Source organism: Bidens hawaiensis, unplaced genomic scaffold, assembly GCF_021521415.1.
Source record: "Bidens hawaiensis isolate Kalapana, Puna unplaced genomic scaffold, B.hawaiensis_p1.1 tig00017673_1, whole genome shotgun sequence".
NCBI classification, from domain to species: domain Eukaryota; kingdom Viridiplantae; phylum Streptophyta; class Magnoliopsida; order Asterales; family Asteraceae; genus Bidens; species Bidens hawaiensis.
The window spans coordinates 194,630-266,718 of record NW_027492669.1 but is presented as its reverse complement, the minus strand read 5'-3'; the positions used below and the strand labels follow the sequence as shown (position 1 = coordinate 266,718).

Sequence of the window (72,089 nt, the reverse complement as noted above, 5' to 3'; positions counted from 1 at the left end):
GTAATCAGCACAACATCACTTTGCATTCTTTATATTCCACAATCTTTAGCTTCTTTACAAGTGGAATTAAACATAAACTTTTGACAGAGAATAGAGAAAATCCTGGATGGGAATTGAAAATTTTCTATCGGTTTTACGTAGGGGTGCGAACGACCCTGAGCTTGGCTCGTTCAACTTACACTGGCCTCGAGTTCGGCTCTTTTAACTTACGCTGGGCTTGAGCTTAGCTCGTTTAACTTACACGAGCTCGAGCTTGGCTCCGGCTCAGCTCGTTTACTATTTATTTTATATGTTTTATATATTTATAATTCTATATATAAGATAATATATATTATTTAGTTATTTTTACATAACAGTATGTATAATAATTATATATATATATAATATAAAAATTATATAAATGAAAAGCTCGTTTAGGATTGCGAGCCGTCTCTAGCTTGATAAGTGAAGCTTGGGCTCGGGCTCATTTATCAAACTAGCTCAATTTTAGGCTCGGGCTTGGGCTCATTTAAGATCGTCTCAATCAAGCTTTTTCACGAGCCGGTCTTGAGTAGCTCGGCTTGTTTGCACCTCTAGTTTTATGAAACTAGTAATGCACACCCCACTCGTTTGAAAACTATTATAAAACACTTGTTACTTGTTCTACAGTGCATCTTTCCACAATACTTGTTGAAATACATAGCACCATCACTTTTCATATTAAACTTTGAGATGTATACCAAGTATGACACATATCATTTCCTGCATCTTAACTCAATATTTGTTGATATACATAGCACCACAGTACTTGTCATTTAAAACTTCTAATTTACTTTACTTGTATATTGTCAAAGAAGACTATATAAGAGTGGCATGTTTTAACAGGTGAGTTTATACAAGGATTTAACTTAACTTATTTTTACATTCTACTCCGATTATTAGTTATTGTGTCATAATTTAAGATATATTTTGGTTTTGAATCTCAGGTCACCCATATTGGATGTTCATATGTTACGTTTTAAATGATGTAGTCTGCACAAAACTATCGGTCCAAATGTTTCAAAGGTTGGTATTTTTGATGTGATCTGCCTAAAAATTAGTAGCTATGCATAAACAACAAGCAACTAAATCACTAGAATCAGTTAAGAAAATGGTATGTACACTTTGACCCTTAAGGCAACTTCTAGTTCAAATTTTTGAGTCTTTTGACTCGTAAAGCTCGTTAATAGTTCATATTAAACAAAGACAGAAACTTGGGCCCGTTACCGGATTAATTTTGATAAAAGACTAAACTAACACAACCCATTACTGGGTTATTTTTGACTCGCAAATAACCTGTTTATAGTTTAAAGTTTTGACCTGTTATTGTATAAGAAAAATATTTGGCTTTTAAAATTCAGTTGCTTGTCCTATAGTTTGAATCAGCTTGAAGACCTTCATTTAGTAACCGTGTTATGATAAATGTTTAGCTTAGTTGAAATCCGTTGTTAAATCATTAATGAAATATTTTCAACAAGTAAATTGTATTGTTGTTTACTGGCTGCTGTATTTTTACTATATTTTTTTATTCTCTTTTGAAGGAACAAATTAAAAACTACAAACCTCTAGAAGATGGAGGTGCTTTGGTTGATAATTATACGGCCGTCATGAACACGGAGCATGATGTCTTCCTTTGACTCTATGACAAAGGTGTTACAAAACAAGGAAAAAGCAGTCGCTTGAAATGCAGGAAAAAAAGGACCGTCAAAAGAAAAAAAATAAAGCTATAAGCTATGCGGAAAAGATTTTGACAGTCAACGAGCAAACTTTGAGGCTACAATGAAGAGTATTATTTATGACAAGGCTACACACCAGAATATTTGAGGATCAGAGAGATGATTGTAGATTTTTGTTACATTTTATAATTGTAATTGACAATGTTATTCAGATTAAGTTGTTATTTTGATATTTGACATGTTAAATTGCGATATACGATTAACTATTATATATATGTTATTATTATGTTGGTGTAAATGAGATATTATTTCTTGTTAATAAAAAAATTAGTACTTTAATCAGTGAGCTATAGAGTTGTATTTGCATGTAAAAAAAGTTGCAATAGTTGTAACTAAAATCTTTAAAAAGTGTTGCATTTTATGTAATTAAGGTTGCATTTGAGGTGACAAAGTTGCATTTGTATGTTAGAAAAGTTGTAATTAAAGTAAAAAAAGTTGCAATAGCATGTTAAAAGGTTACATCTTAAAAAGGTTACAATTGAATACTAAATGCAACCATTTTAGAAAAATGTTGCATTATCTAACAAAAAAGTTGCATTAAGTCTAATGCAACTTCACATAATGCAGGCATTGATAAAAGGTTGCATTAGGCCTAGTGCAACTTTTTTAGGCCCTAATGCAACTTTTTGTTGGGGTTGCAATAGCTTCATTTTCTTGTAGTGATGGTACAAATTAAGATTCTGCGTGTACAAATTAAAGAGCACAAACAACTCATGAAGCAGTGTGTACAACTGATGATGCATCGAAACCTTGCTAATTGTATATATACTGGTATTTTTACCCCCCGCGTTGCGGGGGGGGGGGGGTGAATTGTAATAAAAGATTACTATTATCTTACGTTGTTCAATATGACGTAAAGAATTAATATAATGGTTTTCCACATCCATTCAAATCATAGAAACCATTCTTTCATAGGCTGAGAGATTGATTAATTCCTTTTGGTGCAGCATAATCTAACATTTTGCAAAACATTGCATTACATTGTATTAGGAGTCAAATAAACAGAAGGATTTTAAAACCAAAAAATATATATATATTTCTTACCTTTATTTTATCAATAATAGCCTCTTGGTCGCTAGAAAGTAGAAACCTGATGCTACACTGACCCATCTCCGACTTATATGTAAAAATTAGCTATAAGCATTTCATCAAACACCTTATGAGTAGAACTAAAAGATTCAATCCAAATGACCCATTTCCATAATCGTACGTGGCATCTAATATTGCAAAGGTTTAAATAACAACAATATTTTGGTTACATTACATAAATCCCTAACTGAACCAACTACTCTATAAATTTGATTGATAAACATGAAAAGTGATTCGAACAAAAATAAGACCACGTAGAAGATAACGTAAAATCGTAATAACGACTTACCTCAACTGAAGCCTTAAAACTGAACGTGTTACCAATTTCAACCTGCACAACGAACGATATAACAGAAATGAAATTAAATAGCATTAACTTTAGAAACTGATGGAGTGGTCGGTACAGGTGGTGGTGGGAGGCTGTGAAACTGGGATGTGGACTACTGATTGTGTAAGAGTGGGTTTTGTGTCACAATATAGAAACACGTGTTTGATGTCAGTATGACTCGATATATATAATGTGAATTTATTACTTTTGAAATATTATAGTTTCTTTTAAAATTTACTTTCTTATGTGTGATTTATTACTTTTGAAATATTATAGTTTCTTTTAAAATTTAGCTGATGTCAGTATTGATTATATTTTAGGATATGTATAGTGGATGGAAATGGGGGAGGAGACCCCCACCCCCCCGCGATAAGCGGGGTGACGTCTTTTTGTCGCCGGTTGTTTTGTTTGTTGTTTATTATTATAAGTTTTTGTGTGTGATACACACACATATATATATGTATATATATGGGGCTACAACATCATTTACACCTCTTGTAGAGGTAGGGTACCAAAAAGACCCAAACACCTTTAAGTACCACCCACGGGTCAAAGAAAGGCCTTTCGTAAGTCACCCGCGGGACACACGGATCACCCGCATATCACGTTTGAGGAACAACGTCCTCATAACACACGCGGAAGCATCCTGACATCCTCAAAAGTCATCCGCGGGACTGGACATCTGTCCGCTTGGATAACCGGAGGATAATGCCAACGGGACAGCTGTCACCACTCAAATACTCTCTAGAAGAAGGTTCACGATTCTTACTTGAGGAATACGTGACATACTAACCAATGAATAAATGACACCTGGCCAGGTTGTTATAACCGTGCACATGGCCCAGGCGTGATCTGTCCTATCATTGGGCGACACGTGTCCAGGTATACCCATGCACATGGGACGTATAGCTCAACCTATCATAGAAGGACACGCGTCCAGGCGGTTATGTAAGATCTTCTAGAAGAGGATAGCTGCCCTAATCACCTTCCTTCATCCTTCGGCTATAAATACCTTGTCAAATGGTATGAGGTACACACATTATTACTCACCTACATTCTGATTATACTCAGTCTGCTTATTTAAGTACTTTCTCCATTTACGAATGTTACTGATTCTCAAGCCGGAGGGTGGTTACAGGAAGACCCCCCCTCTTGTTCTTTCTGTAACGAGACTCACGGTGTCTGTTTTGCAGGTTCCGGTCACTGGACTTGGGAAAGTTATACTCATATCGTGTTAGTAATTATCATACTCTACCCTGTGGACTCATCGGGTCCAGGACCCATACCCGAGGAGTGGATCCGTGTTTCTTCATTGGCGCCATCCGTGTTGTGTTAGAACTGTGATATTTTCTGTTGGTTTTTTGGTTCGTTTGATATGAGTAAACTTCTCGAAGGGCCGACGGGAACCCCTGCACCGGATTCGCGTGTAACTAACACAGAAGCACCTCCGGGTCTTAGTGTTTTTGCACACATCACGACTCCAAGTGACCGTGCTCTTGAACGAGTCACTGCTCCGGGGTCACGAGTCACGGAAGTAACACCTGGGTGTTTTACCCTAGAAAATGTTACAACACCAACCGGTCCCACTCCCACAAACATGGGACATGCCTTGGCACCGGAAAGTTCCAATTTGGGCAATCAAAAACGAATTACGGAAGAGACTCGCCGGGAACGGCTAAAATTAGATCTGGAAAATGATTCAGATGACTCTGGTATGGCGAGATCTCATCAGCGTAATTCTAGATCCAGAGGAGCATTAACTCCTGAAGAGTGGCTCCACGTGCAACAACAAAGTTTGGTGGATGAATACGAACAAAGAAAGCGTGACGAACGACTTCACGCTCGCACCTTGGATTATGGGGAATCTCCTAGGGGATCTCTTTCCCTCCGCCAAGAGTGAGAGGAAGTCGGATCCGTCACAGCCAACAGGCGGAGTCAGAATTTGGCGAGCTACCGAGGCTACGTCCTCATCCTCGCATAGACATGCGGATGCTATCTTACTTGGACTAGTTTGATAGTTACGATTCATCTTACCACCCGGTACATTACAGCATGTATACCGGAGATAGTAGGATGAGCTCACAAGCAAGAAGTAGCCGTCCGCATGACACAGTCCGCCACACTGAATACCATAGCAATGCTGAACAAGACTTTACCAAACCGTATCGTCCCGCGGCATTCGCCGAGAAATCAAAGTTCATAGCAAGTATTGCCACAGCACCCTTTCCTATCAACGCTAAACTACCTACATCGGTGGGTAAGTATAATGGAATGACTGATCCAAGTGATCATCTCCAGAACTTTATTGCGGTAGGCGGGGTCAGTGGTTGGACGCTCCCCTATTGGTGTCACATGTTCGCATTGACACTAACAGGGGCAGCAAGAGAGTGGTTTGAAAAGTTACCTGACGGTGAAATTTCTAGTTGGGACGACCTGGTGAAAAAGTTTTCACAACACTTCAGCCAGCAAAAGAAACATACGCGAGACCAGTCGGAAATTTTAGATGTTGTCCGCCGCGACAACGAGTCGATAGAAGACTTTATCACCAGATTCAATGATGAGAGCCTGAACATCGGCGGAATCAGTAAAGACATGCTTCGTGGTGCCTTCCGCAAGAACGTCAAATGTGATGATTTAGTCCGCACACTCACTGGCAGAGATGGAATGCCAAAAGAATGAGACGATCTTATGACGGCGGCAAAGGTGTATGCTAACACTGAGAAAACATTAAGAAATGGTAACCCGAAGCAAAAATTTAAAGTCGAGTTTCAAACTCCAAGACCTGATAGACAGGCGAAAGGCCCTATCTGGTCAAGGCTTCAGCCAAGTGCGGAAGTGTCGAAACCATTCGATGCAAGATCTCTCATAGGCAATAAAAACAAGACAGGACCCTCGAACCGAGGTCCCAATAGTTGGACTCATCTTACAAAAACCCCCACCGAAATTCTCACCACAGAGAATGTGAATTTTAGAAAACCACAGCCACTGACGAGAAGGTCATTCCTCGACCCGAAAAAGCATTATTCGTATCATGATGACATTGGTCATAATACGAACGAATGCAGAACGTTAAGAAATGAAATTGAAGCGGCTGTCAAATCCGGAAAACTTGGACACCTAGTAAAAGGTGGAAAACCTGACAATGGTAAAGCTCCCGCACGAGATATCCAGGGTCCAAGTAAAAAGCAAGTTAGAGATTTAAACGTTCATATGATACAAGGCGGGTATAACAAAGAAAAAAAGAGGAAAGAATCTGATGATGAGGAGTGGAAGAATGAGCCAGTAATCTTCCCGCGAATTAAAGTGGGTCCGAACAATAAGAATCCCCTGATCATTACTGCCCTCTTCGAACATTATCGTTCCCGTTACGTCTTCTTCGATACTGGTAGTACGTCGGACATTATGTACGAACAATGCTTTGAACAGCGTGACGAAGAAGACAAAGAAAGATTGAAGCCTATTCATGCTCCAGTATCGGAGTTTGGAGGGGAAGTAATGCTTCCACGGGGGGTAATTTCATTTCCAGTCACTCTCATTGACGGAGTCCATTCGAGGACCGAAGAGGTCGAATTTTTGGTTCTACCTGCAACGTCAAAACATGATATTATCTTAGGACGAGAAGCAATTGGGGATTTCAATGCTCATTCGTCCACAGCTCACGGTGCAGTAGGAATCCCAACTCGCACTGGCGTAGCAATAATTCATGTTAACCGACACTGCTTTGCAACCGAGAGCTCAAAACCTAGCAAGATTCCAAAGCAAACTATAAGGATTGAACCAGAGAAATGGGTTTTGAACAAAAAATTTCCCGATCAAACTGTAACAATAGGACCTGCTATTTCCGAGATAGTACGAACCTTCTTAAAACAGTTATTATCAAAGAATATTGATGTTTTCGCGTGGCAACCCGCGGACATGACTGGTGTCCCGCGGAACATTGCGGAGCACAAATTAAGGGTGAACCCGTTGTTTACACTAATTGTTCAAAAACAACGTAAGATGGGTCCGGAACAAACAAAAGCAATGAACGAACAAGTCCAGGATCTATTACAAGCTGGAATCATCCGCCCAATTCGTTATCAGACCTGGGTTGCTAATCCAGTTATTGTCCCCAAAAGCAATGGGTCATGGCGGATGTGTATCGATTTCAAAGATCTAAATAAAGCATGTCCCAAAGATTGTTATCCTTTACCAGAAATGGACCTCAAGGTTGATGCCGTGGCACCATTCAAATTCAAATGCTTCCTAGATGCCTACAAGGGCTACCATCAGATCCGCATGACAGCGGGCGATGAGGACAAAACAACATTTCGTACTGATCAAGGTACCTTTTGCTGCAAAATGATGCCTTTCAGACTAAAGAATGCGGGAGCCACATATCAACGGCTAATGGACATAACCTTCAAAGATCAATTTGGTCGGAATTTAGAGGTGTATATGGATGATCTCGTAATCAAAAGTGTTGAGGAAGACCAGATGTTGAGAGATATTGAAGAAACTTTTGAAACCTTAAAAGGCATTAACATGAAACTGAATCCGGCTAAGTGCTCATTTGGAATGGAAAAGGGAAAGTTTCTTGGAGTGATTGTCACGGATGTGGGCTTCAAGGCCAATCCGGATAAAGTTCAAGCTATAACTCGTATGCCCTCTCCGTCTTCCCTCAAGGAAGTTCAAACACTCAATGGTCGATTTGTTGCTTTGAATCGTTTTTTATCAAACCATGCAGCCAAATCTCATCCTTTTATCTCAACACTAAGAAACTGCCTCGAGAAAGCACATTTCAAATGGACTGCGGAAGCAGAACAAGCTTTTGTGGAGGTCAAAAAATGCTTGATGGAATTGCCCACGTTAACAGCACCCCAAACGGGAGAACCCTTAACGTTATACCTGTCAGCTTTAGACATTGCCATCGGGGCTGTCCTTCTGACAGATCGAAAGAACGTTCAAACACCGATCTACTATGTCAACAGAACGCTATCGGACCCGGAGACAAAATACTCCATGCTTGAAAAACTCGTTTTAGCACTGGTTTATGCTGGCCGACGCCTCCGCAGGTATTTTCAAGGGCACCCCATCAATGTCTTAACTGGATACATGCTCAAAAAAGTTCTTAGTAAACCAGAATTGTTTGGGCGGTTGGCCAAGTGGGCCATCGAGCTAGGTGAACACGCAATAGAATTCAAACCTAGGCCAACAATCAAAGGGCAAGTGTTGGCGGACTTCGTGACAGAGGTCCCGCATCACAAAGAAAAAGAATGTCTGATCGAGCAACAACCCCAAGCATCTCCGGAATCATGACAGATTTGGTCCTTATTTACGGACGGAGCTTCAAGCAGTGAGGGATGTGGCGTAAACCTCAGGCTAGTCAATCCCGAAGGCCATGAGTTTACGTATGCCATAAAACTGGACTTCAAAAGTACCAACAACGAGGCGGAATATGAAGCTTTCTTGGAAGGCTTACGAATAGCTAAAAAGCTTGGGGTTAAGCATTTGGAAGCCCGAGTGGACTCCATGTTGATAGCGGGACAGATTAATGGCACATACGAAGCAAAAAATGATATCATGGCTTCATATGTGTCACAGGCGAAGGATCTGATGCTCCAATTCTCTTCTTGTAAAGTCATTCATATAAAGAGAAACGAGAACAAATCGGCGGATGCTCTCAGTAAATTGGCTTCAACAAATTTTGAACATTTTGCTAAAGACATCCGCATCGAAATATTAGACCGCCTGTCTGTCCCGCAACATCAAATTTTAGTAATCCAAACGGGAGTAGAATCTTGGATGACACCCATTATAGCATACTTGTTATCCGGAACACTTCCGGAAGGAAAGACAGAGGCCCGGAAGATAAAGCACAAAGCCTTGAACTATCAGATACTTGACGGTGTTCTGTACCGACGTTCCTTCCTCGGACCATTATTACGATGTGTGGACGCAGAGGACGCGAACTATCTAATCAGAGACGTTCACGAAGGCATTTGTGGTCTTCACGCCGGCCCGCACATGGGAAAGAAGGGAATTGGCATCGATCCGCGAGCACAATTATAAACACCAGTTGCAAATATATTACAACTCGCGGATCCAAAGATGTGAATTCGACGCGGGAGACTTTGTCTTCCGCAGTAATGAAGTCTCCGGGCAAGAGCCTCCGGGCAAGTTGGCCCCTACTTGGGAAGGACCCTATAGAATTCAGAAAGTTCTATCCAAAGGTGCTTACAAGTTATAAAGGTTGGACGGTGCGGAGATCCCTAGAACCTGGAATGGGGGCCCAACTGAGGAAATGCTATATTTAGTTGGTTTTTCTTTCGGCCTGCGCGCCTAACTAGATGTTGAAAATTTGTTTCTTGTAAATTTGGCTTATGCCTCAGTTATGAAAATTTTCATTTTAGTCATTTGAGACTTGTACTATTATATAATCCTTTATTCGTACACAAAGAAGATCCGCGGAAAACACTTATATTATAAAATACAAACAAAGTGTGCCGGATACAAATAATGAGCCTTCTTTATTTATACAAAAAGGGATTACAAGAGATGGAGAATCCTAAGTAAAAAGAAAGAAAAAAAAGATCTATCTATGGCGCGGAATCTTCATACTCCGCATCATTGCCGCCCGCATCTTCCTCTTCTTCATCTTCTCCATCAAGCTCAAGAAGAGTCTTTAACTGCTGAATGCTATCCTCCTTATCAGAAAGCCAGGATATTTGACCCGTCAAAAAAAACTTCAACGAATCAAAGTCCTTTGATTTCTGTTTTAGAATGGCAACAGTATCCTGGCCAGCTAAGATATACTCTTCAGGAAGCCTAGACGCTAAGCCAAATTGGTATCCTTCCTTAAGGCCCAGTTGGCGGCCAACTTGCTTAGAGGCTTTCAGAAGGACAGCAACGCAGTTCCCAAGCTCATCACTAGCCCGAACATCGGCGATGACCTATTGAAATAATCATGCATGAGTAACTCTAAAACACTTAGGTTATTTGTGGAAAGAATAAAATATATACCTTGGGGTTGGCTTCCGACAGTAGCCATTTTTGATCCGCTTTAGCTTGGACAAGTTCTAACTTGTGACCAGCGCATTCCAAGGCCTGCGCACGGTTCTTGGCATTAAGGTCAAGTAGACGCTTGTCCTTAGCAGCTGGTTCAGCTTGAAGGGTCTCAATTAACTTGGCTTGTTCATTCATCAATTTGACTTGTTCGTCCAATTGTTTCTGGAGAACACCCCTTGCCTCCTCAGCAGCGGATCGAGAAATCCTCTCCGCCTCCAGGGCCTGATTGGCTTCTCTGGCTTCGTTAATAGCCCGGAGGGCTTCATCTTTGGCATCGGAAGCAGAAGCCGTCAAGTCGTCCCATTCCTCATTCATCGCCAGCCAGTCCCTGGTTATCTCCTGAGTAGTGGAAATAGAATTTGCCACATAATACGAGTGGGAGTTTAACAATTCCTGGCGGATACTGAGGCGACGTCTCTTCTTTTCACCATGCAGAAGACTCTCCCGCAGAAATTCGTAGCATACGTCCACGTCACGGAATGTCAAATCCCGACGTAAGGACCAGTTCGGCTGATGCGGGGTAGAGTCTTCCTCTTTAGGAGTAGGAGAGGTTTGGGGAGCATAAGGGAACGTGCTCACACCCCCTTGATCTCTAAAACGGTAAACGTTATGAGGGGGCGACACCTTGGCATGATCAGTTGTGTCGATTCCCTTGTCCTTCAAAGGAGAATCATCCGCCACAATGACCGGGTCCTTGACAGTATTAGGAGGCGGTGGTGGCGGACGAAGAGGGGAACCTTTCAAACCAGAAATATCTTCAGAAAGGTTATCCAGGTTCACTGAAAATCATTAGTGGAGGGTTAGGAATACTCCATTCCAAATAAGATAACAAAGTAAAAAAAAAGAGAGAGAGAGAAAAAGGGAGACTTTGCATACCCAATGACGGATCATCGACATCAAGTTGATCCAAGCGAGCTTCCAAGGCAGCAGGATTTGTGTTCCTAGATTTTTTCTTCTTTACAATCTTGACTGGATTAACCTTGCGTTTTCCAGCCACCTTGGAAATACCCATGTCACTTAGGGGACGATCACCCTCAGCAGTGACGCCCTCAGAAACAGGTTTCTTACCCGCCGCTACAGTGGTAACGTCATCTTGGTCCGCCGTTTGGCCGGACGCAGCTCTCTGGCGGGTGAGACCTGCAGTTGAGTTCACAATTTTGTTAGCATCAGCAAAAAAAATCCCTTCCGCGGAGTGATGACCTTTCCCTGCACGAGAAAGAGCACGGTCACCCCGCTAGAAGTAATAGCAATCACAGGTCAGGGTTTTAAAATGCCCTCACCTTTTTGGATGCAATCTTTAACGTATGCCTCACCTTTGGCATACATGGCTTCAGAGACTTTGGGTTCCGGACGAAGCGTCATGGGAAACACAAAGTTAGAACTGATACGCTCAAGAAAGGGGGCATCTCTTTTATCAATCGAACGACGCACCATCATTCCCCCTTCGTGATCCAACAACGTGTTGAAGACGGAACCCTCACCTATATAAACAATAGAACAAGTCAGAAATTGGGCGTTTACAGAAAGAAAGATATAACATGAAACTTACTCTTGTTGGTCATTTCATAGTACGGTTCCAACTTGGGGAATGGCCATTGACGGCTCATTTTGGCGCTTACCATCGCCCCCTCATGAATTGGGCGTAAAGGAGTTGGCGTGGAAATCAGTGTTTTGTACCACGCCTGACCCTCATGAGCACTGGCAAGAACCACGGGCATGGGGGCATCCGACTTACATTTCGTCATCTTAAAATGAATGACGTCTTCTTGGATCCAGAAAAATTTTGGCTTCCAGCCATGGAGACTGCGGAGCCATTCCGTCCCGATGGTCCTTTTTTCGATGGATGTGAAACTGTACCATCCATCACGAAAGGTCATCTTGTAAAACACGGCAAACATGCCAACAGTCGGTTCGAGGTTGCGGGATTGGCAAGAGAACTCGAAATGCCAAATCCTCAACATCCCGAAAGGATGGATCTGGGAAAGATGGATCCCATAAGTCGTCAAGATCGACTCGACGAACTTGGTCACCGAAATCCGGAAGTTCCCTGTTGTAAAATGGTCTATGTATACAACCATTTTCTTTGAAGGCGGATTACTGGCAACAGAACCACTTGCAGGACGCTTCGGTTCCCACTCCGTCGTCAACCCATATACGTTCACAACGTCATTATAATCTTCTTCTTTGAGGTAGACTTCAACCTCGTCGATAGTGGGCGTGCTTTTCTTTTCTTTAGTCATTTGAATAAAGTCTAGAGATGAAGATGAAGAAATCCCAGAAAAGTGGAAAAAATCACAGAGAAGATTGAAAAGTCTAGAGCGTTTGAGAGAAATTTAAAAGTGATAAAGATTAATTGGAAATCACAAGGGTTATATTTATACCCATTGCAATTAATGCGATCCATAAAGTGACAGAGGAGAGAGAAACCGCGGACCGCCAGATGGCTGACACGTCAGGCGGGAAAATTCAAGATAATGCAAACAGACTGTTAGTGGCGTCATACACGTCTTGTCAGTTGCCCTCAAGAAATTTCTCTTTCCGCCACGTCGGCATAGTCATCCAAAAATTTCAAACAATTCAAAAAGTTGAAGATTTCAAAGATATCTTCTAAAAAGATATTTTCTTTGAACAAAAGAATATTCACAAAAGACAAAAGTTTTTCTCATTAATTATTCAAAAGATAATTACAAAAAGCAACAAGTTACAAATATCTAAGTCAATCCTAAGGATTTGAGGACGTTGGGTCTTCCGGATCCTTTAAGGAAACATCTTCGGAAGAATCGTCCTCAGACTCTTCACCGAGATAGATCTTCAAAAGTTGCAAACCGTCATTTGCGGAAGCAAATTCCGAAAGCATTTCTTGTAAATGAGAGACCAAAGCATCATGCTCTTTAACCTGATCAATATGATCTTGTTTGACATTTACACCATGAAGCGGATGATCTTTAAATGTACGACTGCTTTGTGCATAATTCATCCCTTCATGAAAGCCCGCCACACGCCCAAGTGAAGAGGAAGCAGTCATCAGATTGGCAAAACTGTCATTAAGCTCCTTACTTCCCTTGACATGGCGGATGACCTGCGGGGGTAGAAATATTAGTTTCCATTACCAAAAATAAGAAATAGACAACAAGTGTTGAAGTATGACTTACAACATCAACTCCACGAGTAAGGAACCACTGCCGGTCCTGCTCCGCGCGTTCTGCTCGCATCAGGAGTTCTTTGGACTCCGTGGTCGCTTTCTCATGAGCCTGATGGAGCGAGTCATAGGCAGTTGAATCTCAGCCGCACTTTGGTCCTTAATATCGGCCCGCTCCTTCTGCAATTTTAGCTCGGCTTCAAGATCATGGATCCGGGCACCTTGAAGAGCCACTTGATTTTCCAATACTGAGTTCGCTTCTTGGGCCCGGACTAAATCATCTCGATCTTTTTGAGCCTTTGCCCGATCAGCTTCACGAATAGAGTTTTGCCTTTCACAGGCTTCTTTCCAGCGGCGGGCAGCGTCAGCATTACGGTCCTGCTCGCTCTTAAGGGCATTCTCCGCGTCAGCTTGCTTTCATTTAGCAGTTTGGGCAGCAATATGGTGCTCTTCAGCTTCTTTTCTAGCAGCTTCAGTAGCCCGCCGAGCTTCCCCCACTTTCCCACTAAGTGTACGCCACTCACTTAAGACCTCCTGGCTACCGGCCAAGGCATTAGCTAGATGGTAAGCTACATTCGTGTGAAGGTCATGGCGGGAAAGGTCACGTTGATATGCCATCTCAGCAGGTGGCGTACAATGTTCAACAAAATCCATACAGGTTCTAGTATGGGAGAACCGTGACCCGTTAGTAATACCCCATGGAGGGACAAACAATTCATGTCTGTCACCCAGGCCCGTGTCCCCATAGTAACGGGAACCCGAAAGTTTAAAGCGAGCCGGGGTTGAGAAAGGCTGTTGGGGAGGAGGCTGAAGAGGAGACTCCTCAGTCCTGTAACCTTCCTCGTTAACAGCAGGATCGTCCTGCTGATCGCCAGCACCACCCCCAGCCTGAAAAGATAGTCAAAGCGAGTATTAGTTTCAGACTGGACGTTAGCCCCCTCCACAGTGGCAGTATCAATCAGAGGGGTTGGCACTCTTCCTTCTGCGACATCCTCAACTAAAGGTGAGGATGGTTGAACCCCCGCGTTAATTTTGTCAGGAGGAGTCATAGGCTTGTCCTCCACATTCTTTCCCGGAGAGGGGGGTAATTGTTGTTCAGCTTGAGGAGTTGGTGTGGGCAACTTCTCAGAAACATCTTCCCCAAAGATTAGTGGATCTACAAAAACAATAGCTATTTTTTAGCTACACAACTTATGAAAGTATAACACTTAAAAAGATTAATACATACCTTCTACCGTGTCAAGACGATCGGCGAGACTATACTGTGGCTCTTAGGACGATGGGTTTTTCGTTTCTTTTTTGAAGGTCCTGCCTCAGCATCCGCAGTCTTCACACTTGCTTGTCCCGCTTGAAATGCCATAAACGCTCTCTTCTTCTCTAACTTTGCCAACAAATGGGAGACAGAAGAGGTTTCAGTTGTATCATCATCAGATTTCCTCTCCCCTTAGGAGACCGAGAAATCAGAAGCATCACCATCATCATCGCTTGATGATAGAAGGGCGATCGTCCCATCAGAAGTAATAGCAAAAAGCGGAGGGGGTTTAGAACATACGCACCTGTCTCAAAGGTGGCATTCGAGACAATAGGCTCAGCCCGCACCTTCTTTGGAAAAAGGAAGCGGGACTTAGTCTTCTCAAGACTAGGCATGTCACTGGCATCCCGGATGCCATGTCGGACACAACCTCTATCCTCAAAAAGGGCATTAACCATAGAACCTCGACCTGAGAAGATAAAGAATTCAATTATAAATACATCGCAAAGAAAGGAAAAAGAGCAAGGATAACTTACGTTCGAATAAATCAACAAAAATGGGCTCCGTAAATTCTGAGGCCCATAAGCGACTCATGCCCGCCCACGCCAAAGCTTCTTCCGGTAGCGCCCGCATTGGCATTGGTTCCATCGTAAGGATACGGAACCACTCACGTCCTTCGTGAGCAACCGTAACAACATCCGGAAGATGAGAGTTCACCGGACGGCGGACCATGGCAACGGGTACCACGTCCTCAGAAATCCAAAAAAATTTACAGCGCCAGTCGGAAGGCACCTTCTCGACCTCGTATCCAATACTTCGGTCAGAAAATCCCTGGCAGGTATACCAACCATCGCGGAAGGCAAGACGGTAGAACACCGGGAACCGATCAACATGGGGCACCAGATCTCGTGCTATGCAGACAAATTCATAGTGTCGAATTCACATTATAGCACGCGGATGTAGTCGGGATAAATGAATACCATAAGCAGTTAACAGGTTCATAAGGAATTTCGTCAAAGGAAGACGAAAGTTCCCACAAGTGAAGTAATCGGCATAGACAGCCATCTTCCCAGGAGGAGATAGACTGGCTATTGAACCCGGTGAAGGAAACTCTGGTTCCTATTCCGGTGGAATGTCATATGTCTCCAGCAGTTTCTCATACGCTGAATGGTCCCAAGAGACCTCTATCTCATCAACTCCTGTCTAAACGTTCGACATCGTAGATGAAGTTAGCAAAAAGATTATAAGAAAGTTCAATGTTTTATCAAAGGAAAAGCAAAAGAGATAATCAGAGAATAAAGGCGATAAAACTTCCATTAGAAAATATATCTCACTATTTATACCCATCGCAATTAATGTGATGGGATATGAACAGTAGAGAGAGAAAGTTATCACCCAATTAATAGTTGACACGTCACGCGGGAAATTCGAAAAAGCGAAAAAGTTGCACAGTCGGGTATAGTGACAACCGTCGAAAACGTTCCATCATCTGTCCACGCGCCTGCGAGTGGTCAACTTGTCCTTTTTTCATGATTATCCATTCAACAAAAGATATTTTCTACCTACCTTCAAAATTCAAAAATCCCCAAAACTCATTGAAGTCCAAAATTTCACCCGCATAAAGACTTCACGCGGAAGAAACACTGGACTGGGGGACTTGTAGAGGTAGGGTACTAAAAAGACCCAAACACCTTTAAGTACCACTCGCGGGTCAAAGAAAGGCCTTTCGTAAGTCACCCGTGGGACACACGGATCACCCGCATATCACGATTGAGGAACAACGTCCTCATAACACACGCTGAAGCATCCTGGCATCCTCAAAAGTCATCCGCGGGACTGGACATCTGTCCGCTTGGATAACCGGAGGATAATGCCAACGGGACAGCTGTCACCACTTGTTGGTGCACATTGTGTGGCCGTCGCTTGGCGAATAGTTTAGAATGTTTATGTTGTATGCTGTACACCTAGGTAGTGGTTCACGCTGAAAGTGATCCATTTGAAAGAGCATTTTCAATGGATACTCATTCGATCGAATGAGTTTCTGATTCGATCGAATGAGTCTGCCATTCGATCGAATAGGACTCATTCGATCGAATGAGTCCTGACCGAATGGCAGCGGGTATAAATACCAGCTTTCAGGCGTGAACAGGTAAGAGTTTAAGGATTTGCGTGCCCGGAGCCCAGGTGCTGTCCGGATGAGGGGGGAGGCCATGCTCGACCTCCCCCTGCCATAGATCGTGATTTCAGTGTTTAACAAGCATGTAATCTTTCGTTTTTTATCAATGAAATCGTTTGTTTCGTGTTTGTTTCTGTCCGTCTTTGGTCTTCAAACCTTCCGTCTCGAACGCGCTCGGATCGTCTCGGTCCCGGCTGAGCCAACAATTGGTATCAGAGCCACGGTTACCGCTAGAAAGGTCTAACAACCGATCTAGCAAGCCGAGCTCTTGATTTTATGCGTTCTGGACGTTAAAAAGTTGGTGTGTTCTTCGTGTTCTTCGCGTTTTCTGGGCTGGCGTTGAAGGAGTCGAATCAGTCCATTCGATCGAACGAGTTCCCCATTCGATCGAATAGGCCTATTCGATTGACTGATTCGATCGAATCAGTCTTCCCGCTCAAAAGTGTCAAATTCAAACGCCAGTTTTCCCGCCCATTCGATTGACTTCATTCGATCGAATCAGATTGTATTCGATCGAACTGGTTTTCCCGCTCAAAGTGTCAAATTCAAATAGCTGATCGAACCAGTTCTTCATTCGATCGAATCAGATTGTATTCGATCGAACTGGTTTTCCTGCTCAAAGTGTCAAATTCAAATAGCTGATCGAACCAGTTCTTCATTCTATCGAATCTGTTCTTCATCCGATCGAATCTGTGCTTCATTTGATCGAACATGTTCCAGACCAAAAAAAAAAAAAAAAAAAAGTCTGGAACGCCCGCTTACACGAAAATTTGCCCAAGCCATTTTTATCAGTCGGGAAGTCTTCTGAAAAAGTTTGGCAAAAATAAAATTTTTTCGACAAAATTTCTGGGAAATTTTTGGTTAATTTTCGGGTCAGTGATGAAGATTTTTCTGGACATCCTATACAAGTTGATTACTATCCAGAAAAAGTTTGGTGACAGTGAAATTTTCACTGATATTTGCCGGCAAAGTCAGAGCGTTTAAATGTTTAACGGTTAAAGCGGCAAATTGGGGCCATGAACAAAGCACAATCACCTGAAGGAATTATCGTTTACAAGTTTAATGGATAACCCCTTGTTCATTGAGCTTCTACAGTGGTGATTGTTATAAGAACACAGAAGAATAGAGAAAAGTGATTACTGATGAGTTATTGTGGGGTAGTCAGGAGCATCTGACTATTTATGGGCCAACCAAGTTTAATTTATTTTCCGCATTCTGAAGATGTCATCAGTGGAGATTAAGGAGGATCAAGCAAAAGAGTCAAATGTTCCTCAATCATTTCCAAGTTCAACAATTCCTGCAGAAGCTGCTACTGTTGAAGAAGTCAACGAAGTACTGTCAAAAGCAACTTCTGCATCCTGTTGAAGAATGGTGATTCGCAATCACGAAGTTAATGATGTGTCTTTGTCTCCGATGATGAATCTGCATACAAACTAATCTGTTTAGGGGGAGTAGCTGTAGATCGGAAGCCTCATCAAAGATTGCCCAATACATTATTAAGTCAGCGGAAGACGATATGAGCTTACACGTCTATATATTGGGATACACGCCAACGTCTGAGGGGGAATTTCTATAGTTGGTTGTTTTTAAACAGATTGTTTTGTCTGAAGATGTCAGCAATGGAGAACACTTTGCATCATTAACCGAGAGTTCAGTCTAAGGGGGAATCTTGCTGCAATGATGGTATTCTTCAACGTGATTATCAAGATATAGCAGAAGATTTGACTGAAGATTGCAAGAGGTGTCTACAGCAATTCGCAAGCAACGTCCAAGGGGGAATATGTTGGTGCACATTGTGTGGCCGTCGCTTGGCGAATAGTTTAGAATGTTTATGTTGTATGCTGTACACCTAGGTAGTGGTTCACGCTGAAAGTGATCCATTTGAAAGAGCATTTTCAATGGATACTCATTCGATCGAATGAGTTTCTGATTCGATCGAATGAGTCTGCCATTCGATCGAATAGGACTCATTCGATCGAATGAGTCCTGACCGAATGGCAGCGGGTATAAATACCAGCTTTCAGGCGTGAACAGGTAAGAGTTTAAGGATTTGCGTGCCCGGAGCCCAGGTGCTGTCCGGATGAGGGGGGAGGCCATGCTCGACCTCCCCCTGCCATAGATCGTGATTTCAGTGTTTAACAAGCATGTAATCTTTCGTTTTTTATCAATGAAATCGTTTGTTTCGTGTTTGTTTCTGTCCGTCTTTGGTCTTCAAACCTTCCGTCTCGAACGCGCTCGGATCGTCTCGGTCCCGGCTGAGCCAACACCACTCAAATACTCTCTAGAAGAAGGTTCACGATTCTTACTTGAGGAATACGTGACATACTAACCAATGAATAAAGGACACCTGGCCAGGTTGTTATAACCGTGCACATGGCCCAGGCGTGATCTGTCCTATCATTGGGCGACACGTGTCCAGGTTGTTATACCCATGCACATGGGACGTATAGCTCAACCTATCATAGAAGGACACGCGTCCAGGCGGTTATGGAAGATCTTCTAGAAGAGGATAGCTGCCCTAATCACCTTCCTTCATCATTCGGCTATAAATACCTTGTCAAATGGTATGAGGTACACACATTATTACTCACCTACATTCTGATTATACTAAGTCTGCTTATTTCAGTACTTTCTCCATTTACGAACGTTACTGATTCTCACGCCGGAGGGTGGTTACAGGAAGACCCCCCCTCTTGTCCTTCCTGTAACGAGACTCACGGTGTCTGTTTTGCAGGTTCCGGTCACTGGACTTGGGGAAGTTATACTCATATCGTGTTAGTAATTATCATACTCTACTCTGTGGACTCATCGGGTCCAGGACCCATACCCGGGGAGTGGATCCGTGTTTCTTCACCTCTAAAACCACAACCCACCATTTGCTGACTAGACGTCACATGTTGCAAGTCGTCCAATTTTGTAGCTCTTGCACCCTTATTAGTCAGACACAAGACTCACTTAGTCAAGTTGCTAGCTGTTTAACGCCCTTACTCAACGCGATACTAGTTCTAGACTAATTTTTACAACATGGCTTCAATCCACCACGAATAATAAAAATATTTGACCTGGATGTGGATCTAAAAGAAATTGTTTAGATCCGACCCGGACGTCATAAACCCAAACCTTTTATCCTAAATTCCCAATTCATCTACAAAACCTAGGGTTTGTTTCTTCTTTTTCTTCTTCGTCATAACCATAACCCACTCTCGCTTAATCGCTATGGAGCGATCTGACACCAGCAGACGCGACGATCACCCAACCGCTGACCGATGGAAATCCAGTCACGACAACACAGAAGACACCACCACCACCAAACACCGCAGCAGCAGCAGCAGCCGAAGACGAGACGAGAACAGCCACCACAGAACACGCGACCGTGAGAAATCAAAAGTCAACGACAGAGATCGAAGAAAGGAGGATGAATTTGATAACCGTGACAAGGAAAAGGATCGAACACGTGATAATAGAGATCGTGAGAAACATAGAGGTAGAGAGAAGAATAATAATAAGGATAGAGTCTAGAGAGTTAGGGATAATAATAATAATAAAGTCACTAGTAGGAATAACAATAAGGATGAGGAGGTCAAATCGGATTCCGAAGACGGTGAGGTGAAGGATAATGCTGAGCCTGACTATGGAGGATCCAAGCACTCTGCTGCTTCTTCTGATATTCAAGACCGGATTATGAGGTGACAGTTATTGTTATTATCTGTTACTAGTTTTAATCATTTTGTAGCATGACTGATAACTAGGGTTTAGATGATGGTATTTAGAATTTCAATGCTTGCTGCCATAAAATTAATACTTGTTATCGACTGAAAACCGAACTAGCTTCAGGTAGTTTAAAACTGAACTGGAAATGAATTACGACTGAGAGTTATTATTTGTTACTAGTTTTTACTTTTGCTGTTTGCATTATTTTGTAGCATGTGAGGCTACGGCTGTAAACGAATCGAACAAGAGCAAGGCTTTGTTCATGTTCATTCATTTGTTAAACAAACAAACAGTTTATGAACTGTTCACCAAATGTTTGAATTCAAACAGATTATATTAGAAAAGTCATTAAAAAAGATTGAAAACCTTTAGTGAACAAATATATACAAACAAAACATAAATGGATGTAAACGGACATCATCATCATCATCGTACTCAGTATATCCCACCAATAGCAAAGCTATGGTAGGGTCTGAGGAGGGTAAGATGTAGGCAGCCTTACCTCTACCCCATAGGGATGTAAACGGACATAATGGTACACATTATCGAACGTTCACAAACACAATTGAACGAGCATGGCCTGTGTTCGTGTTTGTTCATTTAGTTAATTGAACGAAATTTCTTGTTCATTTATTAAAAGAATGAACATAAACAAACGCGCCTTCGAAGTTTCTTGTTCATATATTAAAAGAACAAACATAGACGAACGAACATAGACAAACGTACTGTCGAACGTTCTGTTTGTTTACAGCCCCAGTTCTGGCTTTCTTATGATGTAGACATGCAGCAACTTTCCTTCTTTCTAAAATATTCTTTAAACTGCTTGGCAAAAGATTTGTTTTTTAGTTTGTTTCGTGCTTAGACTGCTGTTATCATTTTATTCTGTTGGTTCCAGATGGATTTCTGATTTAATTTTGATGTACTTTTTTATTATTTTTAGAATGAAGGAAGAACGGCTGAAGAAAAAGTCAGAAGAGGCTTCAGATGTATTATCGTGGGTTTCAAAAAGCCGAAAACTTGGAGAGAAAAGGAATGTTCAAAGGGAGAAAGCGTTGCATCTCTCGAAAGTGTTTGAGGAGCAGGTTAGTTGTTTTCCTTGATATGTTTTCATATGTAAATTAGTCTTTTTTTTATATTATGCATCTGATCATTTTCAAATTGTTAATATTTAGGATAACGTGACTCAAGAAGATGAAGACGAGCCACCAACTCTCAAGCATTCATCTCGTACAGTCTTTTGTTTGATTTATACAAAACATTTACCCATTTTTACTCATTATTATCATTGAGATTGTTTCAAAGCTTATTTGAAAATGTGTTGGCAGGTGATCTTGCTGGATTTAAAGTTCTTGATGGTCTTGACAAGGTGATTGAAGGTGGTGCAGTTGTTTTGACACTGAAAGATCAGGACATTCTTGCTGATGGTGATATCAACCAAGGTAAGTGTTTATTACTTTTTTTTACTTAGTTTTTATTTCTACCTTTTGTCATCTTTTAGTGGTTTTCTGCTGGACCCAGATATCCAAAGGCGACTTTACATTGTATAAACCAGGGGTTGATATGCTTGAGAATGTGGAAATTGGTGAACAAAAGAGGAGAAATGAAGCTTATAAGGCTGCTAAAAAACAAACCGGAGTTTATGATGACAAGTAAGTTTAATAGTTGAATTGCTGTAGTTTTCTATACATGTAGAGGTGCAGCTAGATCTGTTTTTATTTATTTTATTTTTTTTTGTGAATGGGGTGGTTTGGATCATGCTCTATTTCTAGCAGGTTAAATGGGTAATATTTAATATCTAACACTAAATTTATATTGTTCTTAATCAACATATAAGGCTTTTTGGACAAGATGTGCTCAGGGTCAACTGAGTATCTGTTCTCACTTCTAATCTGTTATCCAACTCAACTGGCCCATTTTCCCTTTATATATATTTTCCTAGTAATATTTTTTAAAGACTAATCTTGCTTTCTGGTTGTTTTTTCTTGTAGGTTTAACGAAGATATTGGATTTGAAAAGAAAATGCTTCCACAATATGATGATCCGGTTGTGAATGAGGTGAATATTATGGTATAACTAAATTAAATGTTAAATGGCCACTTTTTTCTTGACCATATTATTTCTTTCAGGGTGTAACTCTTGATGAAAGAGGGCGTTTCAGTGGTGAAGCTGAAAAAAAATTGAATGAGGTAAACTTTTTGCATATTTAGCTCCTTGATTCTTAACCGCTGCTTACTGGTTTTTAAGATTTGGTAACTTGTGTTAGTTTTCTTTAACTCATACATCATAACATATTCTTTAGGTCTGATTTATGCAAGTACACACATATATTAAGTATATAACAAATAGATTTAATTTGAAAAGTAAAACTTTGGTATGTTGCTTCTTGATCACCATAAACATACAACAGACAAACAAATTTATTAGAAGTTAATAACTCATTTAAAACATAAGTTTCACTAATCAATAACATTGTTAATAATTATGCTTTAACTTGCAGCCTTGCAGCTTCGAAGAAGAATAGAGGGTGCATCTGTGATCCCACATTTTGAAGACCTTACTTCAACTGTAAAAACCACTTCAACAGACTACTACACTAGTGAAGAGATGCTAAAGTTCAAAAAGCCCAAGAAAAAGAAATCACTAAGAAAAAAAGACAAGTTAGACATCGAAGCCCTTGAGGCAGAAGCCAGGTCAGCTGGGTTAGGTGAGAATGACCGTGGATCACGGGCCAATGGCAAAAGACAGGCCGAAAAAGAAGAACAAGAAAGATCTGAAGCACAGAAGAGAAGTGAGGCATTCAAGTCCGCATATTTGAAAGCTGATGAAGCATCTAAAGCACTAAGACTGGAGCAAACTATTTACTGTTGAGAAAGAAGATGAGGATGGTTTTGTGTTTGGTGATGATGATGCTGATCTTCACAAATCTTTACAAAGGGCTAGAAAACTTGCTCTTAAAAAGCAAGATGATGAGGGGCCAGTATCCGACCCACACACAATTGCTTTGCTTGCTTCTTCTAGTAGTAAGAATGCTGATGTGGATAATGGGGAGTCACAAGAAAATAAGGTGGTTTTTACAGAGATGGAAGAGTTTGTGTGGGGCCTACAACTTGATGAAGGTATGTTACTTGTATTGAACCCTGATTAAGGCTGCAAGGTTTTTGGCTTTGTGTAATTGAGGTTGGAAAATGGGTGGGTCGTGGCAGTTGTGTGATGGGTCAAATGGGTTTGGGTCAAAAAGGATATATTTTTTTTGGTGTGGATTAATTTTTTTTTGAAGTTTATTAAATAATCAAATGTTCTAAATATGATTAGAAAAGCTATTTGCTATGAAAAGGTGCCATTTTGAGGACGCCCTATGGACTTTTGTCAAGAAATCTTTAAACTTTTAAGAAATGACCATAATGTCCCTGCATTTTGTGTTTTTTTAGTTGTATTTTGTAGGTCTTGCTTCAAGTTTAGATAATTGTCAATAATAATTGTACATTATTTTAATCATGTGATTTTAAGATTTTTTTTAAGCATATGGATGCGCTATATAGATGACTTTCGTCTTGTTTGACCCGTACTGTTTTTGGTCAAAGTCATTTAGCTTAACCCATTTGACGCGTTAATGGCAAATACTTAACCAAAATCGACCTAACTTGCCGCTTCTTGGTATACAACCACACTTTGTAATTCATGACGTTTTCATTTATTTTAGTTGAAGTTCTTATTTTCTAAATAAATATTGATCTACAAATGAATATATAACGTGTACACTGTATTTCTCAATTTGAACAAATTCTAAGCTATTTCAGTTACGTTTTCCATGCATGCCAGAAAACATTAAAGAAGTTGTATTTATCATGTTGTAACTTGTCGTATTACGATTCTGCTCTTAATGTTTACAGATGATCATAACCCTGATGCTGAAGATGTTTTCATGGAGGAAGATAAAGCAGCATCACCACCACCAGATGAAGAACAAAAAGGTAACAATGGTGGTTGGACAGAGGTGAAAGACGTTATCCAGGATGAAAAAATGGCAGATGAGGAAGAAGAAGTTAAACCAGATGAAACAATTCACGAGAGTTCTCTTGGAAAAGGGTTATCGGGTGCACTTAGGTTACTTAAGGACCGTGGGACCCTCAAAGATACTGTTGAATGGGGTGGTAGAAATATGGACAAGAAAAAGAGCAAGCTTGTTGGCATTGTAGTGAAAATGATGATAAAAAGGAGATACGGATCGAGAGGACTGATGAATATGGAAGAATTGTAAGTGCTTGTTTTTTAATTGATGTTCATTATTTCGTAGTTATATTATCTGTTGGGAAGGTAGTTAGCTGGATGTGGCAATTTTGACGTTTGGTTACAAATGGGTGGGTCAATTTGGGTCGTTTTTATTACAAGCGGGTCAAAATTGCTATTAACAGTCTTATGGGCAGTGGGCTATAAGGCTAACTATCTTTTTTTTTTCTTCTCATAACTACTTCTTAGGTAGTTGGTAGTTGTTGATCAAAGACCGGTTTTGTAGGTTAATAAATAATGTAATTTATGATAATAACTACAAATGGGTGGGCAGTTCTGACCCGTTTGTAATAAAAACAACCCAAATTTACTCGCCCATTTTGACCCGTTCAATCATAAATGGGTGGTTCAATCTGGGTTGTTTATACTACAAGCGGCCGTATAGCTGTTAACCACAGTCGATAACTATTTGATGGCTAAAAAACTAATTAGCTAGACGTGGCAATTTTGACCCATTTAGTTATAAATGGGTGGGTTAAAGTTAGATTGTTTTTATTATAAACGGGTCAAATATTTGCTGATCAGAGTCTTAAGGGATATAAGATAATTATTTTGATGGTTTTAACCCGATTTGTTATAAATGGGTGGGTCAGTTTGGGCTGCTTTTTTCATTACAAACGGGTCAAAATTTGCTCATCACAGTTAATTTGGGTTGTTCAACAACTATTTATTTTTCACAACCACTTCTTGGGTGGTTGGTAGTTGATAGGTAAATAACAATTCTGAAGGTTAAAATTCCAACTTGAATAATAATAATGATAACTACAAACTACCATCAGGTGGTTAGTGGTTATTCTGAACTAATTATCTTTTTGTTTTTGTTTACAATTGTTGGTAACCGCAAAATTAGTTTTAGTGTCAAGTATGTCTAATGGTTCATGTGGGGTGAGATCATTAAAATTCCACATACAAATTCCCTAATATTTAAATAAAAAATTTAGATTATTGATGGAATAGTATTGTATTTATATTCATATTTAACGCATTAGTTATGAAAAGATAAAAACTAATGTGCTAAATGTGTTTCCTCGTCAACAAAATGTGACCTGTCCCGTTTCAACATCCAACCTATACTGCTACTGCTATTAATAATAGTATTTTATGGTCTCTCAATATTTCAAACACTTCTCTTAATTTCTGAGTGGTTTCAGCTTCAACATTTGTAATTCATTATTATGTTATCAATGACTGAGATTCTTTTGTTTGACCAGTTGACTCCAAAGGAAGCTTTTCGGCTTATTTCACATAAATTCCATGGGAAGGGTCCTGGAAAAATGAAACAAGAAAAACGCATGAGACAATATCATGAAGAGCTGAAAATAAAACAAATGAGAAATGCTGACACACCATCATTGTCGGTTGAAAGAATGAGGGAAGCTCAATCTAAAATGAAAACACCTTATCTTGTTCTTAGCGGTCATGTCAAACCAGGGTAAGACTTGCTTCCACTTTTTTTTTTTATAATAAAATAAGTTTTCAATACTTAGTTACTTGATTTGGAATTATTTTTCCCCCCTTTTCAACTTTTTTAGGCAAACAAGTGATCCCGCAAGTGGTTTTGCTACAATGGAGGATTTCCCGGGAAGCTTGACACCAATGCTTGGTGATAGAAAGGTAGACAGACATCTTTCGGTTTTTAGATTTCTATAAGCTTCTGGTTTCGGTTATAAAACGGTTCGGTTAGTATGGTTAATCAAATGGTCATAGTTTAACCTTTGCTTTGGACGTAAGTAGTTTCAAACCGACTTCAAATAATACATTCGATTATATATGTTTGGTCAAATAAAATAGCAATCTTTTAAACTTATCGAAGTTAAGAGATTAATAAGTGACAGCTATCATATTTTATATAAAGAGAGCTTTTTCGATAAATAACATACTATATATTTTCTAAATGTAAGGTTTGAAACTTTGAATGTTAGTTACACTGGAACCGAATCGGTTTTTATGTACACAGTACACCTAGTTTAATTTGTGATGACTGAAACTACTTTTTTTGTTAGGTTGAACACTTTCTGGGTATAAAGCGGAAAGCTGAACCTGGAGACATGGGCCCACCGAAGAAGCCGAAAACCTGAATAGGTCGTTTGACTTTGTTCACAGGAAGTCAACTGAAGACGTAAAGATCTGTGCTTGATGTTCAGGTTTAACAATTTGTTGGAAGCTTTGGGCAATAGATATAATACAGTCTATAAAGTTTGTTTGAACCATTTTTGGTTTTCTATTCGGTTTATTAGATTAAAAACATTATGAGGAAAGCTAAGGATGCAGTCAAATGGTTCAATTGTGTGGATGATGGTTCAGTCGATTTGAGTTGGTTAAAAAGGATTCAAGGATAGATGCTATCTGAATTATAATCTCATCGTCGGTAACAATGTGTATTATGTAATCTGCTTGCGTGTTAGGAATCAAAGTTGTCGGATCTTTGGACAAATAAAAGTTCTTCAGGTTTATGAAAGTGCAAATAATTAAGGCTATCTTCACAAAAGCTTTAGACATGAAAATGCGTTTTAGAACAAGAGGTGGTAATACTAATATGAACATAATAGGTCAAAATATGACATCTTAGTGAATGGATTGAAATTAAGAAATTAATTATGATTTGGCATAAAGTATTTTACGTTAAAAAATATAAATAAGTAATTGTTTTATAATCTCACTATTTAAAGAACCTATTGACTAGATTTAGACTTAATCCCATGGTAATATTATTGTAACCATGACGCGACCAAAACTTGAGATAGCGCCATCTTTCGTTTTGTAGGTCATACTATCCGATCATCTGTCGGTACTAGCTAGCATTTGTAATCAATGTTTCATAACTGTTCATGTTAAGCCTCTTCCATATGTCCACATTTGTATCGGCTGTCAGATCAGGTGATCAGATCGAATTGTAAAAACAAAAAAAATATTCTATCTCGATCTTTACATTTACTACAAGAGGGTCTACAAAATATTTAAGTTTTTGTATGTTATTAAAGCTATACACGCATATAAAAAGAATAAAGTAGATCCTTATTTTGTTTTAAATGAATTATTATAAATTCTAAATTATCCTTGCATCATCCTATTTTTAAATTAATCCAACCAGTGAAACAATAAAATGACCAATCTGGTGATGGAAACATTATCTGTCAGATCCCGTAGCGGGTGGTTTTATAACACATAACATTGTTTTATTTGTTGTGAGTCTAGTTTAACCAAAACAACACTAATAAGCTTTCCCTAATTGAGGCAAAAGTAGCTAATTTTGCGTAAAACTTAGTAAAAGTAATCTAGATATTTGATTATCATTCAATTTTTGTATTAAAATATATTGTAACCGTTATATCAATAAACTTAAACAAAAAACTATGTTAGTAACATGATTAGTTTAAATTACCATTCATGTAACTATATTAAGAACAACAATTGGTCTTCTGGTATAATGACATGTGGATAATGGTTAAGACTTGAGATTTTTAAGGTTTCAGGTTCGAAACTTGAGTCGATGAGGTTTTTCTATAATGATGGGCTTTCTCTTTGATGGTGTTCCTGGGTGATTCAGACATGGAATGTCAAAATCAGTTTAAACGGTAGACATCCGTCTTAAAAAGACTCACTTTGATATTGATAGTACCAAGCGCTTTTAAAGAAAAAAGTTATTCTAAGAACTAATTTTAACAATAATTTCTTTATAAACAGCTGTTCCAGTTTCAACAAATAAAACAAAACTACTATTCATGTAAATATTCTAAGAAATATTCCAACTTTAACCAAAAAATATTAACATTTATTATTTATTATTACCATATAACAAATAAGAAGTTTGGTGTCTCAAATGTTCTATTGGGTTGTTTGGTGGCACCGAACTAGTCCTCAATCATGACGAATTTTACGGAAACCGACCGAAAGTCAATCCTTTTGTCTTCCTTTTTTGTTTAAGTCGGGATCATCAATGGTCGGGTTTTACCAACGCTAGAGTTTAAACGACCGTCATCACTCCATTGACCCACCTCAATTTTTATATATTTTTTTTGTTTTAATATTTGGTTTTAACTCTCGTACAATAACGCACGTCACTGAAACCAACCGTATTCACATCGACTTACTGAATCAACGCTTGGGTTTTACCACCGTCCGAGTTTCACCGACCTGCGTCGGGTAAGTTTGGTGTCGCAAGTGCCCTATTGGGCCACTTGGTGACACCCAACTAATCCGCAAATGTTGTTTATGTTGAAAGTAACGAAAAACCGACCGGGCGCCAGTTTTTGTTTCTATTATCTTTTGGTTTTAGTTTTGGGATCGACAATGGCCGGGTTTTACCAATGCTCGAGTTTTAACGACCGGCGCCACCTCATTAGTCTACCTCAATTTTCATATTTTTCTGTTTTATATTTGTTTTTAATTCCAGTATAATAACTTTTGAGACCGACAACGCTTGAATTTTACCAAACAATTTCAGTTTGAAGTTTTTAAGAATAAAATAAAATAATATAATAATAAAAAAAAGGAAAAAGTAGCGCCCTTCTGAAACGACTTTTCTTCCCCTTGACAAAGACCAAACCACTTTGAACAAACACATACACACACACTTGATATATCTATCAATAATAATAATAATAATCAAAATCCAACAAACACTCTCTCAATCCAATCAAACTCAATCCATCCGCCATGGATGACGACAGTGATCGGAGCTCAGAAGCCATTCAATTCGAAATCGTACCACGCAACCGTAATAACCACCACATCGACTCCGCCACCGATAATGATGACGACTTTGATGACGTCACCGTCGATCAGAGACACGTACAGCAGCAGGTGCTTAGTGATGATGATTTGTTGGACACTTCGCCTATGGAAATTGAAGTTGAAAATGAGGAGGAGTATTCTAGAAGAAGTTTTGATGAATCTGAAACCCTAGGTTCTGGTATGTATGTATGTATATATGTAGAATAATAATAATAATAAGTACGCTCACTTTGACTTCGACTTAATTTACTTATATGAAATTGTTGTTTAGGTTTGGCGGATGTGCCGATACAGTATGAGGTAAGGCGTGAGGAGTTGGAGGAGTTGAAGGTCAACTTACTTATTACTACTCGCTTAAACTTAATATTATAATTATATAATAATTGACATGATAAGTAGTACTTTCATGTGGTTTTCTTCATCTTCATGAGGAAATGAAGGTGAGCTTAATTATTACCACTCGCTTAAACCTAGTGATGTTGATGAGTAGTTATGTAATTGATATGATAAGTAGTAGTTTGGTGTGGTTGTGTTCATCTTCATCACTTCATGAGTAAATATAAGTGTTGAGAAGATTATTTGTTCCTTTTAGGGATTTAAAGAAACGGAACAAAACTGAACTGAACAACGCCTTGCTAATGTTACGAACAGCTAACCGAACGAAATTTCTTGTTTGTGTTTTTTCATTAGGGATGTAAACGGACTGAACTGAACAAGGCCTTGTTTATGTTATGAACAGCTAATTGAACAAAGCTTCTGGTTTGTGTTTGCTTGTTACGGAAATGAACTTGTTTGTGAACGGTTCATGGACATAAATGAACGAACACAAACGCACGAAAATAATGTTTTATTTGATTTGGTTAACCAAGAATGGTCAGTGTCAACGGTTTGGTATGGTATGGCTACCAGCGTTGTGTTCGTGTTTTTTTTAACATTCATATTCATATGCTTATTTTACTTATAAATTAATCACTGTTTAAGCTAATGCTGTTGATAATTTACTGTTTTGGTTGAAAATAATTATATAATTGACATGATAAGTAGTACTCTGAAGATTATTTGTTCCTTTTAGGGCTGTAAACTAACCGAACAAGGCCTTGTTTATGCTATGAACAGATAACCAAACGAATTTCTTGTTTGTGTTTGTTTGTTAAGGAAATGAACTTGTTTGTGAACAGTTCACGGACATAAATGAACGAACACTAAACACACACATAATGCTTTATTTGATTTAGTTAAATGAGAATGGTCAGTGTCAACGGTTTGCTCTAGCTACCAAGTTTTTGTTGGTGTTATTTTTAAACATTTATAAGGTCTTGTTCATGTTCGCTCTCTAAGCTTTAATCGGACAAGCGTACGGTTCACGAACAGCTAACCGAACTAAATTTTTTGTCCGTGCTAGTTCATTAAGGAAATGAACTTGTTCGTGAACGGTTCAGTGGTTCACGAACACAAATGCACACAATCAATGTTTTATTTGATTTGGTTAACTGAGAATGGTCAGTGTTGACGGTTTGGTCCGTCTACCAAGGCCGTGTTGGTGTTTAATTTTTAACATTCATGTTCATATGTTAATTTTACATATAAATTGGTCACATAATACTCATTTATGTTTTTGTTTTAAATAATATTTTTGCTTAAATCTGTATGATAAGATTAGAAAAGTTATTAAAAAGTATTAAAAGTGAAAAACATAAACAAGCAAACATCAACGAACATAAACAGGGTGTAAGAACACAATTGAACGAACATGGCCTTTGTTTGTGTTGTCTCATTTAATTAATCGAACGGAATTCTTTGTTCATGTTCATTCATTTATTAAACGAACAAACATAAACAAACTTCCCGCTGAACAGATCTTCCAACCTTCGGTTTTTTTACGCTCTAGTTTCTTTGTTTACTTAACTCATTTTTAAAGTAGTATTTTATGAAATACATATATGTTATTGTTACATGATTCAAAGTATATAATCTACATTTTTTATTTGAGTATCTGCCACAAAGTTTAAACTTCAAAAATACTCTTAATTAGTTAAACCGTCTTCTTGTAATCATTAAATTTATGTTTTTGTAAGTTGAGTTTTAAAGAGAATGCCTATGAAAAGGAAATTGCTTTTGGGCTTGTGTGAGATTGTTAGGGCACTATGCATAAAAATAATAATCAAGTAATCATAAACTAACTCTATGATGGATACATATAACTTACTTTCCCACTGACCTTGTGTTGCTATTTTCTTAAGGTTTTTGCTTAGTGGAAAAAGGTTAATGATGTCTTTTTATTGGTTAGGGATTGTTCACCTAACTTTAGACTACTTGAGTGTGCATGTTGAGAGAATAAAGTGAGGTTTATGTGATTGGGTTATTATCTTACATGAAGATCACAGCACTTATTATTAATTATATGACTTTCACTTGTTTGTATATTGTATCAGACCCGAATGAAGCTAGAATTAACAAATTCTAGTACTAAATCAGTAAAACTTGATCATATTTGGCTAAAAACTGAACTTATGAGTTAAGCTTTTAGGTTTTTGTGTTAACAGTCTGTCAACATTCTAGAATTAGGAATCATTTGGGAATATCTTTAAATTTGTAAGTTTCACATGATCTTTTCTCAAACTTGCTAATACAGGAATATGTTTGTAGATATTGATATGTATTTACATGGTCATGATACTTTTTACACTTTAAATGTAAACAGTTTAACTTAACATTTATATATGAAATATGATTAGTTTGCCTATAACATTTATAGTTGTGTGACTTGTGTCATGTGTGACATTACACATCTGCAGTACTAAAAACAATAGAAGTCTTCAACTTGGTTTTCTATATCTATCTTTTTAGTTATTTAAAAAAGGTTGAAAAATAGAAAATAAGATTAAACAGTAATATATGCGAAGATTATCAACCAACAAAACTTGATACTTGATAATCAATACCTGCAATATAAACATATCAGTATAACCTTATGTGTCAGTATTGCATTGACCATTAAAATTTCAAAGTTCATATCTTAGAATTCTTTTATAATTTTTCCAGCATCAAGGTCACCCATTATAGTTGCAAATTCTTTCGTTTTGAGATTTTATTTTTGCAAGTATTTGGTTGTTTCTTTTGTTTTGTTTTTTTTTCCTTTTTGCAAATATCTGGTCGTTTCTTTCAATATGTTCTAATGCATTTCACTTATTTACTATATTGCCACTCAGAATCAACTTCAAGGAACTCACCAAGAAGCCTTGGCGATTGTTATAGCTCAGGCTACTCAAACTCAAACTGGGACCCAGATTCAATCACCTGGGATTCCATCTTCAACCTCAGAATTATCACCAAGATTAAATTCTCAAGCCATAATCACAACAGAAAGAGATCAGAATATTATTTCTAACCCAAAACCCATATCTACTTCGCGCACAGTCAAGACACCTATAGACGGGTATAACTGGAGAAAGTATGGTCAGAAACAAGTTAAGAGTCCTAAAGGCTCTAGAAGCTATTTCAAATGCACATACAGTGGTTGTGATGCTAAAAAGATCGAGTCATGTGATCAATACAGTTCTATCACAAAGATAGTTTATAAAGGTCAGCACAAGCATGACCCGCCTAAAAAAGTGTATAGTAGGAGAGGTAAGGATTTATCAGCTAATTCTGGAGGGCAAGATCGTAGAATGATCTCTGCAACTGGTTATAAGCAACATAAATCAAGTAGCTCTGATGGGTCGATTTTAGTTGAGGAGGTAGATGCACCCCCGCCAAAACCGAGGTAAATTAAACGTTTTATTTTGGTCAAATTGCATTAAGAAGGTGCAACTTTGGTCAAATTTCTGTTTTAGGTAACCAATATATTTTAAGCAAGAAAGAAAACATCAGTTTTAAATTTGATAGAAGGTAATCAGGCTTGTAAATGAACCGAACGTACACGAACGGAGCATGTCCGTGCTCGTTCATTTAACTTTTAATTGAACTGACGATCGAACACGAACATTTAAACGAAGGGGTTTTATCTTGTCGTGTTTGTTCGTTAAGAAAATGAACGTGTTCGTGTTTGTATATTTTTTTTTGTTAACAATATAAATGAACGGTTCAAGAATGTAAGCGAACAAACATATCTGAAATTAGATGAATGAACATAACTGAGCTAAAACTAGTTAGAAGTAGTGTAAAGAACAATATGTTGGGCCTAAAAAGTTCAAACTATACTAAGTTGTAATGGGCCAAAAAATATCAAATGAGTATATTAATGAACGTAAAAGAACAAACTTATACAAACGTAAACTAACAAAGATAATATAACGTAACGTAACTAAACATAAACGAATGCAAACGAACATAAATGAACGAATGAAAAATGTGTTCGTTTGTATAACTAAATGAACAAAACTTATTGTTCATGTTCTTGCATCAAATAAATGAACGTAAACAAAACTATCTGTGTTCACCAACTGTTCACTGAATGTTTGGTTCGTTTACATTCCTAAAGGTAATTTTGAAACAAAACCAGGGTCATATCAGAACACAAATATTGGTGAGTATAGTGAGAATGCATTAACATTTGAATTTAAATCATGAATTGGCAGATTCACAGTTTTATCTTCATTGTAGTGTTTTATAAAACTTTGAAGCACTAAAGGGGACAAATACACAGCTTTTTATTTTGTGCATCTGGATGCATTTATGTATATGAGTTTGTGAATCTGTCAACTTTGTTCGATGGAAAAGCCTTCAGAATATTAAACTCTTCATTGGAATATAAAATCGGGAGTTTTGTGTCTTTGTTGACTTACATAATTTAAATATAAAAAAATGCATATATACTGCTGTCACCAATATTTATGTTCTTACCGGGATAGCCCATGTATGCGCCACATCAAGATACAGGTCTACATTAGGGGTGTGAACGAGCCGAGCCTGAGTTTGTGTAGGCTTGAACTCGGTTCATTTAACTTAATATAGCTCGGGCTCAAGCTCAAGCTCGGATCTTTCAGAGCTTTATATATAATATATTATATAAGTATTTTTCACATAGTTTTGTATATAATAAGTTACAGTAATTATTATATAAATATACGCTTAATATTTAAACTAAAGTTATATAAATAAAAGCCTTGTTTAGGCTCGCGCTCGTATATTAAAATAGCCTCAATAAAAGCTCGAGCTTGTGTAAAGCTCGGCTCGTTTACATACTTGACATGGTGAAAGTTGCTTCATATCTTTGGTAACTCTCAATTGAAGTTTGTGAAAGTTGGTTCAGTAATGCTATTTTTTTTAGTGTAATGGTTTTTTGACAAAAAAAAAAGTTGGTTACATTAAATAGAAATCTGATCATGATTCATTTTACCTTTGTGATGGACTCTTACTTTCTATACTTTATGTTTTCGGGTGACCAGAGTGAAGAAAAACATCTCAGAAAGTCCCGGTTCTGTTACAAAACCTCCAAAAAAGCCAAAGTTTGTGATACATGCAGCTAGTGATGTTGGAATCTCAGCAGATGGTTATAGATGGAGGAAATATGGTCAAAAGAATGTCAAAGGAACTCCTCAGCCCAGGTGCATATACTTTTCATTTTATATTTTTAGCATAAACTAATTTTTTCTTAGTTTTTTTTTATCTTTAATGGTCAAGGGAAAATCAACATATGTAGCTTAAGTGGAGACAAGTCGAATGAGTCAAACCTAGTCCACAAAGTGTACTTGTGGAGTAGAGGTGCACAAACTGTACCTGTAGACCGTTTTATTCATCTGGTTAGATTATTAGGGCACTGGGGGTGGTGTTGTGGAGTAGAGGTGCACAAACTGGTTATTTAACCTAAACTGGTTCGGGTTGAAACATAACCGATTTCAAGTCAAATCAGTCAAAACCGGCTGTGGATCGAACCGGTTATTTTTGCCGGAAATTTTATAATGTTTGTCATTTGTTTAATAAGATGTTTGTCAAGTGAAATGTGTTGTTCGGTTTTTTAAAAAAAATTGCAAAAGGTAACATTATAACATAATAAGAAGTTAAACATAAAATATGTTTTTTAACAATAAAAGTTATGAAAATACAAAGGAAAAAGGCATTACAAAAGATAATATTAGTGTCTTCGAGTAGTAATAGTGTTCAGGTGCCAGGTAGAAGTCGTTCAAACCGGTTTCTATATTATTGGTTTTTCGTAGTTGCCCTTGCATATCAATCGGTTGTAGTCGAGTTCATCATCGATGTTTGAGACGATTTTTTGCTTGCTACCTCTACATTGTGTATGTGTTATTCAAATGGTTTTTCGTCTTCTTGAGGTGTATGGTTTTGAATACGCTCCGCTGTGTCCAAGTGGTCTTTCAAGCAAAAACTCATTTCTATTGCTGCTAGAGTAAGCTTTGTTATTCTAATTGATAAAACCTACCATTAGTCGAAAAAGCGGATTCTGAATCTATCGTAGAAGATTGGACGATTAGTAGATCTTGGGCCATGGCAGACAGGATCAGAAATTCGGTTTCCTTTTCTTTCCTTTCCACCAAACCAACATATCAAAATTCGGTCAAGGCCTCGGGACCATAACAAAAAAAAGACTTTGTTCCTCTATACCTCCCGAGCTGGCTACTTGGTCTGCTACCCGAGCCCGTTTACTGTTATCTTGTCGTAAATTTTAAACGAAACTACCCCACTTCATACCTTGGTTTCCAAAACTTCTAGAACCCACAAGGTGGGAGTACTTGGACTAGAGATGGGTTAACCGAACCAGTTTGAAACTGATTTTGTAGTAACCGGTTTTAAACCATTAGAAACCGTTTGGTTAAGACCTGTTTGGAGTATTTATATTTAAGCTGAAATAGGTTTTTAAACCGACAACCATTGTATAGCGGAACGAATTTCTTTTAGCGTTTTCGGTCTTGAGGCCTAGACCAATTTTAAGAAAAGATATTAGTAAACGGACTCGAGGTAGCACGCTAAGTAGCGAGCGTAGGAGGTACAACATAACAAATTTGTTTTCTGGTATGGGTCACGAGGCGTTAACAATTTTGATATCTTGGCGTGGTGGAAAGGAAAGGCAACCGGATTTCAAGAAATTCTCCTTTTCTACTATTGTTGAGTTTTATCGATTAGAAAAACAAGGCTTAATCTGACGACAATACAAATGTGTATTTGCTTGAATGACCATCGGGTGCCGTGGAACGTATTCATTACCAGACATCTCTAGAAGACAAGCATCCATTCGAAAAACATATACACAATGTAGAGGTAGCAAACGGGCAATCATCTCTTAACACCCGATGATGCACTCAACTCCGACCAATCGATACACATGGGCAACTACGAAGTACCAACAGTATAGAAACCGGTTTAAACGACCACCACCCGAATACTATTATCACTCGAAGGCGCTACCAACCAAAAATACACATTAGTATTATATTTTGTATTGTCTTTTTTCCTATGTATCTTCGTAACTTTTAATATAAAAAAAACGTATTTTATGTTTAATTTGTTCTAATGTTATTTTTTGCAATTAATTAAAAAACCAAACAACACATGTTGGGTTCGTAGGCCTTGTTGGCCCGGTTTATTATTTTAAGTCAAAGAGGAGACGGGTGCGGGCGGCCGGCCCAAGCCCAAGCTCAGTTGAGATTTCTTGTTCAATAATTTACAAACCCTAGTTCAGTCTCTATTTAAACAATGCTATGTACTTGTAATTAAATATCACTCAATAAAATATAAACCCTAGTTGCCCCTGTGGAGTGTGGACGTAGGTTACACACTGTAACTGAACCATGTAAATCTCGCGTCTCTTTGTTCTTTGATTACTATTTTTGTGTGTGCGCTTCGATACCTAACAACACATTTAATAAGTCCACACCGACAAACATCTAAATATCTAGTTAAACAAATGACAAGCATTTTATTTAAAACAAAAAAGATACAACGGTCTGTCGTCTTCCTCTTAGGTTAGTTTGGGCGGGTTCGGACCCGGAGGATTCTCTTTTCTTTTTCGCTGGGTGAGTCTTCACTGTATGGTTTTTCAAAGTCATATTTGCGTCGGCTTTTAGGAACGTGTGTATCGGGTGTTGTCCGATACTAAACACAAATCGTAGTGTTTAAATTGCGGGGGCTGGGTTGGTTTTGATTATCGTAACGGTAAAGTCATGGTTGGTCATTGACCATTGGGAATTCTTATCTTGAGAGTTAAAACTTGGAGAATTGAAGTTAGTGTAAGCAAACCTTGTACTAGATTTATGGGGGTTAATTGGTCCAAAACCAATTTTGAAGTTTGAAATCGGTCGCATACAGCTGGAAATGGTTTTCGACATTAATACACGGCTGCAAATCGGTTTTTAATATTAATGCAGCATGCACGTGCTCTCTACCTTTTTTGAATTAAAAAACTGGTTTGGAACCAGTTCAAGGCAAATTGGTTACAAATTGAGTTATTGACCCTAACATGTTTCATTGGGTCCGGGTTTTCAAAGCTTCTAACCGGTTTAATTCAAAACTGGTTTTGACCGTTTTGACTTGAAACTTGTTTGGCTTTAATCCAAACCAGTTTAGGTTAAATAACCAATTTGGCACCTCTACTCTAGAACTCCACCAATCATGCACTACCACTTCATTCTTACCCATCAACTGCTACCCTAAACACCATCTTTAGTGACGACATTCATATTTCAACTACCCTAGACCATTTCTTATTTAAAAAAAAAAGTAAAACATAAAGATAAAAACACAAGTAAAACTAACTAAAAGAATAAACAACTGAAATAAAACAAAAATTAATAAAGCATAAACTAACTAAAAGGATAAACAAATGAATTAAAACAAAAAAGATAACTTTTTTTAGATCATTGTAAATAAACGAATTAAGAAATAAATGAAGCTATTTTTTAGATTGAACTATTATATGTTAATTTATGCTTTTCAAGATTTCCAGTTTTCTTTACTTTGATCCATTAGGCCATTATCATAGCAAATATTTTAAAAACGCTTAATAAAGATTTAGGTCATCATCTTCTTCATCTTTCCTTCAACCTTTACCGCCACCATTTTTGAACAGAGCCACCACGACAATAAGGGTTGTACCAAACGTTCAGCGAATAGTTTATGAACCGTTTGGCGGGAAGTTCGTTTATGTATGTTGGTTTATTAAATGAACGAACATGGACAAGAAATTTCGTTCTGTTAGTTAAAACAAACGAACATGAACAGGGCCCACGTTCGTTCAATCGTGCTCGTGAACGTTTGGTAATGTGTTAATGAACGTTCCTTCATGTTCGTTTGTATGTGTTGTTCATGAAAGATTTTGTGCATTTATTTATTTTATCTAAACAATTTTATATTCTTTAATTTATTACCCTTAACATAAATTAGGAACCTTGTTCTCACGTTGTTTTTGCATTGTTCACATTCCCTTTCTCATTATTCATATTGATGAATACATCGATCTCAATCTCTAGGCTCCGCAGATTTTATTTGTGTTCTTTTGTGTTTGTGAATCGTTCGTGAACACATTCATTTCCGTAATGAACAAACACGAACATAAAATCTTGTTCGGTAAGTATTCGTGAATCGTTCGTGAACACGTAATTTTCTTAACAAACGAACATGAACGACCCTTGTACGTGTTCGTTTGCAGCCCTAAAAACATAAAAGAGCCTCCAAATATTCACAATATTAACGGCTGTTTAGCATTTGGTAACGGCTTGATTCACCAATGCATTTCGACAACTAGCAGCGCAAACTAGCCGAGTGACATACCCGATTGGCTGGCAATGGTATAGTTGTGCGATACGTGTGTACCCAGATGGATTTGCCGACACCACCCCCTAGTGCCCTTATGGAAATTATATAGTTCTTGTAAATTATACCTTTTATCTATTTAAAATTTTTTGGAGGAACAATGTTTCGATACAACTCAACCACGATTACTCTTTATGCGATGTCATTATTTTTGGTTGATAGAACAAGTCATGATTTTGGTCATATTGTTTCAGGAACTATTACAAGTGCACTTCAGCTGGATGTCCTGTCAGGAAACACATCGAAATGGCGGCTGACGGTTCATCAGAAGTAATATTAACATACCAAGGAATCCATGATCACGACATGCCCGTACCACCAAAAGACCAATCTCCGTCTACTGTTATTCGTCTTAAAGCCGTCTCGTCACCTTCAAAAAACAACTCGCTATCAAACAAAGGTGAACCGGAACCGTCACATGTGATCAAGATTAAATGAAGATTTTCACAGGTTAACTTTAATTATTGGTTTAATTAAACGTTTCATTTTATTTAGAATAAACTTCTAAGTAGAGAGAGATCTAGTTGTTTTGTTTAATTATTGTAGGTTTTATGGTTTCCGATAACTGTATTTCTTAACGTTTATGAGTAGACTTGATTATCGGTTCAGTCAGGTATTGATTCACGTTTTGATGCATAAAACAAACACAAACATATAAGCGAATGGAACAAACATGGAATAACGAACTTACACGAACACTTAAACTGACAAATTCTCTTTTTCGTGTTCGTTCATTAAGAAATGAACATGTTCATGTTCATTCATTTTTTTGATGAATGTGCGTGTTTGTTATATTCGTTCGTAATATTTTATATAAACATAAAGAACATATATAAAATGAACGTGTTTATTGGTTATTGGTTATTAGTTATTAATAAATGTATATTAATACCCGGGTTCTTATTACCCGACCCTACCCGTAGGGTATGGATAGGGTATGCATTTCAGTATCAAAATCTGTACTCGAAACCAAACCCTTTTTGTACCGGTAATACCTAAAACCCGGAACCAGATTTATATATGGAACCGGGTTTTTCCAATACCCGAAACCGGTTTTTCAAATACTCTATTTATACCCAAATTACTCAAAAAATACCCCAAGAAAGTGCAACCTCTCAAAAAACAATCTATGCCTGGAAAATACCGGAAAAAAGGAACGAGAAAACTAGAAAATAGAGTTTTTTTCAATACCCGAAAATAGGGTATTCAAATACCCAGTTCTATACCCGATCCGAACCCGATGCATAGGGTATTGATTTAGAGACAATATATGGACCCGAACCCGACCCAGGTATTGTGAATACCAAATTTTAATACCCAGTCATACCCAAACCCGATTCCATCCCTTGAACCAGGTATTAAAAAAACCCGATTTGTGCACCTCTAATTTTGGCCAATCCCCTTAGACGTCGCTCCAATTGGGCTCAACATTTACATCACTAACATTTTGAATTTTGATATGTTGTAATTTGCCCATCCAGTGGTGGAGCTTGAATATTTAAATCGGAGGGGTCGAAAATACGTGTTAGATTTGGGTTTTTAATAGAAGGGGCTTAACCATATGAAACTAATATTATTCTAACCTGACGGGCTAATACTTAACCTTAATTGACGGAATCATAAAACTTTACTAGAGGGCCGCGTATACATAATTCATTTCTTGCTATCATTTAATAATACAAAATAAAAAAATTAAGACAAAAATCTTGAATTAAACACAATAACAAAAAGAATACATTGATTTAAGTTTAATTTTAAATGATAATGAGTATTTTATTTATTTTTTTAACTTTTTAAAAAAAAGTCCATTAAAAAGAAAGAAAAGGAATATGTAGTGGAAGGTCTAAAATGACCCTAAATCTAACTACACATTAAAATAGAAAAGAGTTTATCTTCTTCCATCCATCTCGACTCACTTCCCGCTACAACTTCCGGCAATCATTATTTTCATCTTTTCCTTCTACTTGAACTACCTTTTGGCTTCAACTACACTAGGACTAACAATATTGGTGTGAAAAATACAGAAATCCAAAAGACAAACGGCTAATACTTACGCTTCTAAAGGAAAAAAAACAAGGGGGGGGGGGGGGGGCAGGGCCCCTTCTGGCCCTAAGAAAGCTCCGCCTCTGGGCCCATCCACTGTACATGGTTTAGGTATTGCCTCAATGCCTATGCCTTTCTTGATAAATGATAACACTTTTGATTAACTAATCTCATTCATAACACTCGCTCTAATGATTACCGGGGCACACAATTTGGGCTATTTTTTTTTTAGATAAAGGTAAAATATTCATTTCCCGTCAATCTAAACCAATATTTCTAGCCTAGAATAAACTTTCATTAGTATAAAAAAAAATTCATTATCCAAATATTGTGTTTGATTTACCAACTATAGCATTGATATTAAAAATGTGGTATCGAATATAAATTTTGATAAGTCTTTAATTTAAAGTAGGTGTAAATGCTTTATAGCGAGTTGAAGTTTTCATAGGGAATTATTAGAATTTAAATGAATCAGTTTATGAAAGAATTTTAAATATGTCATGAATTTCTAAGACAAAATTCTCGGCTTGACTAACCCAATCTACTGATATCGTCACCCCTCCCCCTACCTGACAATCACTGGGAGCAGTGACTGAGGTGACATCTCATTCTCGGGGAAAACAATGACGGCACGGCGTGTGGTTGAAGATTTTATTTAATTTGGTTGAATTTCTTCACATTTTGAAAGGATTGTTGAATTCCTTTATATATATGAGGAATTAATTCTAATTCTAGTTTAATTCTTTTGTCACCCAATTACATTAAGAATGGAATTGAGATTGCATTCCAACAAATTTTACAAACCAAACACATTAAGAGATGAAATGCAGATTCAAATTCCATACAATCTGACAAGCTACTTATAGCATGATTAAATAAGTGGGGTATACAAGTCATGTTCAGGTTACACGATCTTAAGTGTGTCATATATTGTTATGATACTATTTCATGTTGGTCCTGGTTTGACACAAAAACACTATTAAACATTTATCAATATTGAATGATGATTTGATCAAAATAAACACAATGATCAAAGTAAGCAAAGGTGGGAGAAAGCAAGTAGATAGAAAGTTTTAGAAGACACCATTTTTAATGTTTAAATTTAATTAACGAAGATAAACTTACTAGCTTTGCGTAATCAAACAGATATTGAGCAACATATTTTGTTTAGGAGCATTTTGAAATATCTCGTTCTCAGACAAATCACGAACATTATCCGAAATCTATATTACCGCCCTTTGTAACTTAGTTTCCTAAAGCTTAAACGGCTTTTGTAACTTCATAGTGACCTATTGGCTATAACATTTTAAAAATTCCCATGTCATTAAAAAAAATACTTAGTCGTATCAAACTGGTCATAAATAGTAATGTTCTGATCCTATGATCTATAAATGTTATTTTTAAACGACTTTTTTGTTATTCAAAAAGGACTAGCAATGCAGCTTATTGCCCGGTTACATTCGGTGTCGATGTAAATATTAAATTTATATTATAAAAAAAGGCTTTAAGAAGAAAAACTAGCTCATACAAATATAATATTACTTGCTAATACACACAAACGTGCACTAATGATTTGGTTTTAGCTTTATGCTTTCTAAAATCAGCCAACCTAAGCAATAAAGCAAACAGGTCACTTTCTCAATAACCAACTAATATTTGCCGTATGGGTCCCGCCACCTTAAACCAACACAACTATATAAACCACCACAATAATATCCACTTTGTCCACACAAAAACTTAACCTTCATTGGTGCACATCTTCCCAAATAATAACCCCTAGTGGTCTCCGGCCCTAGGGTAGGCCCGGTATAGTTATCACCGTCACCACCACTGTCGCTGTCAATGTCACATCAAAATCCGACTTCCCAGTCACCACGCTTGTCAAAGCCGCCATCATCGCTTCACAAACACAATTCATTGACAAATGATTTTTATCGGGAAGAGACGTGGCTCAGACGAAAAGACAACCATCGTCGCCATCAACACCATAGACGTAGCAAGAGCCTAGTAACCACCGAGGATATCAACGAGCTTAAAGGATGTGTTGACCTCGGCTTCCATTTCGCTTCGGAGCCAACCAAACTCTCGAGAACGTTACCGGCTCTCGATCTTTATTATGCCACGTCAGCACCTCCGACACCGAGTTCCAGTTCCAGTTCTTCTGCCGCCACCTCAAGTTATGGTGACTCGCCACCACAACCTTGTAGCCCTGCCACCGGCAGTGCCGCAACCACTACCCTATTCAATTCAGGTTAATTCTAATTTTTAATTTTGATCATTAATAATTATAGGTTTGTGCTATACGTACTTCTCTTTTTATTTTTATTAAATGCACCATATACTATATTAGTCACGTTATCTCTCTACCTTATTAACGACGGGTATGTTTAGTCTAACCCATAAACAACTTAGATGATTTTTCATAGCTAAAACATAATTGCAGGGGAGAATCCAGAAATGGTGAAGAGAATATTGAAGCAATGGGCACAAGTGGTTGCTTGTGCAGCACGTCAACCTGCATGTCACCAAGCTGACCCAATGGATTGATCAAAATTTACACTATTCATTTTTATTTGATATTCTTTATTCATTGAATGTGTATGTATTTTATTTTGTTTTAATCCCTCATTGGTGTTAAACAAATCATTTGTGTTTAATAAACTTAAAATGCAAGTCACTTTATTATTTATTTATGGTTATCTTGTTATACAAATATTAAACATTTAGTTAGTATTTAAATAAAATGAAACTCTGTCTTAAATAAAAAAAAGAAAAAAGAAAAAGAAGGCTTCAATCTAATTTCTAGTTTAATTGTCAAAGTAGTGGCAACTACCTCACGTAATATTACAATAAAATTTTGAAAAAGTTTTATAGAGTATAAGGCATTCTATGGGAGGAAGGATTCGATTCAAATAATCTAAAATTTTAGTTTGTTTGTCGAGCTCAATTTGATCAAATTCCAAATTATCTTAGTCTTATTCGAATGATGAACACCTCTAATGACAGAGGCAGACACCCAAGATATAGGTTGTATGGTCGAGTGGCCTCGTTAAAAAGATATGCATCTATACACTTTAGAAAAAATGGCCCCATAACTTACAAGATTTAAATTTAGAAACATTTAACACATTAGAAACTATAAATCACCCATTAAAAACAATAAACCCATATTAGGCCTATTTAAACCTAAATTAAGCCTACCTAACAAATATGCCCACATCTAACTAGAATCCCCTCACTCCCAAAAATCAAACAAATGCTCCTTAATAAGTTTTATCTAGGGTGTTTACTGTTCGGTTTGAAACCGCGTAACCACCCAAACCAGTCATTGGTTTGATTTCACGGTTAGCTTTCTTTTCTTAACTTTTAGTCGGTTGGTTTAAAAAATTTTCAAACCGTACCAAACGATTTATACCCAAAACAAACCGTATAAAACTGGACTGGATTGTGTGATTTAATATATTTATTTTTTACTGTTTTATATTATTATATTATGTATACGTATCTATACAAATATATTACTAAACATACTTAAAGTAAATATTATTAGTGCATATTACGGGAATAAACACACACACGAACACGAGGATTTAACGTGGTTCGGTCTAAACTGACCTACGTCCACGGAGATATTCTTTATTGAGTGACAAATAATTACAAGTACATAGAGTTGTTTAAATATAGACTGAACTAGGGTTTGCATCTTATCCAACAAAAAATCCGAACCGGGCCGGGCTTCGGTCTGGCCACCCTACACCCGTCTGCCCTGCCCTTTGGACTTCAAAAGATAAACCGGGCCAACAAGGTCTACGAACCCAACAACATTAGTATAATAGTGTTGAAAAGCTATATGTCATTCTTCATAAAGAAGGATTTAACGAGTTGAACATACAATATGCTGGAGGAAAATGGGTGTGGATCGAATTTCAGGATAGTACAACATGTGCTAAATTTATTCTTTGTGAGGACGTGAAGGTTTTTTTTTCAAGATATACAACAAATTTCCGAGTACTTCAAAGTTCACGAGCGAGCGGTATGGATCGAAATTGAGGGTAATCCGTTATGTGCTTGGACGATAAACGCCTGTAAAAAGATAGCCGAGGTTTGGGGAGAGTGTATGATTATAGATGATGAAAGTGATCGAGGAAAGTTTGTCAGTGGGAAGGATATGTATTATAACTAAGGTTCAAGAGTTAATAAATGAGAAAAATGGTGTTGCTTGTGGATGAGAAGCCCATTCAGATCCAAGTAAGAGAAACAGGTGGGTGGAAGCCTAATTTTATTATTCCATCAGATACGGATGAAGAAGATGTTGATCAGTCTTCGCATGCAACTGATGCTGAAAAAAAAATGAAACGGATATAAGTATGGATGAGATTCAAAGTGATCGGATGGAAAAAAGGGTAGTAAATGATGACCCGTTTAATTTAAATAGTTTTATTCTTGGTGAAGGGAAAGATGATGAGTTAGCATATGAAGAAGACATATCATTATCGAGACCACCGAGATTCGAGGGGTTAAATGGTTTTGAGGATAAAGAAAACAAGATGGGGTGCGAGGGGAGTCGCTAAAGGTAGCATCTAAGTCGAGGGTAGGGGAAACCTTAGGGTCGGTAGCTTTAAATCCTGGTGGCCCGATGATTATAGGAGAGGAAGGTAGGAGTCCAAAGACAAATGGTGGATCTACCAAATTAAATACTTGTTCGGATTTTCGAGAACCTTCCAAATCGAGTAATTCTAGAATAGAGAAACCGTCATCTTCGAGGACTATTACAGAGGAGTTTGAAGTCCAAAAAGAAAATAAGGTCTCAAAGAAGAAACACGGAAAGAAATCTAAACATGGCGGGTCTATTTTTAATGAGTTATTAAGAATTATCGAAATTGGGATTGCGATTGGGTATGATTTGAATGGAAGCAAAGAAGATTTGGCAAAATTATTAAAAAGGATGAGTGAAACGATGGTTGACAAATGAATATATTATCTATAAATACATGTGGGAGCGGGGATGTGGATAAAAGAAAACAGATTAATAAGCTTTGTTGTAAATTCAGAGTGAATTTTTTAGCTCTTCTTCATATGACTAAATTGGAGTTGCACAAAGTTAAGATGATGTATGGAAATGTTAATTTTGATTATACTTTTAGTTCAGCTCGTGGTGGTTCCGGAGAAATGTTGTCTGTATGGGACAACTCGGTTTTTGTAAAACGGCATATTTCTTGTTTGAATATCTTTGTGGTGGTGGAAGGTGAATGTGAATGGGTGATCTTGGGTCTTAAATGTTTTATGGTGAATGTTTACGCTCCTCAAGATGAAATGGAGAAAAGGGAACTTTGGCAGTCATTGTTTTCGTTTATTAATAATAATTCGGGTCATTACTTTATAATGGGCGACTTTAATGCGGTTCGGTTTGAGCATGAACGAATGGGCACCACTTTTTCCAATAAAGTGGCCAGGTATTTTAACGATTTTATTTCGGAGGCTTCTTTGACTGACATTCCCTTAGGGGTTTTTATTTTACTAGAGTTGACGCTACAGGAAATAAACTAAGTAAACTTGATTGTTTTTTTATACCGCCTGACTTAATTTCTAGGCTTCCAAACTTGGAAGCAATTGCGCTTGATTTATCGATTGCAGATCATCGTCCGATTCTTCTTCGTCAAAGTAAATTGAATTTCGGCCCGATTCCTTTTAAGTTTTTTAATTCCTGGATGGAGAAGGATGGCTTCGAAAAGTTTGTTATAGAAGATTGGAAAGTTAAGCCTATGGTGCGTTCTTCTAATGAATTTATTGTTTTAATACATAAACTAAAAAAATTGAAAGTGGCTATTAGAGGCTAGGGTGCTGATCAAGCGAAGAAAGAAGGCGCAATTTTAGTGAACCTTTCAAATCGGCTTGCTGATTTAGATAAATTGGTGGATATGGGGGCAGGTTCGGAGGAGCTACATAATGAAAGACGAAGTATTTTGAAAGAAAAAAGAAAATTAGAACATGATAAAATGTTAGAACAGTGTCAAAAGGCTAAAGTAAAATGGTGTGTGGAGGCGGATCAAAATTCAAAGTTTTTTCACGGCATCATAAATCAAAAGAGAAGACAACTATCGATTTGTGGTATAAAAAAAGATGGGGTGTGGATTGACAAACCGGAAGATATAAAAGATGTTTTCAGAGAATATTAAATGATAAAATTTAAACGAGTGGACTGGGTCAACATTAGTTCTGGAAGTCAATTTTTTAAATATTTATCGGAGGAAGAGTCGAAATATTTGGAAACACAGTTTAAAGTTAAAGAAATAAAAGATGCTGTGTGGTTGTGTGGTAGTCAAAAATCTCCCGGTCCAGATGTTTTTTCTTTCGGATTTGTTAAATGGTTCTGGGAACATATTAAAGATGACATCTGCAAGTTTGTTTCAGATTTTTATAGGACAAGTAACATTCCTATCGGGTGCAACTCTTCTTTTATCACCTTGATTCCAAAGTTGGCTAGTCCTTTGTTTGTGGAGGATTTTAGACCAATTAGTTTATAAATTTACAATACAAAACTATTGCTAAACTATTGGCAAATAGGTTGGCTAAGATGATCAATTATGTCGTTAGAACCGAACAATATGCATTTATTAAAGGAAGACAAATCCTGGATGGTCCACTTATGTTTAACGAGATTGTAGACAATTATAATCGAAGGAACGACAAGTTATTTCTGTTGAAACTTGACTTTGCTAAGGCTTATGATTAAAATAATTGGGAATACTTATTTTCTATCATGTCTTTTCTTGGATTTAGAGCTAAGTGGATGTCTTGGATTAGAGCTGTTTGTATTCTGCTAGATCTTCTATTTTGATTAACGGAAGCCCGACTGAGGAGTTTCAAATCGAGAGGGGCCTTCGACAAGGAGACACTCTTTCCCCGTTTTTATTTATCATCTCTATGGAAGGGTTACATGTGGCGATTGAAGATATTGTTCAAGTGGGGTTCTTTAAAGGGCTAAGATCGGGAGAGGTAATATGCATATTTCTCATCTTTTTTATGCTAATGACTTTATTGTGCTCGGAGAATGGTCTTTGAGGAATATTAACAATATTGTTATGGCTTTAAATTGCTTTTATTTGGCTTCTGGATTGAAGCTAAACATTCATAACTCTAATCTTTTTGAAGTGGGTGTGGTTCAAAGGAAGGTTGGGTTTTTTGCGGATATTGTTGGATGCAAACCAGAAACATTCCTTTTATGTATCTGGGAATCCCTGCGGGTGCGAAAATGGGAAATATTCAGAGTTGGAATGACATTATTGACAAATTTATTAAAAAGCTTTCTAAGTGGAAAGACAAACTTTTGTCTATTAGGGGAAGATCGACCCTTATATCTTCTGTTCTTGGTTTGATGGGGTTATACTACTTGTTGATGTCTTTGATGCCTGCCGGAGTGAGGTGGAAACTTGAATCTTTACGTGCTAGTTTCTTTCTTTTGTTTTGGGGGGGGGGGGGGGGATGAGAGTCGAAAAATTCCTTGGGTTAGATGGGAGTTGGTTTTGGCTGACAAAGCTAAAGGTGGATTAGGTATAAGCAGTCTGAAGAATTTTAACTTGGCGTTGTTATATAAATGGAGGTGGAGATTTGTTAACAATCCTAATTCTATGTAGGTGAAGGTCCTTAAGGCTATTTATGGGTCAAAACTAAATCAAGATGGCATGTCACGGGCAATCAAAGGGAATGGGATTTGGTCTCGTATAGTGAATTCGATTATTAAACTTAATGATGAAGACTTGATTCCTGCTTCGGTTATAAGAAAAAAAGTAGGAAATGGAAGTGAGACTTTATTCTGGAAAGATTTGTGGTTTAGAGATTCTAGCTTGTGCTCTCGATTTCCTAGACTATTTAATTTGGAGGTGAACAAAAACTGTTTAGTAAAAGAGAAATTGGTTAATTCAATTTCTGTGTGGAACTGCAGAATGCGTCCTAGAGGTGGGGTGGAGGATGCTTAGCTCAATGAGTTGATTTCTCTGCTCGATTCAGTATCTTTGAGTAGTTCGGATGATAAATGGATCTGGGACTTGGATTCCGATGACGCGTTCTCGGTTAAAGGAGTAAGATCCTACTTGGATCGTTAGGAGCTGCCGGAGGGTACGATCTCTACGAGATGGAATAAATTCGTGTCTAGGAAGTTTAACATCATGATTTGGCGTCTGCTTCTAGATCGTCTCTCGACTAGATTTAATTTAACTCATAAAGGAATTGACATTCCTTCTATTTTATGCCCCATTTGTATGAATTCGGTGGAAGTTTTGTATCACATTTTTGGAGGGTGTCACCTTGCTTCAAAGATTTGGAATGCTATCCGTCGTTGGTTGGAGGCGGCTCTTCCGGGTGATAAAGGGCGTAAAAGTATTTTAGAATGGTTGGATTCGTCAGGATGGGTGAAAGATAAAAAAGATGTTATTGAGGTGATTATCTATACAACATGGTGGAGTATTTGGAGAGCTCGGAATAAGAATTTTTGGCCAACCCAATGACATCCAAGGCACTCTGTTTGATTCAATTGTTGCAGTTTTGTATATGTGGATCATCTCGTAATTGTAACTTTTATTTGAACTGGGTGGCGTGGCTCAAAAACCCGTTACTTAGCATGTAATTTTTGTTTTGAGCCCGATTAGGTTTTAATTTCCGGGTGTGGTTATTATTCCAAGCTTGCCCTTCAAAAATAAATATAGTGACAGTAAATAAACAAAAGTGGGCTTATTTGAAACACACAAACTTAATCAGTGATGCAGTTTGTTGCCCGTTTGTTTTGTATCTTTATGTAAACATTACTTTTTTATATTAAAATAAAGGACAATTAGTTGTTTAATATACATATATATATATATATATTGGTTAGGTTTTTCTTTTCAGGTGTGGTTTTTATTCCAAGCTTGCCTTTCAAAAATATATATATATATAGTGACAGTAAATAAACAAAAGTGGGCTTATTTGAAACAGACAAACTTAATTAGTGATGCAATTTGTTGCCCGTTTGTCATGTATCTTTATGTAAACATTACTTTTTTAAATTAAAATAAAGGACCATTAGCTGTCTAATATATATATATATATATATAGGGGAATGTTAACGTACAAATGAAATTAACGTGCTAAACGTGAGAATCAAGTAGAGTAATTATATACAAGTATAATAATTATGTAATTACATTATAGAGTAATTATCATAGAGTAATTACAAAATTACTCTACTTGCATATATAATTACTCTACTTGATTCTCGTGTTTAGTACGTTAATTTCATTTGTATTTGATCCAAACCTTATATTAGGGGAAGGTTAACGTACAAATAAAATTAACGTGCTAAACGTGAGAATCAAGTAGAGTAATTATGTATACAAGTAGAGTAATTATCATAGATTATGTAATTACTCTACTTGATTCTCATGTTTAGCATCTTAATTTCATTTGTATTTGATCCAAACCCTATATATATATATATATCAATGGAAAACCAAAATCAATTGGTGTTTAAGCTTGTTAAATTTGTAAATTATTGAGAACTTTACAATAAATTATCATTCATTATTTTGATCATTTTGTTTAAAATTCAAAAAAGCCCAAAGAAACCCAACTCGTTACTAACGGTTTGGTTCGGTTTAAAAATTCAACGGTTCGGTTTAGGGTTTGACCTAAAAACCATGAATACTGGACCATGAACACAGTCTAGTATGATCATACGACCTTCGTAGTGGCCGGCGTCCGACGCATTGACAATGGTTTCACCGACACCTCATTTTTGGTAACCAACGCCCATTCGCATGGCAACGGTTTAGCCCTTTCTTTATGTTGATTGTTTGTGTATGTGCTATGGTTTAACTGTTTATCTCACATGAACAGTTTGCATCTTTCTTTATATATTATATATACTATTACTATTGTGTCTTAAAATGGTGTTTTACTCACTCAACATGTGTTGTTGACAAAAATATATTTTATACATATTTGCAGGTTATAAGCTTGGTTGTTTAGCAAGATGAAGATCACGTAGAGATGTTTTTTAGGATACAAACTTAATTAATCATTTTTGTAATTTAGTCATACTTGATGTACTTAACTGTAATTGTTTTATTTGAAATTATTAAATAGATATTGAAACTTATAATGTTGCATGATAGTAACCTTTGAAAAGCTGTGAGCAATCAGTTACGCCCTGGCATTTCCGCCGTAGGTTGGGGTGTGACAGATTGGTATCAGAGCCAAAGGTTTAAGATAGGTCGTTAGTCGTGCCTTAGTAACATGCTTAGGAACCCCATACGTGCTTATTGGTTTACCTGATGTGTTCTATTTGATTGTTTACAGCTTACGTAACTACTTACTAGATTAAGCACTTATTTAACTGTTTAATAAATTGTTTATTTATATTTTCATGCACACACACATAACTCCGAAGCTATGCTTCACTCTCAAAATATTTTATTGCTCCGAGACTATGTCTCATCCTCAAAATATTTTTATAACTTCAAGGCTATGCCTCAAACTTAAAATATTCTATTGAATTTCATTAGATTGCCTTTTATTGTCAGAAATTTTCTTGAGAATTTCCTAGCTTTGTTTTTGCTCTTTTTCACTTAAAACTAGGTAGTATGACAAGATTCCCCGCCATAGTGGAAATTGCCATGCGACCGACACTTTAAGTGTTTAACGTAACCGGCTAAACGGTTACACCCTTTATTGTGTTTTATTGTTTTTTAAAATGTCTAGTCGAGTGTAAAACCCATGGGACGCCATGGACAAGAAATTTACTTATGAACCAAGGATCTCTCTTGTCCACGGCCGATGTATGGTTTGCCTAAGAGTGGGACGATGTTGTGTTTGCCAAGGGTGTTACAAACAACCCCCCTTTGGACTCATCGTCCTCGATGAGGCGTGTCCCATCACCCTGAATAGCACAAGAGTGGTTCTGATACCACCTGTAACATCCGGCCCCTCGCACCACCAATATTGTCCGCTCTGCCCACGAAGAGCTCACGGATTTATTTTTGGTTTCCCAGATGGAGACTTCCCAGGAGGTCACCCATCCTAGTACTACTTCCACCTAAGCACACTTAACCGTGGAGTTTTCATGTGCTCCATAGCCAACTAAACCCAAAACAAGTTGGTGATTGAAGAGGCAGGACATTTACTTATGAACCAAGGATCTCTCTTGTCCACGGCCGATATGGGATTTTCCTAAGAGTGGGATGATGTTGTGTTTGCCAAGGGTGTTACAATAAACCTCAAGTATGGACCTGCAAGAGATTTCCTATATAGAATATCATGTAATAAGATGTATTATGATACCTTATGTTTGAAGGTTTTAGTATTTTCTGTGGCAGGAATCTCTCCATCTTGAATAAATTTCTTGATTGGGAGGATCCAAGATCCTTGATTACTTGAGGATAATGGATCCCAAAGCACAATCTATTTGTTAGTTGTTATCTCCCAACTTCTTGTTCTCCTATTGCTGGTGAGAGTATATGGATGATTGGAATTTTTGTAACTTCTGAAATCTTCAAAGACGAAGCTAAATTTGCTAAGGCATCTGACCCAACATTCTCTTCCATTGGTACCTGTATAATACTAAAGTAATCCAAGAACTTTGACAGTTCTTTCACAATGTCTAGATATTTAATTAGTTTTTCTTCTTTAATAGCATATGAGCCATTAAAGTGATTAGCTTTTAATAACGAATCTATATACACCTAAAGATAGATGATCATCATGTGTTTAGCTAGTTGCAAACATGTGATTAAAGCTTCATACTCTGCTTCATTATTTGTGGCTTGAAACTCACAGGCTATAGACTGGGGTATTATGTCACCCCCCCCGGTGTCAATTTTAATAGGATACCTAAACCTGTTCCTCTAAGGTTGGATGCCCCATCTGTGAATAAGATCCATGGATCCTTGGTTTCTTCTAACTGTTGGACCTCCAAGTTAGCTTCCTTTTGTAGATCACTACTGAAATCGGCCACAATGTGTCTCGAGTCTTTGTATTTATTGTTAACGTATTTGTCGTTTTTGTTTAATGTAATAAACAATTATTTTATCTTGTAGTTCGTTAATGTAATGTTTAGTTCGCTAAGGATATTTAGCGAACTAGATCCAAGATATATCACTTTTGATTCGTTAAGGATGTTAAACGAATCAGGGGGTGATTCGTTAAGTTTATTTCATTAAATGTATGTAACGAAGTAGACTCTAGTTCGTTATGGAATGTTAACGAACTAGGTCTATCTTCTATATATAGTGAACACTGTTCACTAGTAATTAAAGTTTTGAGTTTAACTTTAACGAATTGCTGTTAAATTCTCTCTCAAGCTTCATCCTCATACTGATATTATTAATCGCCTACATACATACAACTAATATATATATATATATATATATATATACATACAATCAAACGTGATAATGAGATAGATCCGTATTTAGGTTTAATCGTATTCATACATGTATCAGATATGAGATCTGCTTACTTGTTTAAGGATTAATCCATGTTCAAACAAGTGGTATCAGAGCTTTCGGTGCTCGTTTACGCTTGATTTGAATGTTAATTTGGTTTATGTGTTAAGTTTCTGATCAATTTGAATTTGGATTAATTAGAGTATTAATCGGATAATTAATGGATTGTTTGGATTAGATTTGTGGTTGTTAAGGTTTTGGAAGGTTATTGTGAGTTGGAATTGGATATTGGTATGGTTTTGGATTGAATTGGTATTGGATCTGTTTTGGCTGAAAACAGAGGATTGTTTTGGTCAAGTTGGTTTTGATTGATGGTTAATTGAGTTACGAGTGAGGTTGTATTGGATTCGCGTGGTGTTTCCGAGTGTTTTGATTGGCTATTTGTGTGATTTGGTTGAGAATTGAGTTAGCATTACAGATTTTGTTTCTGGGTTTGATGTTCTTCAATTTCCAGAAATCTGGAAATCTTCGTTTGAAGATTTGAAGATTCAAGTCTAATTCGTTAATTTCAGCTTAATTCGTTACCTCATTTAACTTGATTCGTTAACATATTTTGGTTGATTCGATATGAGTTTTGGTTGATTCGTTAACTAATTCATTATACGTTCTGATTCTCGTCAACAGATTCGTGTGACACGTGTCTTCCCTCGAAAATTGAGTTATAATAACCTTTGCCACGTGGCATTCGTTGTCAGAGTTTGTTACAAACCGTTGTAACCACCTCATTCGCTATAAGTTGATTCGTTATCAACTGTAGCCGGTTCATTATCTTCTTCGCTAAAGCCTCTCTTAGTGATTCATTAAAGATAACTTTCTGATTCGCTAAGCCTATACTTAGTGATTCGTTTAGCTAATTCGTTAGTTGACTTGTTAGTTGACCATCTGATTCGTTGATCAATTCGTTAACTTCAATTCTGATTTGTTACCTAATCAATCCTAACTTCGTTAAGGAGTGATTCGTCTAACACTGTTCACAGTTCGTTAATTAAAATTTTCAATTTTAACCCTTGGAGTTTGAAATTTATCATTTTTCAAACATGGCTGGTATGTATGCATTAGCTTCATAGAACATGTTAATGCAACAAATTTTGCAACTTGATACTGAGATAGGCTCACATTCTTAATGCCCAAGATTGATGAAATTTAGCGATTTTTCTAAATGGGAACCCCGTTTTCGTGCTCATTTGGGTTCTGTTCATCCTGACTGCTCATATTGCTTAGATGAAGTATATATTGTTCCAATGATTGGAGATGACACTATTGGTTTTACTCCTAAAGCTATTTCTCAATATTCACAAGAAGAGAAGAAAGCGTTAGAGATTGAAACAAAACCTTATTCTACTCTTACTATGGCTTTACCTGAACACATCTTTCACCAAATGGGTAGCATAAAGATTTGTGCTTCCTTATTTCAACATATTCGTATGAGGAGTATGGGAAATACAACTGAGAGTAAGAAGGTGATGCTTAAGTTTCAATTTCGATACTTTAATTTTTTAAAAGGAGAAACAGTAGAGGAGATGACTGCTAGGTTCAATCACTTGATTGCTGAGACGGACAAAATGGGATTGGAAACTTCTGAAGTTGACAAGATGGACACGATTAAGAGTGCACTGCCAAGTTCTTATTCAACATTCCTAATGGTTTTAAAAGTGAATAACTATTTTGCGAATGAAGACTTGACTGCCACTGAATTCTTGCAAAAGATTGAAGCAAGGGAATATGATCTTAAGTGTCAGAAATCCTCCAAGGATAGTCAAGATCCAGCTTTCTATGGTGGTAGTATGCCTCTAAGTTCTACCATTTCCCCTATCAATGCTTTTCTCACACAGCATGCAGGTGAAAATGAAACAACAGTTTATAATGATCCTATAGCATGTTTTTACACAGCTGGTAATTCCAGATCACCTGGTGTTTCTATTGGATGTGGAAATTCATCTACTACTAATTCATTTACTTCATCACCTTGTGTCAACATGAAGGAAGCTGAATAGAACTTTTCTTTTCTAACAGCTTTCATGTCCTCATATGAAAACTTAGTGAGTAGTAAGATAGCCACAAGTGATCTGACCGATGAGGATTATGATCATATTGATCCAGATGATTTAGAGATTATGGATTTAAAGTGGAACATGGCTATGATTGTTTGTAAAGTTAAGAGATTCATGCAAAGGACTGGCAAAGATCTTCCTGCTTTGAACAAGAAATTGGGGTTTGACAAATTAAAAGTGAAATGTTACAATTGTCAAGAGTTCGGGCATTTTGCATAAGAATGTGACAAGCCGAAAAAGGAGTATACCGGTCCTCGTGGTCAAAATCAAAATTCTTCAACACCGCGAGGTAATGATGCTAAAAAGAAATCGTCTACTTCTGGGTCACAAGCAATGTTAGCTGATGGAAATGATTGGTCACAACGATTATTTTGTAATGATAACCAAGCTAATATGGCTTTGTTTGGGTTAACTAAAAACTTTCAAGATGCAAGTGGAAGTGAGCTGTCATCTGACAATGATTCTGAATCTGATTCTGACGACTCATGTAACAAGTCTCCAACTGTCTTTGCCTGTATGGCTAAGATCAATGTGGTTAGTCATTCTATCTCTGCTACTTCATCTGTTAAAGTAACTTGTGTTGAATGTGATACGAACAAACCTAAGTTAGAATCCTTGAAAAACCAAAATGATTGTTTGTTGAAAGAAATTGCTTCACTTAAGGATACTTGTCGACAATCTCTTGAATCTCAAATGAGATCTCAAGAGAATATTGAAGCTCTGTCGGTAAGTAATCATGATCTTAAGGCTGAGTTATCGGTTAAAATGACAATCAATGATCAAAAGTTTCAAGAAATCTTGAAACATAGATCAAAGATAACCGAGCTTGAAAATGAGGTTTTGGAGTTAAAGAACAAATTGGGAAAATTCAGCAACTCTTCATTTTTATTAAATGAGATAATTGACGTCTTAAGTAAGCAACAAGATTCAAATAAAGGAATAGGTTTTGTTGAAATTCCTCTACCTTTTCACAATGATTACAAACCAAATCCTTTTGCTAGAAATGAAGAGGATGTGATTGTCAAAGAACCTCTGATTTCTGAAAAAGCAAAACCAGTTAAATCTGAAACTGTTTCTGAAACTGTTAAATCTCAACCTTCAATTCATAAACCTCATGTTGAAAGCATCAAAGTCTTTGTTGAGAATGATGACAAAGTAATTATTGAGGATGTGTTTGAACCAGAGGTTATACACAAGAACAAGAACATTCCTAGTTCTAATCATATTCTTTGCGAGCCTTATGAATTTGAGGAAGCTGTGTATGGTTCACACAAGCCTCATGTGACAAAGACAGAACAAGTGAAAGTAAAACCTGTGAGGGCAAAGAAGTAAGAAAAACCAAAAAATTCTGATGAGGACTTGATGCGTTTCATTAATCCTCCTAGTTCTAAGCCATCATCTGCTAGAGTTTTTAAGTTGAAGGGTATGGACACAATGTTCACTGAAATAGATTTCCCGATTAGTATCATTAAACCGGAACTAATTGAGAGTGTCTTTTACAATGAAACTGACAAGTTGAAAGAGTTGGAACGTCAATATGTTTGTGCCAAAACATCAAATTCATCAGCACCGGTATTTAAAGCAAAACAATTGTTAAAACAAGCTAAAAGGTTAAGTTTGTTAAATCAACGAGAACAGATACATTGAAAAGTTTTTACAATTGTTCTAACCTTGACTTTTATATGAAAAAGAAGTCTGTCACTTCTGATGATTTGGCCAAACGTTTCACTGAAAATGTAAGTTATCAACCCTCTGTTGCATATGTTTCTGCCAAACCTCAATATGGTCATGTTGACATGCGAAGTTGCTTTTTGTGTGGTCAACAAGGTCATGTGGTGAGAAATTGTGGTCAACAGAGATCTTAGAATCTCCATCCTTTTGTCAAGGAACATTCGAAACCGGTTCCTGTGATAAAGGAGATTTTAAAATGACCTGTTTCGTGTGAGGATGATACACACATTATGTTTTCAAAACGTGAATCCTCGAAAGGTAGTTCATGTGAATGATACTCATGGTAAAGTGAAACCAAAATTCATTCCAACTGAGCCAATATGTAAGAACACGAATTTGAATATTGTTCAAGCGGCTTATTTCAGATGAAAGTCTAAGAAGCCAGTAACTTATACTCAAGTGGCTGAACAACAGTTAAAATATGTTCAAATTAATAATCAAAGAGAAAACCCAAAGGTGCCCAAGACTGAGGCCTGGGATGCCTTTTTGAACTAATCACTTTTACTTTGTGTGTAGGGTACATCCAAGACTGTGTCTGGTGAAAACTGGATAATGGATAGTCGATGTTCTCGTCATATCACTGGAAATCTCAACCTATTGACCAACGTAAGAAATATTCAAGGGGGTTACGTAGCGTTTGCTGGGAATTCTAGAGGCATGATCACGCAAGAAGGTGAAGTTTCAAATGGTCACATTACTTTTGAAAAGGTCAATTACTGTGACAAGGTGGACCATAATTTATTGAGTGTGTCGCAAATCTGCGATAATAAGTACACCATTGTATTTACTGATAAAGAGTGTCTTATTTTGAAACCGGGATATGTGATACCCGAGGACATGGTTGTCATACGATCACCACGATCAAATGATATTTATGTTTTAAATATGAATTCTAAAGTATCAACGTCTATCGAAACATGTTTTGTCTCCAAAGCAACCGAGAAGGACTCTATTCTATGGCATCGTAGAATGGGTCACATACATGATCGTAAGATGAATTATTTAATGACTAATGACTTAGTTGAGGGTGTTTCGTTGAAGAACTTTAAGTTATCTGATCACTGCGTTGCATGCAATAAGGGCAAGCAGAAGAAAAAGTCTCATCCTTCTAAGTTATTGCATTCCATTAATACTCCTCTTGAACAACTTCATATGGATTTGTTTGGTCCGGTGAATCGTGCGAGTATTTCTGGGGATTGGTATTTTCTTGTTGTCACTGATGATTATTCAAGATATTCATGGGTGTTATTTATGAGTTCGAAAGATCATACGCCCGTTTTGGTACAAAACCTTATCACTAAGATCGAATCACTATACAAACACAAGGTGAGGAGAATTCGAAGTGACAATGGTACTAAATTCAAGAACAGTATGTTGGATTTCTTTTGCATTCAAAAAGGAATTCACCGAGAATACAGTGCACCATATGTATCACAACAAAACGGTGTTGCTGAACGAAAATATAGAACTTTGATTGAAGCTGCAAGAACTATGCTTGCTGATTCTAAGCTTCCCGTTCAATTCTGGAATGAGGCGGTGAATACAGCTTGCTATACGCTTAATCGGGTTTTAACTGTTAAACGACTCAAGAAGACAAGTTACGAGCTTTTGAACAATCGAAAACCTAACTTAAAGTACCTGGAACCTTTTGGGTGTCCTTGTACAATGTTGAAGAAGGATACAGGTAAATTTGAAGAAAAAGCTATCGAAGGGTATTTCTTGGGATATGCGTCTCCAAAGAAACGAGTATTTAATTTCACTTCTGGTTGTGTTAAGGAATGGTATCATGTGGATTGTCAAAAGTACACCACTCCTCCTCAAGGGAAAGGACCCGACTGGATGTTTGACTATGATGGCTTATTTAATTCATTTACTCCATCAACTGAGAACATAAATGAAGATCTGGTTCGAGCATACTTTGAATATCATTTGGCTATTCCAAGATTTTCAAGTTCTAATGATGTTGAAGCTTCAACTTCTTCTCTAATTGAAGATCCATGTGATGATACTCAGGTTGATAATGTATCTACTTCTTCATCAGATGACAGTCAAGTTGATGAACCGGTTATTGAACTTGACAGTGATAATGTTTTATCTCCTAAACTTGGTGAACATTACACTAACTTATTTGATAATGTTATTGTTCCTGAGAATCCCACTCTTCGGATTCATGGATATCATCCACAGGAAAACATCATTGGAGAACTTGATGTGGTCGTGCAAACACGTCATCAAATTGCTTCGTCAAGTGAGAATAACGTATTGTGTGCATAAGCTGATTTACATTCATCGGGAATTGTAAATCTTGCCAAATTCACTTGCTTTCTATCTCAAGTAGAACCGAAAACAGCTCGTAAGGCACTTGAAGATCCTTTTTGGGTAGAAGCTATGCAAGAAGAATTACAGCAATTTGCACGATTGGGTGTTTGGGATTTAATCGACAAACCTGCTAGAGTCAAGAAAACTATTCCGACTAAGTGGGTATTTAAGTGTAAGAAAGACGATCGAGGTGTGGTCGTAAGAAACAAAGCACGATTAGTGGTGCAAGGGTTTCATCAGCAAGAGGGTATTGATTATACTGAAGTGTATGCACCACTTGCAAGATTAGAGTCGATTCGAATCTTTCTGTCGTATGCTGCTTATAAGAATATCAAGGTCTATCAAATGGATGTTAAAAGTGCTTTTCTCAATGGTGAACTAAATGAGGAAGTGTTTGTTTTACATCCTCCTGGTTTTGAAGATCCTGATTATCCGGACCGAGTTTACCGATTAAACAAGGCCCTTATGATCTACATCAAGCCCCGAGAGATTGGTATGGCACGCTCGCCGACCATCTGACTGATAACGGCTTCAAACGAGGGACTGTCGACTGCACTTAATTTTATAAGACTGTTGGTAATGATATTCTTCTAGTCCAGATTTATGTCGACGACATTATCTTTTGGTCTACAAACGACACGTTATGTAAGGAGTTCGAGAAGTCCATGCAAACGAAGTTCGAAATGAGCTCGATGGGAGAGATGAATTTCTTTTTAGGGTTGCAAGTTCACCAGTCTGCGACAGGAATCTTTATTCACCAGACCAAGTATGTGAACGATGTCTTGAGCCGATTCAAGATATCTGCTGGAAAAATCCCTTCACTCCTCTCCCCGTGGGTCACAATTTATCACCGGATGAATTGGAGGATACCGTTTATCCTACCCTCTATTGTTCCATGATCGGATCTTTAATGTATCTAACGGCTTCTCGCCCCGACATTATGTTTGCTGTTTATCTTTGTGCTAGGTTTCAAGCAAGTCCCCGAGTGACTCACCTAGCTGCGGTTAAGCGAATTCTTTAGTATCTGAGGGGAAATCTAGACATCGGGTTGTGGTACCCCTTGGACGATAACTTTGAGCTTACTGCCTTCTAAGACTCGGACTACGGAGGTTGCAAGATCAACTTCAAATCAACGACGGCAGGATGTCAATCATTGGGAAACCGGCTTGTTTTAGGCAGTGTAAGAAGCAGACAACGGTCTCTACTTCAACCGCTAAAGCTGAGTATGTTGCAGCCTCGAGTTGTTGTTCCCAGGTTTTGTGGATACAACAACATCTTCGCGACTACGGTTTGAAGTTTCTTACTACTCCTATTTTGATTGATAATTCTGCTGCAATCTCTATCACAAATAATCCCGCACAACATTCAAAAACAAAACATATCAAAATTCGATATCATTTTATACGGGATTGCTTTGAGAAAAAATTAATCGACCTTGAGAAAGTACATACTGACTTTCAGATAGCCGATCTGTTTACCAAAGTTTTTGACAAAACGCTTTTTAAATTTTTTGGATGGTTTAAATGGATTGAAGACCCTCGCTGATATCCTGAAACAAATATGACTATCTTTAATTTCTGTTATTTTTTTATTTTAAAATTTATTTTGGTTTTAGGTTTTAGGGGGTGAATTTAGAAAATTCAAAAATATTGTGCTTTTCGTTTATATAGATAAAACCCAAAAACATTAAAAATTTTAAAATCCGAAAAACATTATAAAATCCAGAAAAATCAAAAATATTGTGATTTCTTGTTTTTACTGTTTCTCTTAAAATATTCTGAAAAACCAAAAATATTTGAAAATTTGAAAAGTCAAAAAAATTGTGTTTTCAGTTTGTACAGAAAAACCCGAAAATCCAAAAAGATTGTGAAGTTTATTTTGTTTATAAGAAAAATGAAAAAGGCAAAAACATTGTGTTTTTAAAGTATGTATAGAGAAAAACCAAAAAGATTTTTGCATACATTCGCTGAAAAGTATGTCAATTACTCATATTTGAGGACATATACTTGTATAAGTTTGGTCCTGACATTTACCTGTAAATGTTCAGGTTAGCCATTCACCTGATAATGGAAAGTAGTTGGGGCGTTCGATATGCGTTTTAGATTATTTTCTCGCTGAAAATTTATGTCGGTTATTTAAGTTTGTGAAGCATGCTTGCATGTTTTGGTCCTATTATTCACTTGTGAATGGATAGGGTAGCCATTTATTTATAGACTTGAGTTAACTGGGGCGATTAAATTTTATTTTTATTTTTTTTATGCTCCTCAAAGTTTTGAGTTTTCGAAGCAAAAAGAAAAAATGATAGTACATTGATTATCTTGACCCCAAATCCAGCAAGAAATAAGCTTAAAAGATTGTGTGCTTAATTGCATTGGTGCATTGGTATGTCTTAAAACAAACAAGTAGAGTAAAGTATGTGATATAAACCTAAAGAAATGCCAAATTGAAAGAGGTGTGAGTCTCTAGCAAAAGTCTCGGTGAGGATGGCAGAAATGTAATAACCTGTCATACCCAAGCCTTATACTGGTTTGATCACCCAAAAATAAAATAAAGCAAATAACAAGCTTTGAGGTTCTGGACACTATGAGTCTTTATACGGCTTAATCATCTGGGTATTCATATGTATGAATATTTCACTCGCTTTTAGAGCAAACCCAAAGTCATTAAAATTGATCACTGTTGTACTTCGTACAAATCCAAATTACTGACTTGCTCAAAATCCGCTGTTAGTCATACTTTGTTCCTCCTTTGCGCGCGTCTCAATACCATTAAGAAACGGACCACAGGGGATACAATATATGTAAGCCAACAGATGGACTCGTGCATATTCACTCATAGTAACAGATTTTAATGCATTGCTCATAAATCTTTATAAAATTCATATTTTGATTAGCAATATAATGGTTTAAGTCAAGTTGGGGTGATATGGCAAAAATCAAATTAAGCTTGAACCGAGATTAGAGGCTAATAGTTTCTGATATTCCGTGCTTTAATTGAACCGTTAATCATATCACAAATATGCTTGAAAGTTTGTTATTAGATTTAAGTGGACAACAATACCAATGACCGACTTAACGCCAGTCACAATATCGCTGAAATATAAAGCTGTGATGGAAGGGCAATTTGGTCAATATAATTCTCTGCTCAAACTCAACAAAAATCCAAAAATATGTACTGCTTTTGAAAAATCATACAAAAACACAAAAATATATTTCTTGTTTTAAATTTTCGGATAATTTTCTAGTAAATATTTCTTTTTCTAATAAAACTTCAAATCAGAAGATTAAAATACAAAAAAATTTTACGTTTTTGGTTTACATATTATTTAAGTATTTTATTTTACCTTAATTTATGTACCGAGAGCAGCCCCTGCTCTAACATTATTTATGTTATTTTAAGTTAAGTGTTTCAAAATTTGAAACTGTTTTAAGGTATTTGATTATCGAGATAAAAGGTTCTCGGTAACTTTTTTTAAGTTAATGATTAAATTTTAAATTTATTAATTCCTTAATTTATTTTAGTATTTAAATTTCATTGATTTAATTTATTTAAAGTTAAAATTAAATAAAGTTTATTTCGTTAATTACGGATAACGAATTAGGTTGTTTTTAACGAACTACATTCTAGTTCGTTCACCTAATTCGCTTCCGCACTCTGTAACGAAACACACCCAGTTCTTTATGCATATTTAACTAATCAAAAAAAGAATAACTTCTAATTCGTGATGCCACGTGTGTATTTTAACATGACGAATCACCTGATTCGTTAGTTCAAAATTCAAACGAATCGGCTGATTCGTTACATTGGGAATCGTGTTGTGTCAGTATATGGGACGGCGTGCATACGAACTGTCTCATTATTCACCATCTTCTTCATTCCTTGTGTACTGTTACTCTGCCAAAATTTCCTTTGAATTTTCGATCTTCGAATTTTGTTGTTTTGATTATACCTCTGTGTTCCTAAGGTATAGACGATCAAACCTTTGTGTTTTTCGTCAATAATGATAACGATTTGATAGGTTAATTATACAAGTTTATTACCGTGTTTTTGAGGTTTATATAAACCTTAATTTGGGTGCTTGATACCGTGTTAAGTACTATTATTTTGATGTCATTGTTATCGGAATGTGATTACGAGATCCATAGTGGTCTTTGATCTTGCTTCATGTTGATGATTATGGGTATATCAGATTTTCCAATTGTGTATTTGACTTTTTGATAGTTCTTGGTTAATTTTGACCTTGAATATTTTGAGTCAAATATTAAGCTCCTTATGGCCATTCGTTAAGTAATTCAAGCGAATTAGAATAGCGAATCAAGTGTTCTAACGAATCAGATTGGTATTCGTTAATTATAACGAACTAGATTGTTAGTTCGTTACCTTTTTATAGTAATTCTCTAATTCTTAATTCGTTATCTATTTACTTGATAGCGAATAAGTTGTTTCATTACAATCTTATAACGAATCAGACTATGTCCTTAACGAATGACATTTCAAATTTAATTATTTTAATAATGTAAAGTTTATTGATAAATTCATAAGTATTCAAATTATATAAAACAAATAGTGTTTATAAATTTTAAAATTTACTTACAAGTTGACATTATTTATTCAGACCTATGGCTGATAACATGGAACAAGATCCGCCTGTTGATGCACCACGACAAGTTCAAGATGCTGATCAACCAGCGGAGGAAGTTCCTTTACTTCCTTATGACCCACGGCATAATGTGTGTGCATTCGTTGATACAAACTTTCCTGATGAGGATGTCTTTGGTGGTATGTTGGCATTTATACGCCGTTCTCTTATCCATTACGCGGTTACTGCTAATCCGGATATTAGATTCAGCATTGTTCGTTAATTCGGAACACTGCTTAATATGTAGAAGTTGAGGATCGTATTGCTGCTGTGGTTAATAACAAACCAGTTGTCGTCTCAGCTGAAACAGTTCGAAGAGTGTTACAATTTGATGATACCATTGATGATCCTAGCGAATATAAAAAAGAACTGATCAAGGGACTGTTTAGAAGATTGTTTTATGCTAGCAGTCTTACTGCGTCTATGTATAACAAGGCATACTTGTGTCCCCAATACAAGTATTTACTTCATGTTCTTATTCACTGCCTTGGTGGTCGTAAGGCTGGGTTTGACGAATGCCGCGTTGCGTTACAATCGGCATTTGTTGCACTTGTTCTGAACAAACGTTACAATTTTTCTGAAATGATCTTCTATCATATGAAAGAAAATTGTATTCCTGAAAAACGACACGTGAAGTTCTTGATGTAACCGCGTTTCGTCCAATTGTTTGTTAATGATGCTATCAGGGATTTGGTGCTTGATCCGAACGATGAGAATGATAAGTTTAAATTGGATAGCAGATACAATGTAAAAAATGAAATAGTACAGTCAATCTCCTCCTCCCGGATTCAAGAGATTGATTGGTCATCCTGGAAATCCTGATTATGTATGTCCTCCCGAGGATCGCTGGATCCATGATGACTCGGATTCCGAGCGTGAGGGAGGAGAAGGTGGGAACTATGGAGGTGATGATGGTGGAAACGGTGGTAATGGTGATGCAGCTCTTCGAGAACAACAAGCTGCAGTTGAAGCTGCGTTAGCTGCTACTATTGCTACTCAACAAGAACGTAAACGAAAGGGTAAAGAGCTGGCAACTGAAAGTTCATCAAAGCGTCGAGTGTCGGCTAGAGCTGGCATCTCGTTTGGAGTTCAACCTCCAAGGTCGTTCACTCCTCAACGCCCGGCGGTGCCGCTTACTACTAGCACCCCAGAGCTTACTTTGACGACTACGCTTACGTCGGATCCACAACTTGGTATGATTCCTCACTCTGTCTTATCTCCTATACCAAGACCGACGAATGCCACTTCAGTGATTCCTCCTAAACCAACGATGATGCCTCCACCAGATATTTCATTTTTGAGGCTCAGTCGACCAATGGGTCCAGTTCAGCCAGTTCCTCTTTCTTTTGCTGCTTCACCACACGATCAACAGACGAGTATGGTATTGAGTCTCTTGCATTTGTATGAAAATCAAATGTCTGTTGATCGTATGAATCAAGAACGTATGATGGAGAATCAGAAGAAGCTGCTCAGCTATGTTTCCTACTGTCAGAAAGAAACAAAGGCCCTTCGTGAGATTGTTGAGTCTCAGGGGGTGAATATCAAGGAACAAGAGGAGCTTATTTTGTAACTTACACGCAAAGATGACGCGCTGAAAAAGCTTAAGAATGATGATGAGGATCCAGATGAGTTTGGTGCTGGTGGTGAGACTAAACAAACTCAAGACCCCGCTTCTGGTGCGGGTACGAGTTCTGTTGACGATTCAGGAAAGCAGATCATTATTTATCATGATTATACGGCTGAAAAACCAATTGAGATGATCGATGCCAATACGGTAATTTTTATTGATGGTGAGGGGATGGTTAGAAGTATGGTGAATGCCGATGAGATAGATGTGGGGCAGTTTGTGGAAAATTCGCTGACACGAGAGCAGACTGCTATCTTGCTTGGTCTGAATGAAGACGAGATGACCGTGTTGGAAACTGAACCTGATGTTGAGGTAATTAACGATGATGAGATCTTAAATGATCCTACGATTGAGATGAGTACGAGTTTTATTTATGAAGATGAGGAAGTCGAGGTTGAAGACGTCACTGCTGAGGAGTATCATGACTTGTTTCAACACACAAACGTTGATCAAGGTGCTCCTGTATTTACTGAGCAAACGTTTAAAGAAGTTGAGAATAACTTGGATAACTTATCTAAGGGTAAACATGTTGTTGACACAAGATTCGACCCAAAGATCGATCCGTCTCTTGCAGATATTCAGAGTTGGTTTGATCATCAAGACAAAAGGGTTGGGAAGATTATAAATACGCATAGGTACGTTGATAAAGATTTGCAAGAAGCCATCGCACGCGCCAAAGTCAACCAGAAGACTACATTCAAGGCCGTGTCAAAAGTTTAAGGTGATATTATTTCTTGGATTTATGATTCAGATCTAAAAGTATGTATTATTAAATAGGAGAAGAGCGTCCAGTACTACCAAAGGATGGCTGATGTTCTCTCATTACCGAGATGGGATGTACGTACTCTGGCGTATCGTCCATTTATTAATCGTGGCGGGATTCATCATGCAAAATGGTTTCACCAACATTTATTGTTTGAGGTAAACCACGGTTTTAAATTCATCAATCCACATATTCCAATCCGTAAGCGTGTCGATGAGATCGATCCAAAGACGGGGTGGAAAAAGTTGGTTCTTAAAGTAAGACCGCCGAAGACCATGAAACGGGTACCAGTGAAGACGATGAATCAACACATGCATCTGTTGTTCAACCGTTGGTATTACGACAATCTTACTGGCGAGGCCGTCATTGTCCTGGGCAAAGGGTTAAATACTGAGCTGATCAAGATCATCGATCCGATGTGGCTAGTTAATTTAACTGAGACCGACAACGACGTGCTGCACAATAATAAGATATTGTTCGAGCGCAATGAAGACTATGATCTGGCTATGCAGTTCCAACGCGTTGTGCGTGTATGTTATGAGAACGGAATTCATAGTTGCAGAGACTGGCAGTCCAAGCGTTTCAAGTAAAGTAAAGACAAAGACAAAGAGCTCAAGACGAGGGGGTGTCTGTTAGTGCACGGTTTTGCATCTCGAGTATTTGTATTTATTGTTAGCGTATTTGTCGTTTTTGTTTAATGTAATAAACAATTATTTTATCTTGTACTTCGTTAATGTAATGTTTAGTTCGCTAAGGATATTTAGCGAACTAGATCTAAGATATATCACTCCTGATTCGTTAAGGATGTTAAACGAATCAGGGGGTGATTCGTTAAGTTTATTTGATTAAGTGTATGTAACGAAGTAGACTCTAGTTCTTTATGGAATGTTAACGAACTAGGTCTATCTTCTATATATAGTGAACACTGTACACTGGTAATTAAAGTTTTGAGTTAACTTTAACGAATTGCTGTTCAATTCTCTCTCAAGCTTCATCCTCATACTAATATTATTAATCGCCACATATTACAACTAATATATATATATATATAACATACAATCAAAAGTGATAATGAGCTAGATCCGTATTTAGGTTTAATCGTATTCATACATATATTAGATCTGAGATCTGCTTACTTTTTTAAGGATTAATCCATGTTCAAACACACAAAGTCAGTTAATGCTTGAGACTTTATAGTAGTCCTTGGCTCGTATTGGATATCGTATGAACTTAGCTTCACAGCCCATTTAGCCATCCTACCTGACATCTCTGGTTTTCTAAGAACATTCTTGATAGGATAGTTGATTCTGCCAGAAGGATCCTTGAGGTTGGAAGCTGAAGGATCCTTGATGATACAACCCAGAGGATCCTGGCTGAAGGATGGATGACCCTTTCTTAAGGAAAGAGGATCCTCGGGTTTGCTGGCCCATGGATCCTGGTTGAAGGATAAATGATACTTACTGGATGAACGAGGATCCTTGAGTTTGTTGACCCAAGGACCCTGGTTGAAGGATAGATGATCCCCGCTGGAGGAACGAGGATCCTTGAGTTTGCTGACCCATGGATCCTGGATGAAGGATAGATGATCCTTGCGCATTGAGCCACAGATTCTGGAGTAGTGAAATCTAGCATCCTAGGCATCAAAGAAGTCTGATCCTCCACTGGCCTCTTAGTATTCTTGAGATCCTCTATCTCACACAGGATCTTCAGGCTAGTTCTTCTTTCCTGCTCCATATATACTTTAACATGCGAAAACATAGCAGAAACATCATTGTTAGAGTTAACCACCGAAGTGGCAGCAGTGGTTTTTGAGCTCTGAAAGACTGGAATCTACGTCTTGTTTCTAGCTGCGGTGGTCTTCGGTGCTCCTACAAGTGGAGGAGGCATTGGTAGTGAAGCTCTTGATGAGAGAGAAGCCAAAGAAGGCATGGTGGTTGAAGCAGAGGTTGGTTGAGATTCCATTGATAGTAGTATAGGTAATAAGGTTGAAAATTTATAGGAAATAATCTGGATTATAGCACCAATTGCCCCACGGTGGGCGCCAAATTGTTTTGGTAAAAAATCAACTAAGGATAATGTAACAAAATTTGTAATGTAAGGTTTAGTGCTAGGTTGATAATAACGATTATGAAATAGTTGCAAACAAGAATACAAGGATTTGTTGCGAGGAAAAGCCCTTGATCTTGGTCGGATCGCCGGCACAAACAACCTGGGTGATGACTAATCGTCTATCTCCACTTTATTAATCAAAAAATGAGGTTACAAGGTTGGAGATTATGATCAATAAGTACAATATTGCTAAGTGTGTGTGTGTGTGTTGCTGCTCTAGTTTGATATGAGATTGATCATGAACGTGTAAAAGTGTCAACCCTAATTGATCATAAGCTAAATAAATAGAAAAATATCTATAACTATATCTCCTATTAATCCGCCACTCTCCCACTAGCTTAGTCCATCACTTTTGACCACGTGCTGAAGGAGTCTTGTAGCGAAATATTAGGTAGATCAGGTCCTGTAGCCGTTATATCTATCAAATATTAACCTACACATAAGAAACAATCATTAGTAATACCAATTACTGAGGATCCTTGATCCTGACATAACTCTGGAACTCTTCAGAAGGATAATTGATATAGACACGTCTTCAAGAATAACATATCCTCAGTACTTGATTATTTGTGACCTAACAGTTATATTGCCCTACTTTAGCGTTGGATTTACTCATAAACACAGTTCTAAATATCAAAGTGTATTATCACTTTCACGAAAACATTAAATTCAACCATATGTTACATATACATTCAAATATTTTTCGTATCAAACAACTCTTGTCTTAAACATAATATAAAAAGTCATTTTAAAAGATCATAACATTTTTCTCAAGATGTAAGCCTCTTCAGTCCAATGCCATATGTTTTCATTCAAGCTAGTTTCCTTGGCCTATATACATGCGTGCATACTAAAAGTCAGCTACGATGAGTAAGTTATAGTTAATCAGGCAACATACATTACGTTCACATACTATATACTTGACTTGCTTTACTTTCTTGAGGGCATACATAAGTGTTTTGGTCAAAAATCAATCAAGGATAATGTAACCAAATTTGTAAAGTGATGTATAGTTCTTGTGTTACAATAATGGTTATGGAACAAGTGTAAACGTGAACACAACGATCTGTTGCGAGGAAAAGCTCTTGATCTTGGTCGTATCGCCGACACAAAAACCCGGGTGATAACAAATCGTCTATCACCACTTTATTAATAAAAAATAGTGTTACAAGGGTTGGAAGCTATGTTCTGTGAATACAAAGATTCTAAGTGAGTGTTGGCTTCTAGGGTCTATGAATAAATCGTATGCTATCAGCTGTGGTGTTGTAATGTGTCCCTAACTGATCATAGTTCAATGTATAAATACAAAAAGGCAATAACAAAAAGTCCTATTTTTATGCCACCTTCCCTCTATAGCCGCTACACTTCTTTCACCACCTGCTAGACCACTTAGAGGGAGAAATAATAGGTTAGACCACGTATCCAGTCGTTATACCTGCCAATATATTAATATAAAAATAGAACAACGTTAGTTAGTAATAAGGTACTGAGGATCATTGATCCTGACAGAATCCAGAACACATTCTAAGGATAACTGATCCAGAACATATGCCAGGATAATATATCCACAGTGTCAAATTTCCGTGCCCTAACAATAAGCATATTCATTCATTCTTACTTTCATATTTTCGTTCTTTCTTACTTTCATATTTTATCTTACTTTTGCATACATACTTATAAATTTTAAAAAACATTTCGCCATACTCTCTCGAGTATTATTAGGGCACGGTTCCCTTTCTGCCTCGGATATTATTAGAGTCCGGTTTCCTTCTGCCTCGAATATAATTAGGGTTTGCTTCCCATATGCCTCGGATATTATTAGGGTCCGGTTCCCTCCTACCTCGGATATTATTAGGGGTCAGTTCCCTTGTGCATTGAATAACCATACAACCATACAATAGACATACATATGTTCATATACCTTTACTTGTATACTTCTAATTCTTTTTACATTCAATATTGTTCATATATCATCATTAAACATACAAATAGCATACATTTACCAATTAAGGTAAGTGTATCAACAAATCACATTGAGTATGCACACAACCCCGAAAACATAACAAGAAAATGGGGCTAGAAACTCACATGTGTCTTGTACTTCTTCTTCGAGTTAACAGTAATACCCTTCCTTAGCTGTGAACGCTAACTATGTAATAATTATAAATATCAATTAATTACCTCTAACTATATCTTACTTCTAGGTTAGTGAAACCCCTAGCTAAGAGAGGTCCGAGGGCAGCGCCCATTGCAGCGGGGTTCTAGGAGCGGCAGCCCCTAACATGGATCTAGGCTGGGGTTAAGTTGGCAGGTCAACTTGAAAAAAAAAACGTTTTCGTTAATAGTTCTTTACTAAAACTTCATCAGAAAACTGATTTCCATGATTCTAGGTCAAGTCTATTCCAATCAAATCGAGTCTGATAAACCAATCAAATCGAGTCTGAAAAACCAATCGAATCAAGTCTCAATTTAATTCGATTCGATTCGTTCCCATTCGACTCGAATCGTTTTATCTCCAAATGAATCGAGTTTCTCTAAAACTCGATTCAAACATGGTTTTTCATGTCTTTTCTTTCTAATCACATCCGTACATCCCGGTATGCTCGTTTTAATGATAACACGTGTTCCGGGACATAACCAATTCATTTACTCATTCAAACACGGTCCAAACGTCACCTGTTTATCCCATCTCATTCCAAACATCTTGTTTACGTTCAAGTTTGATTTTTCTTACATCATAAGGCCTGATTTGACTTAGGATCTAGGGCAAACCGACCTCAAAAACTTAAACTTTACATCTAAAACATACCTTTTAGGGTTTTGATTTGGTTCGAATATGGACCAAAACGAGATCATAGACGGATTTCTTGTTGTTTGATGATGATTCAAACACGAAATCCAACCTTTCTTAAGCTCGAATCTAGGTCTAAAATGATGAGAGTGTTTGTGTCTGTTTTTGAGTGGTGGAGGAGGCTGGATGAATGAAATGAGGGAACTAGGTTTTAGGGAAGTTTAAGGGTGTTTATATACCCTTAAGCTCATGGACCTA

General features: G+C 37.3%; 2 protein-coding genes and 1 pseudogene across 4 annotated transcripts; all 3 read left to right on the top strand.

Moving 5' to 3' along the window:
- Positions 1-20,001: 20,001 nt before the first annotated feature.
- LOC143554413 (SART-1 family protein DOT2-like) lies at positions 20,002-27,212 on the top strand (annotated as a pseudogene). Its single transcript, XR_013139013.1, has 12 exons — positions 20,002-20,471; positions 21,437-21,578; positions 21,669-21,723; positions 21,822-21,935; positions 22,049-22,145; positions 22,485-22,551; positions 22,623-22,682; positions 23,002-23,612; positions 24,387-24,750; positions 25,995-26,215; positions 26,316-26,397; positions 26,787-27,212. The product of XR_013139013.1 is annotated as an SART-1 family protein DOT2-like (transcript).
- A 2,219-nt stretch (positions 27,213-29,431) lies between these two features.
- LOC143554411 (putative WRKY transcription factor 32) lies at positions 29,432-39,763 on the top strand. Of its 2 annotated transcripts, none has more exons than XM_077044174.1 (5): positions 29,432-29,695; positions 29,789-29,817; positions 32,727-33,280; positions 34,905-35,063; positions 39,477-39,763. In XM_077044174.1, exons 1-5 carry the CDS (start codon positions 29,440-29,442, stop codon positions 39,718-39,720), a joined length of 1,242 nt encoding a protein of 413 aa, XP_076900289.1. In that variant the 5' UTR covers positions 29,432-29,439; the 3' UTR covers positions 39,721-39,763. The 2 variants fall into 2 exon arrangements, with proteins under 2 accessions (XP_076900289.1, XP_076900288.1); XM_077044173.1 differs by having other exon boundaries at positions 29,789-29,847.
- A 3,107-nt stretch (positions 39,764-42,870) lies between these two features.
- Positions 42,871-43,872, top strand: LOC143554409 (uncharacterized). Its single transcript, XM_077044171.1, has 2 exons — positions 42,871-43,576; positions 43,769-43,872. The coding sequence occupies exons 1-2, from the start codon at positions 43,168-43,170 to the stop codon at positions 43,870-43,872; spliced, it is 513 nt and encodes a 170-aa protein (XP_076900286.1). The 5' UTR covers positions 42,871-43,167.
- Positions 43,873-72,089: the final 28,217 nt, after the last annotated feature.

Bases quoted from the DNA above. Each gene is read 5' to 3' on its own strand.
- LOC143554409 (XM_077044171.1), top strand. From the start codon at position 43,168: ATGTCACATCAAAATCCGACTTCCCAGTCACCACGCTTGTCAAAGCCG. The intron at 43,577-43,768 runs GTTAATTCTAAT...ACATAATTGCAG, and splicing joins CACTACCCTATTCAATTCAG to GGGAGAATCCAGAAATGGTG.
- LOC143554411 (XM_077044173.1), top strand. From the start codon at position 29,440: ATGGATGACGACAGTGATCGGAGCTCAGAAGCCATTCAATTCGAAATC. The intron at 29,696-29,788 runs GTATGTATGTAT...ATTGTTGTTTAG, and splicing joins ATCTGAAACCCTAGGTTCTG to GTTTGGCGGATGTGCCGATA. The intron at 35,064-39,476 runs GTGCATATACTT...ATATTGTTTCAG, and splicing joins AAAGGAACTCCTCAGCCCAG to GAACTATTACAAGTGCACTT.